Source organism: Silene latifolia, chromosome 3 (genome assembly GCF_048544455.1).
Source record: "Silene latifolia isolate original U9 population chromosome 3, ASM4854445v1, whole genome shotgun sequence".
NCBI classification, from domain to species: Eukaryota; Viridiplantae; Streptophyta; class Magnoliopsida; order Caryophyllales; family Caryophyllaceae; genus Silene; species Silene latifolia.
In genome coordinates this window covers 27,162,242-27,234,330 of record NC_133528.1, presented here as the reverse complement: position 1 = coordinate 27,234,330, position 72,089 = coordinate 27,162,242, and the positions used below count along the sequence as shown (strand labels likewise).

At 38.6% G+C, this 72,089-nt stretch overlaps 1 protein-coding gene across 1 annotated transcript; it reads left to right on the top strand.

The window, feature by feature from the left end:
- Positions 1 to 37,959: 37,959 nt before the first annotated feature.
- Positions 37,960 to 59,284, top strand: LOC141648874 (uncharacterized). The gene is made up of 6 exons (XM_074457583.1): positions 37,960 to 37,993; positions 38,463 to 40,468; positions 40,760 to 41,040; positions 41,296 to 41,666; positions 42,198 to 42,739; positions 59,279 to 59,284. Exons 1-6 carry the CDS (start codon positions 37,960 to 37,962, stop codon positions 59,282 to 59,284), a joined length of 3,240 nt encoding a protein of 1,079 aa, XP_074313684.1.
- Positions 59,285 to 72,089: the final 12,805 nt, after the last annotated feature.

Here is a 72,089-nt window from a genome sequence, read left to right as displayed (position 1 = left end):
GTCACTGGGCCCGACAAAGTGTTCCTAACAGTCTGTCTATGTGATCGACTAGTCATCTCATATGACTCTATGACACTTGAACTTGCCATCAATCACATCACACTCTAGTCACTTCGAGACGTCACCTCATACAAGTGACTATGGGCAAATACCATGTTAATCCGAGTTCACTTTAACGGGGTTCAATATTGTCTCTACAACCCGTTTGGATGTAACAAAGTATAAAAGGAATTTTTAGATTTAAAAACTCGAACGACAAATGTGATTATCTCATATGAATAGTCAATACCTGATTACTACTTCATATTTTTATAATCAATTTTTCATCTTATATGTAGTTGTTCATCTCAATGCAATTGAAATGACATATGACATGACTCATCATGTTAAGCCTATGAGAAGGCTTTGGTTAATAGGTTTTATCAACTTCTTGTACCTTACTCAACCTTACTACATACTCGTTTTCCTTTGTAATGTATACATTTGCATTACAAAACTTTCTGAGTACGTGTCTAGATCCAATCTAGACATAAGCTCTCTAGCCTTAGAATAGCTCCCACTGTTTTCACAGTGTGCGGGATCCATCCTCTTGCACATCTCATGATTGCAAGTGTACTCAATTTTCGTTGTAAGTATCTCTCATTGTTATTTATTGCCTAGAACAATTCTAGAAAATCCACTTCTTAAATAACATAGCCACAATGGTTCATTAACCATCTTTAGGTGTTTCGAATACGATTTTTGTCCGAAACCTTATACAATCTCAACAGTCATTAGTGTAAGCCCTTACACAAATTTGTGAATTGCAAAAACACTTAACTTTGCATCTTTAATGCTTCTTCAAGCACTTAAGAATAATCAATATGGCTATTTGATAACTATTACTTAAATTCGATTTGAAACAATTCATCATACTCAAAGTATATGAAGTGTTATACATCATTACTTATTTAATTGATCCGGCAGCGGAAGCAAATGGAATCAATCAAATATGTTCAAGTCGATTGAATTAGTCATGAATCTTATCAACATAAGACTTCTTATTTGACGCTAATATCACGTGGATTTATCTCCATAAAACCGGATATTAAAGATGTATTATATTACTCCAAAAGTCTTAAATCATTCTCAATGATCAATATGTCATCCACATATAAGACTAATTAAAATTTCCGTAACTCCCACTAAACTCCATGTATAAACACAACTTCTCGACTTATCGAGAAAAGTTTTATAACATGATAAAAACATTGATTCCAACTCATTGATGTCCTACTTAAGACCCTCTCTTAAGTTTCACATTATCTTAGGATTGCAAGAATCTACAAAACTCAAGATATGTATTGAATACATTCCTTCTAATTGAAGAAGTGGGTTTTAGATTCACTCGCTATATATCTCATAATGAAACACAATCCCTAAGAAGATCCAAATAGACTTAAGCATTTCAACTTGTGCAAAACCCTTTGCTAACAATCAAGCTTTGATATCTAACAATTCACTTGGAATTTATTTCGAATTTTCATGGCTCTAAGCCTTGTATTGAGTTGTGACTTAAACACTCTTATGTAAGTCATATGTTCATTACTTTCCAGAAGTAATTAACTTGAATCAAACAATTTCTTTGTAAGTTGCAAGCTCTTTACTTTCTTAAAAGTAACATGAATTCATTATCTTCAACAAGTGATGAATTTAACCTCCTAGGTTTCGAAGAAACAACGTTTTACACAGAACGTCTCATGTAGCCAAGAAAGACCAGTTTCTTGTGACATACAATTTTTGACACAATTCTTTTGTGGCTCTTGAATATTTTCTCCCACTCTGTCTTCTAGAAATAAACTTGTATTCTAGAAAGACAGCTTCACGAGCCACAAACCCGTTGTACTCGTGATTATAGTAAGAAAAATGAGCATTTGTTTCTTGTGAAAACTTACAAGCATGGTACCCTACCATTTCATATCTCATATGAATCATTTTAGATTTAGTGGAAAAATTATTTAGACAATATGATAAAATCCCCAAAAGGATCAAGTAACTCAAAGTAACTTGATTAAAGTCCAAACCATATCGAATAGCGTTTGATTTCTGTATCCAACCACACATTATCCCATGATGCGTGCTAAGTGAGATTAATTTGCGATACTATATCACATTTCCTTTGGCTTATATCAAAGTCTTCACTTTGATAATCCCATCACGACTAAATCGTGATTCTTTGAACTCTTTGAACTTCTTCAAAGATTTCTCTATTCGCTTTGAAAATGATCAACCTATTTTGGATCAATGATTTACAACCTCGATCTCCTTTTCAACCAAAAGGCACGAGACATCTTGCTTTGAATACAAGATACGCATATACCATAAGATTAACAATCTAATGGTTTCAAGAGTACTCGATAACTCTTTGCGTTCATCATTCCAGAATTTAAGGTTTAATCTTGGGTTACCAATTTGAGTCTTGCATCATCTACATGATGTATCATTCTAGTTTGGTTTAGAATATATTCACCTTGATAATGGGCTAGCCATACATCAAATTGTGGTGTATAGGGTCACAAAAGTGAAACCTCTATTGTATCTTAACAAGTTTATATTCTTATTTAGAGTTTATTCACTTAATAGTCATAATTAAGGTATAAATATAAACCCAAAACTAGATTGAGTACACAATGACTCTATCTCTCGACATCGTTGTTGCTAGTCGTCATATTCTAATCGTCCTATGTATCAAATACAATGATGAAAACCACCACCGGTTTCTAATATTGACGAAGTAGTACTAGCAAAATTTATGTCAATCAAATAAACATTTAAAGAAGAAGGTCCCATTAGATGTCCCATAACTAACTTGCTGATTCTTCAATAATTTGGGGTAGTTTCCTTTCTAGCGTCCAACAATTAAGACAATGGAAACTTTATTGGTCGTGATTGATAGGTTTAGTATCGTTATTTTCAATAACTTTACTTTTAACATTACCTTGTATCAATTCCATTCTAATTTTACTTCTTTGAACCTCGTCCTTTTCTTAACGGTTAAGAGAATGCTCCCACTCATTTCAACGAGTCTTTGCTTAGAAAAGCAAAATTGAATTTTATGAAGACTACTCTTCAATTCATTCGTTTAGTCTTAAAACTTTCATTGAAGTGGTTGCGGTATTTTGGTCAATTTTGATTTCCTACAAATCTAGTTACCAAAATGATGTAACGTTTCAAAGTACTTAACTCAATTAAGCATATGAGAAACAATTCATTGTAAGTAGATATGTTAGTCAAGAATCAAAAACCCTTTTGATCACGAATAACTTTTATCTATACTCTTCACAAGAGATCCTTACAATGGATAATACGAGGTTTTTAGAAGAAAATTCAAATTTTGTCTTTAGTTACGATGTTTTAATGGAGATTTGAACTAAAATCGAAATGATATCGTATATAATTTGAGGTAAAGAATTAGAAAAATATGATTAACGGAATAATGAAAACAAAACATTTATCATTATAATAATACTTGTAAATAATTTAACAAGTAAAGCATTTACATAGTGACCTCTACCCAACTATGATAAATGATTCCAAGATCCAAATTCATATTAACTTGGGCACGGTGTAGCCGATTCATCCCTTATCAATATAACTCGGTGGATTAACTCTTTAATCGATTCTACTTTTAGAACTCTTGGTCGATAAAATTACATTAATATTTATCTTTAGCCCAAAACACATCCGGCTATGGTCGAGAATACTTTTGTTGAGTTCAACCCAAATTTCGAATAAATGTGTCCATGATCCAAATTCACATAACTTGGGCACGGTGTAGCCGATTCATCCCTTATCAACATGAATTCGGTGGATAGACATTTATCACCCACTTCCCCTACGTAACAAGGTTTGTACCCCGGTGTGGCCGAGCGCACTCCCCTCACGAAATAGGTTTTCATGGTTTCTACTTTTTGGTAAGGCTAAGTCTCAATTGTTTATTTTAGCGAGAGGTCGTGTCAATTTATTATCTATCACGTTTTAAGTGAACTAAAGCGGTGAACTACGATAATTGTAATTGACACGGTCGATAAAATCGATTAAATAGAATGCATGTTTAGTTATGGCGATTTAGCGATGCATGCAATATATAAATAAAATGCAAAGCATAAAAATAAAATCCTAGTATGGCCTTCCTAAAATAGTAAATCTAATAAACTATTACAAATTCGGAAACCAACTCCTTTGGTCCCTTGAACTTCGGTCTTGGCACGCACTTCAAGGTAACACTTTCTTTGATGGACCGGCTTCTCGAATGGCACCGTATAGAAGGAACTCCGGAATAATTAAATTACAAAATGAATTACATAATTTCCTATTATACATTTGTAATTAAAAATTTAAATCTATTAAATTACAAAACGGTGATACGAGATCACAATAATTACAACCGAATCGATATTCCCATAGATTTTGGGTATTAACAATTAAAACAAAGGCCATACTAAGTAAAATTACATAATTCAAAAATTACATAAAAATAAAATACGACAATCATAAATAAAATGTAGCATTATAATATGTATGAACATGCTCAATTTTATGCTAAATCGCCTTTTAAGAGCCAATATCGTATATTTTATCGGTTTTTATGGATTTACGTGATTATAAACTTGTTAAAATCACAACAAGTTACATAAATTCATATTTATGTTCAAGTTAATTACCCTAACCATCTTAGGACTCAAAACTTAGTCTTCACTAACATTTTGATAATAATTCAACTTGATTTCTTAATATTGTTCATTATGGACCAAAAATACAAAATTATGCTACAAACTTCAAATTAAATTATAAAAATTTCAAATAGTTTCAAAATTTGAAATTTAAACTCATGAACATTCTGGAAAAAAATACCATGACACTCATAATGTTCAAAACTTAGGTTAAAAATTTCGAAAAGTTATTGAGAAAAACAATGTTGCGGTTTATCGATTTTAACAAATATGACCATTAAAATATGAGAAAAATTATTTTCATCAACTTTTCACTTTAAGATCTGAAATATATGATAAAATAAAACATGTGACATTTTTCCTTTAGTCATGAAGTATGTTTTAGCATTATAACTAATTATAGTCACTATTTATGTGATTTTTCATCAAAAATTCATAAATCATGCAAAGGGACTTCACTATAGCCATAAATTTTACACAAATTTTGTAAAATTGCATTTGACAACATACTAAATTTTCATGACCAGATTCGAAATATAACTCATATTAACCTATTTACCCATTTAAATACGATTTTAACTTATAAAATTCATATTTCGAGCAAAACAACTTATTTTAACATGAAAATTTACAGGCCATCAGTATGTATTACATGTGAAAACATATCCAAAAACCATTGGAAAATTCGAAGTTTAGCTATTTTTCGTCCAAAAATGACATTTTTCTCATAAAAATCATATTTTAATGCCAATAATATATAAAATGAACAATAAAAATCCATAAATCGTCCCATATGACCTAAAATCCATTTAGGACCAGAAACTTTTAACATGCAAAATTATTTCGTGATTTATCTTCATAAATCCTAAAATTCAAGTTTTATTCATTAATCGTATTATCTCGCAAAAACGATCCCGATCTTGCATGCAACAACCATAATGCTCTGATACCACTTGTTGGAAATCATATTTTAAATATCACATATTTTAGTTTAAAGTTTTAGTCATAAAAACTTAAGGATCTTATGCATGCAAAACATATAAATAAGTGTAGAGGAAAATCGGTTCCTTACATTGAATATTTCGGTTTGTGGGCACAAGTAAGGTCTCCTACCTTCACTTGTTCTTGAGCTATGATGAGTAATAGGATGATCCTCCAAAGACTTCAAGTATAGAAGCCACTCCTCTTGATTGCATCCAAGATTATCCCTTATCCCCACTAAATAATACTTCCTCCATTCAACTCCACTCTACCTATTTCACTTTTGTACACTATTCACAATTGTGTATTCAATTTCGATTTTCTCTCGATACGTAAGTGGAAATATATTCATGTGGGATCTTGTTTAATTCGTCTTTACGAGTAAATTAAAAATATCTAACTTTTATAATTTTTGCAAATACGTAGCTAATGATATTTAGCGTGTAAAACACGCGTTGACAAACGTGAAAAAAGAAAGTGGTAGAGTGGAGTTGAATGGAGGAAGTATGTGCTAGATATTTGTTTAGTAGTTTACCTTAAAATTGATTACTAATACTCATATATTACACTAATAATATTAGTAATCTTTTATGAACAATTTGAATCAAAAATCTCATGTTTTGATGAAGAAGAAATGAATTATGTAAGAGAGAATGCATGTGCAAAATATCGCATGTGAATAGAAAAATGAATGATACAAAGAAAGAGGAAAATCCTCCTCTTTTCTATATGAAAACCGGTGGTAGGGGAGGGAATATGCCAAGGGATGGCATATTTTCTTATTACTTTTTGTCTTCACAAGACAAATGTGTAAGAGTAGGTGTAAGGCTAGTTGTAGGTAGGCCTCATCATGCCACTTTATTAATTAAAATAAAACAACCAAAACACACTAATACTCCCTCCTTTTTCGGTCCATTCTCCATAAAATGGACTACCATTTTATTTTGTCAATTTTGTCAATTGTCACACAATATGTCACATGTAGTATGTTACATGTTATTAATTAATTTAATGCATATTTATCACATAAATATCATTTTATAAATTAATTAAATTACATACAAAAATTGACTGTGATACTTGATCACATAAATAAAATGGTTCATATAATTATAATTCACAACATCTTGTAATTTTAATTAACCATTCATTCTTATCTCTATTGTTTCTCAAACAATAAACAATTTTAGTAATAAAGTATTTCAATTACAAAAATAAATCTTATTTAATCCCATTACAATAAGATATCAATATTCTCTCTCACAAATTGAATTGTTCAATTTTAAGGAATTGATTAACTTGCATCGTCATACAATTAATCAACTTTACAGATTAGGGCATCATCCTTTAGGTGTGACCTTAAGGGATCAACTGACCACCACCGTCCCACGACAAGATGGCGTCAAACTCTAGCAAGCCAATCGTTACTGATTAATGTTGATCAGTTGACTATAAAATGAATCATCCCTTACGTATTCTTAAAAATGAGATTTAAACATGTGATCATTATGATCGACAGTTGTGATCGCATTATTGTCGGAGGACACTTATTCCAACACATCTTGCCAAGCGTCCGTTGAGAACGGGTTTTTCGAAAAGGTATTTGACATGATCCATTTTGGAGTACACTTTGACGGAGTAGCTAAGCATGTAATGGCGTAGCTTCTTTGTTGCCCACACAAGAGCGAGGCATGTCTTTTCGAGTGGTGTGTACTTATATTCATACTCCAAGAACTTCTTACTAAGGTAGTAGATAGCTCTTTCTTCTTTTCCGACGGTTTGTGCTAGCATAGCCCCCATGACTATTTTGGTCACTGTAAGAAATAAACCAAGAGGTTGATTGTAATACCCGCCCTTTTAGGGACCCTTTGACCATCTTTGACCAACCTTGGGAGCGGAAGTAGTCTTAGGGAAGTAGGCCAAAACCTGTTTGAGTTGCGTGTTAAGAGTGGTACTCGATAGAGTAGAGGCTACTCGATCGAGTAGCTAGGGTACTCGATCGAGTAGGGGGCCACTCGATCGAGTAGGTTGGGTACTCGATCGAGTACCGGGTTTTCAGCGAGGGTTTTATATCGCGTTTTGTTAAATCCGCAAATCACTTCCGCCACTTTCCTCCTATCCTTCAGTCGCCCCTTTCCCTTCCCTTCACCTCAAAACCTCCATGGAAGCCTTTTTGAAGATCTTTGAACCTTGGGAGGGCGTCACTGGTGTCGGGTAGCGATCTCTTGCTGAGTTTTCCCCTAATAGGTATGTCACAATCATCATCCGTGTCTTTGTCTCTTTAGTTAGGGTTTGCTTGTTAGTAATAGATATTCGTATGGTGGTTATAGGCTTTGCTTGGTCGCTGGATGTGTTATCTGTCGGCATGGATTGGTTGCGGTTGCTTAAAGGTAGGTTCGCCTACTCAGTTTCTGTAGATAGTCTAGTGTGTCGGTCGTTATGGTAGTATTGTGGTTGTTTGATATAGTAATTGATTGTCTTTGTGGTTGTGGTTGTGATTGCCGATGATGGTTCTCGAGATGCGTTCTCGGCTGAGTGGGGTCACTTGCGGGAGTGGCTTCACGCCCTAGTTTCGCCCTTCGTGGAACCCGCCACGGAAGGGGATGTGCACATTAATGGACAGGGTTATCGCTCGGTATGATGAGCGGGGCTTAGGTGGGAACAGGCTGCGGTCCCCATCGCGGATCGGTCCAAAGTGGACGATCGAGGACAATTTGGTTGGATTGTTGTGATTGCGGTTGGGACTGATATCATTGTTTATATTGTTGTTTGTAGTTGCCATTGTCTTATCTTGTCTCAGTACTGACCTTGTGTGGTTGTTTGTTTGTTATGTGTCTGCCGTGATCCCTTATGGTGAGCAAAATCGGTCTTAGCAGGTGTTGATGTTGTTGATAGCTGAGGTCCGGGCAGGGATGAGTCTTCACGAGATATGTTGGTCATAGCGAGTAGTCTTTGAGTTGTACCTTTGTATTGTATTTTGGTTTGAATCACTTGTAATATAACTTAATAGTTCTTTTATTGACATTTGATAACTACTATCCTCGGGCAACCGAGATGGTAACGCCCTTATATGCTAAGGAAGGCCTAGTTAAGGCTCCTCTGGATATGGGGGTGTTACAAAGTGGTATCAGAGCGACGATTTTGGAACCTGTAACAAATGAACGTAATGAACGTAGGGAGTCTAATAAAATGAACCTGGTGTATGTGTAATGGGAGCCCAGCTGATGCAAGGTTTTGGGTGATTAGGCGCCCTCATTTCAAAATCTTGGCCCCATGACGCTTAAGCCAATCACATGGGATGGGAATGTGGAGTCCGTGTGTCTATGTGTGCTATGTATGTTAATTGTGCCGGAGCTACCTCCGGTTAAGTTTTTGTTAGAATTAATAGAGGTGTGATAGTAATGTTTGGGCCGAGTATGGTAATTATTGATGAGATTATTAAAGCTCGTTGGATGATTAGTGAGCTTATATGATAGCTAGGAGTTATGTGACGAGATTATACGTCATGGAGATGCGGGAAAGTGTGAAATCGAATGTGTAACATGAATAGTGAACACGTAGGTGTTTGCCATAAAATTAATGATGACGGAAGTTGTACGTGAGATTATAGATCCTACCGCGAGGACTATAATGATAATTATAGTATAGATGAGTAATAATCCGAATCACGGTATGTGGTAATGTGTTTATGCTTTGCTATTTAGCTGAAATTTTTCCGCTGCGTAGTATTTGATTTATGCAAGATAGATTGCTTGGGATGGAATGTAAGACATAATTGAATAAGTGGGTTACAAGGTGTATAATTAGGTGATAAGTGAAAGGAGGAATTAATGTAAATTATACGTTTCAATTTGAAGTAAACACGAGTTTAGTAATAGCACGTAAAGTAAGTTTAAGTGTAATAAAATGACACGACTAGGTTCATAAATAACTCGGTGACAGGTAGACCGAGTTGGGTAATTTGTATAACGTAACGTGATATGTCTCTTAGTTGTTGAAGGGTTGTATTTTGTGTGACAATGGTTATAAAACGTGATTGAATGTGATAATTAGTGTCGGATCCCGAACTTAGTTTGGAATCGACACGCGGCGTTGTTTTGCAGGTATCTTCGAGTTACTTAGTGTTCAGACCGAGTACTTAACTATACTTGACCGAGTGCGAGTGCTTACTTGACCGAGTAGACCTCACTCGATCTAATTAGGAAGCTATGATGTCGGGATGTGGGAAAATTCCTGCAGTTACTCGATGATTTAGCTCCTACTCGATCGAGTAGGGTGGTACTCGATCGAGTACCCCAGGCACTCGATCGAGTAGGTTACTGTGCAGTAATTCCTACGGGTTTTCTTAAAACCCTTCATCTTTCTATTTCTTCTTCTTATTCCTCTATATTTCGACACACCTCCACCTAATCTACTCTCAAATTCCTTATTTCCTCTCAAATCCTCTCTTTCTCTTGGGTTAGTAGTGATTTTTGGGGTTGATTTCTTAGTTTAATTTCGTTTCTCTACTTTGTTCATCAATCAAGGTATGATATTCTTCCTAATATACATGGTTTATTGCTTTGAATGTGCTAGGAAAGTAAAACAATCTGAAATTTTCGAGTATAATGACCAATTTGATGCTTTTAATTGCTGAAACATGATTCACATGCCTTCTTTCCATGTTTGTTGGTGGTTAATTGCTGTAAATTAGATTAGAAATTGCAAGGATGAACTCGAAATTTCTAGGGTTTCCAAAATTGAAATCAATTTTTGATTGTTTTACAATGGTTAGATGGTAGAATTGAGCCTTAAGTATTGTTTATATCATGTGGGAGGATAGATTTTTGGTGATTTTACCTTAGAAAGTTGCCTTAAAACTCCGTCTTAAAAGTGCCTTAAATGGAAATTCGGGATTTATAATTGAAAAAAAATTGATGTTGTAATTGACAGTATAAGCATGAGTTGAACTTCATTATGCTAATAGAAGCGATGAGTGATGAATATATGCCGAAGTTTTCACAGCTGTAAAGACCGTCTGAAAATTTTAGTTGAGTTGTTGAACATAATATGAAAGTGATGATGATATGCCATAAATTATTCTTTCCCTTAAATTAGTAACATGTAATAGCAATGTAAATGGAACGACCTTTAGAAGCATGCTAGGATATTCGAATTGCTGAGAATATGTGTTCACATGCCAAATTTTCATAATTGCGGTTTATAAGTGGCTACAAACTGAGACTATATGCTAAAATTGAGGAAACTATTGATGAAATATGTGTACCTAGCTGAGCATCTAAGTTTAATTGCATGATTTATGTGCTTCAATATTGAACTGGTTGATGAGTTAGTGAACTTGCTAAGTGTACAGAACTCAAATTGTATGAAGTATATGCCTACATGTTTTATACAAATTGTTTGACCTTATACCTAAAGCAGATGCCGAGACTGAACCTTGGGACCCGCCAAAGCAAACGGGGGAGGGGTAACCCACCTGAGTTAGGGGAAGGAAGTGGGCCTGTGGTACCCACAGTCCCCGAATACCCTACAGTTGTTTTTGTTGACTTCAAGCAAAGGGAGCGTTTTGTAGCCTTACAAAAACGCAAATTGAGACCTACAAAGTGTATAGACACCAGTGTATTAGAGGAGTTGGGGATAGAGACGGATGTCCGTCACATATTCGAGACCTTGGGTTTTACGGGTTTGTATAGGCTGAGGAAGCATACTTACCCTTTTCTTACCTTGGAGTTCATGAGCTCTTTTAACTATGACCCAAATGGGTCGATTGTCGAGTTTAGATTGATGAATACCAGTTTTTACGTGACTATGGACCTGTTTGCCTCTCACCTTGGGTTGGCCAAGCCTCCCAAGGACTCCTTTACCGACATTCCACTGAGTGCGGCGTCGCGCCTAATGCCTTGCTTGACTGGGAAGCAAGCTCCCACCTCGAGCAACATGCTGATTAATGATGTTCAACATATTACCTTGAGGGTCTTTCTCCGTTCTCTTTCGAACCTCCTCTATGACCGAAAGGATATCGGAAATTGAATAACCATGAGGTTTTACTTCGATGTCGTACCTCAACCCGGAGCGGGCCAGGAAAGTGGTCTTTAATGCTCCTTCTATAGTTTGTCTTTGCTCTTGCCTTGATGGCTTCTTCCCCTTCCCGGTAACTGAGTTGTGGTGCTATTGCCACTCGGTTAGCTGAAAAGCTAACCTCCTTTGAGGCTTCTTCGGCGTACGTGCCTCTAGCTACCCCAAAGTGCCTACCATGGACCGTGAATACTATCTCGACCGAAATGGTTGAGGACCTTGGTGACGGCAGCCTAGCATGGAGGGTGCATGGGATGAGTTGGATGAAGATTCCAGCTCCTGAGCACCTCCCACCCACGGAGCCCTTGGAGCCGACGGTAGTGACGGTGGACTCGGATGACGAGGAGGAGGAGGATGATGACGGACCCCGCCAGCTACAGACCTATCTCATCGACGGTACCATCCTTGAGGAGATGCCGGAGCCGACGAAGGGCGAGAATGCGGGAGTTCAGGCGGTAGAGAGACCTAGAGTGGTGAGGGGACCCCGTCGAGTGAGGGAGAGGGCCCCGGAGGCTAGACCACAGCCAGTGGCACCGCAGCAGCAGCAGACTTTTCCATGCTACCCTTACCTCGACACCCCGGAGACGCGATCCAGCTACTTAGCGGAGAGAGTGTCATCTACTCTGACACTCAGGAACATGCACGAGATGGCGTACACTCAGGGGATAGGGACCGAGGGACCCCACCCGGTTTGGTGGAGTGGAGTCGGGGACTACACAGGAGTTTTCCATTCCTACGGGGTGGATCAGTCGACGTGGGGGGCACCTCAGTCCTTCCCTTACGGTGGCTTGACTCCATGGTACGTGGGCCCGGGAGCAGGAGCAGGAGGTGATGCGGGAGTGGGTTCATCAGGTGCGGGCATGGTCGGAGGTGGTGGTGGTAATGATGAGGTGATGTTCGAGCAGCAGCAGCAGCAGGAGGAGTGATACTCCTCGTTCTTATCTTTGTTGATAGTAGTTGATGTTAGATGGTGATATTGTTGTTAGACTTTGGTAGTTGTTTCCTTTTATTATTGAGACTTAGTTGGATTTGTATGATTGGCCATAAGGCCGGATTTGATATTCTAACTGGTTGCAGGATACTAGAAGTCGGGAGTCGTCCCGACTCGGTTTTATATGACAAATATGCGCATGGGTGTTAACTCGTGACAGGTTTTATGAGGAATTGGCCCGTAGGTACTCGACAGAGTACCCCGTACTCTATCGAGTAGCTACGGGATGAAATGAGAAAAGTTTCGACCGTAGGCCACTCGATCGAGTAGCCAAGACACTCGATCGAGTAGCATGGCACTCGATCGAGTACCGCTACCTACTCGATCGAGTAGCACTGTTACAGGAGGTTTTTGGAAATTAAAAATGTTCAATTGTTTTATATTTGCGAGTTTAATGTTTAAAGTAGTTGTGAGTACGTAGTAACACCTTTGAACCGTTAATTTCATATGTTACAAGTCATGATTGAAGTTTTATAAGCATATTTGTTACGATTAGTGAAGCGGTAATAATTTCTTGTTAATATTGCATACGCCTCATTACGATCTATTTATTGGAATGGTAACTTCGCCTATATTTGTGCATATCATTTTAACGTGTGTTGTCAACGGTAACTAGTTGTTCCGGTGACTTGCGTATGATTTCTAACTTAACGAGCGTATAATTAGCAAGTAACGTCCACAACAAATAATATGGTTTCCTTTAATGTTAAGATACAAATAATAAGTAATACGCGTTGATAGTTGGGTGGTGAACTTCGGGGACGAAGTTCCTTTTTAGAGGGGAAGAGTAATGTCGCGAAATAAAAAGGTTGTTTTGAATAATGTTTTGCTCGTTTATAATGTTATTGGTAATTGTTTATAATGTGGTTGGTATCATGTAAAAAAAAAAAAAAAAATTTCTGAAGTATAACGACTTACTTTCTTTAATTCTTTAAGATGAGTGTGGTCGTATTTGAATCGCGTTGCCAAGTAACATGGTGGCATTAGTTGTACCACCTGAAAGTTGATATGAGACATGTGCTAGATTGATGGTTGGATAGTAATTATTGTATGTTGGGAGATCGTGCGTGGCGATTCGCATTGCGAGATGGATGCTTTATATATGTATATAAAGTAACGGTTAACGGTAATAGTGCTTGCATGATAGTAGTAAAAGTCATTAGATATATGTATAGACGGTGATGATGATGACATGGGGGGGGGGGGGGGGGGAATGGTATTTCCAGGGAGTAATGGGTTGAGCGGGAAGATGAGTAAGGACGTGTTGTTCTCGTGTCTCGAGCGGGAGATGGGTGAGGTGAACTTCGGGGACGAAGTTCTTTTTAAGGGGGGAAGACTGTAATACCCGCCCTTTTAGGGACCCTTTGACCATCTTTGACCAACCTTGGGAGCGGAAGTAGTCTTAGGGAAGTAGGCCAAAACCTGTTTGAGTTGCGTGTTAAGAGTGGTACTCGATAGAGTAGAGGCTACTCGATCGAGTAGCTAGGGTACTCGATCGAGTAGGGGGCCACTCGATCGAGTAGGTTGGGTACTCGATCGAGTACCGGGTTTTCAGCGAGGGTTTTATATCGCGTTTTGTTAAATCCGCAAATCACTTCCGCCACTTTCCTCCTATCCTTCAGTCGCCCCTTTCCCTTCCCTTCACCTCAAAACCTCCATGGAAGCCTTTTTGAAGATCTTTGAACCTTGGGAGGGCGTCACTGGTGTCGGGTAGCGATCTCTTGCTGAGTTTTCCCCTAATAGGTATGTCACAATCATCATCCGTGTCTTTGTCTCTTTAGTTAGGGTTTGCTTGTTAGTAATAGATATTCGTATGGTGGTTATAGGCTTTGCTTGGTCGCTGGATGTGTTATCTGTCGGCATGGATTGGTTGCGGTTGCTTAAAGGTAGGTTCGCCTACTCAGTTTCTGTAGATAGTCTAGTGTGTCGGTCGTTATGGTAGTATTGTGGTTGTTTGATATAGTAATTGATTGTACTGTGGTTGTGGTTGTGATTGCTGATGATGGTTCTCGAGATGCGTTCTCGGCTGAGTGGGGTCACTTGCGGGAGTGGCTTCACGCCCTAGTTTCGCCCTTCGTGGAACCCGCCACGGAAGGGGATGTGCACATTAATGGACAGGGTTATCGCTCGGTATGATGAGCGGGGCTTAGGTGGGAACGGCTGCGGTCCCCCAGCTGCGGGATCGGTCCAAAGGTGGACGATCGGGGGCAGTTTGGTTGGATTGTTGTGATTGCGGTTGGGGTGATATCATTGTTTATATTGTTGTTTGTAGTTGCCATTGTCTTATCTTGTCTCGATCGACCTTGTGTGGTTGTTTGTTTGTTATGTGTCTGCCGTGATCCCTTATGGTGAGCAGTCGGTCTTAGCAGGTGTTGATGTTGTTGATAGCTGAGGTCCGGGCAGGGATGAGTCTTCACGAGATATGTTGGTCATAGCGAGTAGTCTTTGAGTTGTACCTTTGTATTGTATTTTGGTTTGAATCACTTGTAATATAACTTAATAGTTCTTTTATTGACATTTGATAACTACTGTCCTCGGGCAACCGAGATGGTAACGCCCTTATATGCTAAGGAAGGCCTAGTTAAGGCTCCTCTGGATATGGGGGTGTTACATTGATCTCGTTGATGAGGCATGAGCACTGGTGGTTTGGCTTGTATCTCCTTGATTTTGTCAAACGCCTTTTAACAGTCGTTGTCCCATATGGTATGATCTGTTTTCTTTAGCTTTTTGAAAATGGGTTCGCAGATCATAATAAGTTTCGATATGAATCGACTTATGTATTGCACCTTGCCTAAAAATCCCCTAACCTCCTTATCTGTCTGAGGTTGTGGCATTTGGATTAGAGCTTTGATTTTGGAAGAGTCGATTTCTATTCCCCGTTAAATGACGACATATCCCAGAAACTTGCCTGACGTTACCCCGAACGCGCATTTCTGAGCTTTGAGCCTCATGTTGTACTTTCGTAGTCTTAGGAAGAACTTGCGAAGGTTATCAATGTGCCCCTTTCTATCCTTGGACTTGACAATCATATCATCCACGTACATCTCTACCTCTTTATGCATCATGTCATGTAGGAATGTGGTCGCAGTGCGTTGATACGTACCTCGGAGCTCCATCAGACATTGGGCGCAACAAAATTGTCGCTTTTGTATATCTTTTGGATAGGGTGACACACAAACTAACCTCCTAAATTACCCTTAATCTTTCCCAGACAGCTAAATTAGTATTGATAAATGCAGTGCTCATTGCTTCCCTTAATCATCTGATCTCAGTATACAAGCTGCCCAGGAAAAAAGAACTATTCACTGGCTCTCGAATAATATCTTGCATCAGCCAAGAGAGTATGGCAGCTTATAATTAAGCAGTATACAAGTGATGAATCAAGCCTTACTAGCCAAGAATTACCATAGGGTAATGAATAACCCACAATTACTTCTCTCTAAGGTGCTAAAACGAAGTACTCCAAGGATTTTGGTGTCGTACCACCTCTAAAAAGCAGTCATTGCAGACCTTCATGGGCCTGGAAAAATATATTGAAAGAAGCAAACAAATTTTAAGAAGGATTTGCTTAGAAGCTTGGGAATGGCTCAAAAATCAACATATTATCTAATCCTTGGATTAATGGTGTTAAGCCAATACTGCAGAATCAAGTTTCTCCTGACTTCCAATACATGCGATTGCTAAGGAGGATGATAATTGGAATATTGAAACACTCAGCAAATATTTTCATGTTGCTTCACTCCGGTGTATCTTCAGCATGGAGCCACCAAAGGTGAATGCAGATGACTTTATTTATTGGAAGAATACAAGTGACGGACTGTACACGGTTAGCTCAGCTTACAAGACTCTTATCGTTGAAAATGCTAAAATTGGCGCAAAATGTGTCGACTAGATTTTGGCGCCTATTATGGAAGCTAAAGCTACACCCATACTGCAAGCTTTTTGCATGGAAACTAATGCATAATACTCTACCAACAAATGAACTATTGTTGTGAAAAGGTTTACAATTACCACTTCATTGCATCTTATGTAAACAACATCCAGAAATAGCGATTATTTGTTTAGGCATTGTGAAGTGGCTCAAGTCATATGGAAAAGCGAGGATTTAGGACTACACGCATCTATGAATCCACATATACCACTACAATAATGGATTTCTCATTTTATCTCTTTGGTGAAGAGCGATTGTCATCACTACAGATATAGTACTACTATATTTTGCTCTACTTTATGGGCTATTTGGTTTGCTAGAAATGATACTGAATTTCGGAAGATGAATGTTACTCCACACCAAATACTAAGTCGAAGTAAAGATCTCACACATCAACAACTCCTCTTATTTAGTAATAAATGGATTCCACAACCGCTAACAAATAGTCCAACTACATATATTGAAGACCATCAAATACAAGTGGCTGCAATCCGTGGTAAAGAATATGGAATTTATGGAATTAGTTTGTTTTTTGTGGATACTAAAGAGCTCCATGGAAGAACAATTCGGTCGTCTTCACCCATTCATGCGCTATCAACAACATTACTCCTAGCTATGCAATGGGCGTTGGAACACAACTATGCGGAAGCTCATTTCTTCTCAACAACTTGTCGAAGCTATTAGCCTTAACAACAAAGCTCTGGTACATATTTGCAATACCATAGATAATATTAAAGAATATAGCTATAAATTTAGCAAGTGTCGTTTTCGATTTTGTAACAGTTGAGAAGTTAAGATTGCTCTCGATGTTTCTACTGGCTACGCAAAATGTAATTCTTATAGCATGATACTCTTGTAATTTTTCTTATATATATATAAATCGTTTTATTGTTTAAAAAAAAAAAAGAAAAAAAAAAACTGTTGTGCTTTTCTGTATACATTCTCATATAAACAAGTGCTATCTACTCGATAATCCTACTAAACTTAAAACAGAAAATGCAAACCGAGCAAGTCTTATTAAACAAAGTTGCGACAAAGGGAGCTTATATTAAACAAAGTTTGGACAAAGGGAGCATTTATGAGTAACAGAGCGCGCAAAGTGATCACTCATCAGTTTAATTTCTCTCTCTATCTCTCTTTTTCAGTTGATTTCTTTTAACTCTCATCTCCATTCTTCGTTCTGCTCAATTCGCTTCGTCATTCTCAGTTCTCTAATTCTCCTCCTTCCTTCCTGCAAATCCTCAAGCGTGAATTGCTCATCTAGCTTATTTTATTTCGATTCTAGTTGTCAATTGCTTAGTACTTGTATATCATTTTCTTTAATTATTTTAACTTCTGGATTCTTCTGTCATTACAGACTTTACAGTAATCGAGGACAAAAAAGCAGCAGCTGCGGTTTCGAGCTCGGAAACTAAGGTACATTAACACATTAGCGTTTTTATTGAGCGCAATTCTTCAAATATGAATTTTTTTTCGCGTATTCTTGTCTTTCACTTCCGTACTGAATTACTTCCGTACTTCAATCAATTACTTCCTGTACTTCAATTTCTTCTATTTTTAATGTATTAGGATTTAGTAATGGTTCTTAGCTCTGTAAGGACCTACTGTATAGTGTCGTTACTCCATCTGTTAATAATTCTCCGTATTATTAACTCACAATCGATGTTAGATTATATTAATTGTGTCAAATTTCAAGTTAGGTTAACTAGTAGATTTGTTAGGCTTTTTTATTTTACTTTTAATAATTTTATTTTGACAATCTTACTTTTTTTTTTTTTGCTCTGTATGATTTAATAATGTGTGTTTCAATAATTTAGTAAAGCCACGGGTCGAACAAGTGACCCTAAATTTATGTTCGAGTCATCTCAGGTCACAAAACTAAATCTATAAAATATAATTAAAAGGCTACCCTAAATTGACTAATAAACGCCACGCAGACAAAGCCACGTAGGTTCCAAAAATGCCACGTAAATGCCACGTAAATGCCACATAAATGTGAGCATCAAAACTCATTGCCACGTAATTATCTTATTTTATAGATTTAATTCATTTTTCTATAAATTAATTTAATTTATGTAACCCTTACAAATTTACATCAAAATTTCATAATTTATAATCAATATTGACATTTTAATTGAACTTTTGTAATTAAAACATGTTAATAAATGTCATAATTTATAGTTAAAATTGACATTTTAATTGAGATTTTGGTAATAAAATATGTTAATAAATTAAAACTTTTCATATTACTTAACATGCAACCACCATTTTTACTAACACTTTTTCCTGTTTAATTAATTTTTTTAATTAAATATTATAATAAATTGATTAAAACTCTTCATAATTCTTAACACCCACCAAATTAAATAAAATTTCTTCCTATCTAATTAATTTTTGTAATATAATATGTTAATAAATTGATTAGATTTCTTTATACTACTTAATACCCATAATTTTCATTAACATTTTTCCCTATTTAATTCACCTCTTGAATTGCTCAGCAATCAATATCTAATTTAATAATACCGCAAAATAAATTAAAAATAAAATTAAAATATGGGAGTCTATGGTTGTGTGATGGCTATAAAACCTATAATACCTATGATAGTTTCTATTCACAATATTTATTTAAAATCTATTGCTCATTTGCCCATGAGTTTCTAAGTTGTAGATTATATTTTATGGTTTAATTTATTTATTTGATTATAGAGAGTATATTGAGTATTATTATTGAGTATTGTTGTTATTATGTCTAATAAAGTATATTTTAATTTGTTATGTTATTGGTTTTATAAATCCTTTGATTTATATTTAAATTCATGTTTTCCATTTGGTTTAATTTCAATGATTTACATGTGACAATGTTGATTCGTTTGTGAAGTTTTTACCATGTTGATGTTTTACCTTTTGGTCAATATATTTTTTATATGAATTTTAAAGCATCGTGAAATGTATGTGAATGCAGATAAGACAAAGCATCACGTGGGTAATCTGAAGAGGGAAGAAATACAAAAGGCACGAAAGTGAGGTAAAATCTATCTATACAATATAATTAAAAGACTACTTAAAATATTTAATTTTAATTCACATGGCATTTTTATAGAGGTTAATACTAATTCATCTATATTAATTACTTAATTGTTTATTTTTATACAATATTATAAAGGATTAATTGATGTAAATAATCCATACTATAGGGGGTCTTCTTATATTAATCCAAACTATGGATTAACCCACTTTAATCCTAACTATCCTACTTTTTTCCCATATTGCTCCTAAGTGACCTGCTACCTCAAGAACTGGTCTTTCCTTCTTCTACATAACCCACCTTCGTTCCTTTTTCCTTTTCCTTCTTCTACATAATCCAAATTAATGGCATAGGAATTTTCACCGATTTCTTCTACTCTATGATCTCTTTCCTCACATAAATTGATCCGTACATTTTTAAAATACCTGAAACAAACCAAAATGACGTGCCTCAACGAATTAAAACGCCATTGCACTTAAATGAAATAAGGGATAAGACCGTCTTTTTCATCCTCATTACTCCCTCCGGCCTCTTCAAAAATCACAAAATTTCAGAACTTGGTTGGATCGATCAAACGACAACAACGCAACTAGAAGCGGAGGCGGTCTCGGTGGCTGGAGATGTGCGTCGTACGGACAGCAGGGGGAGTGAGGTGGTGCGAATTGGGAGCTCCTGCTGGTTCGTTCAGGACATCAGGTTGTTGTTGTTGTGGTGGTGATACATGGCTGGTGGTTGTAATTGATGCTCGCTGTAGTCGAATAAGACGAACTTGTGCTTGGCTTTCGATTCCGAGTTCGAGCTCGGAACCGTGGTGTTTAACCATGATGCTGAAGGAGGTAGAGCAAAAGGAATGTGGTGGCAACTTGGGCTAGGTGATGTACGACGGAGACGAGTTCGTCTTGGTGGTTATATAGCTGGACACGGTTGTTGGTTGAGGTGTTGATGGCGAGAGCGGTGTGCGTGGCAGAGGATGGAGGCCGAGTATGGTGTTGGTCGATGGGTGATGGAGGAATTGAACATGATGGTTGAGACTTGAGAATAAAGGGATGAGACCAATACTACTAGTTGGGGGGGAGAATCAGAAGATGATTATTTGGGAAAGAAAATTAAGAAGGGGAAGAACCAGTAGGAGAGTGAACAAAGAACAGGAAGAAAGGGAGAGGAAGAAGATTGTTGAAGGAGGCTGACTTTTTAAACAAAAAAAATACAAATTACCGAAATTAGCAGGTAACAAAATGGACAAGTGCAATAAGTGAAGAAAGTAGAATAGTTAGGATTAAAGTGGGTTAATGCATAGTTTGGATTAATATAAGAAGACCTCACATAGTATGGATTATTCTCATTAATTAATCCTATTATAAAAAGGCAAAACTATGTATTAAAAAGTTAATTATCTCCAAAATTGTCATGTGCTTATAAGTACCAAAAAATTTAAAAAAACAGTAGTTGCAATCACTAAAAACCTAATATAAACTCTTTATTTTCCTCTCATAAATTTGGTTATTAATCTACCTATTTATTTAACTTTAATTCCATAAGATAATTAAAAAGCAAGCGATACTATCTACCATTATTATTCTGCATGTCATATTTTAATTTCGGAAGAGAATTTCTAAACCATTATCATGCAAAGTAGATTGTGTAAAATAATAATAATAATAATAATAATAACAATAATAATAATAAAGCAAACCTTTCACATTCCATTTCTCCTTACACCATATTTATGTCTATATTAGACTTCATAATACTGAGAAAAATCTATAACTCTATAATCTAAATAAAAAAATCTATAATTTATAAATCTAATTAAAAGGCAAGCCAAATTATCTACCATAATCTATATGTCATATTTAATTACATACGATAATATCTTAAACCACTCTTGTATAAAGTAGATTTTGTAAAAACAAAAATAAAAATTATAATTATTGGTAATCAAGCAAACCTTATACATTCCATTTCTCCTTACTCCTTATTTATGTTTACATTAAATTTCATAATAATGAAAAAAATGATGCTCAAAACTCAAAAGTCATGAACCTTGTTTCATATTTATATTTATATTAAATTTAATAATAATGAAAAAATGATGCTCAAAAGTCATAAACACATCCTTAATTGTTTATATATTTTTGTTGGAAGGCAAAATTTATAAACCAAAATTCTTCCCATCCCTATTGTTAGTAGAACTAAATGTGTCACTAATCTTCCTATGATTCTATTCCAATTAAGGTAAATGTATTAAGGTTTTAGATTATTAACTAATTTATTTCTTTTTTAGTGCAAGTTCCATTGGTATGAAGTTTTGATCACATTTTTCAATTTCATCGTATGTATTTGTTTTGTTCTCATTTAGGGTCTACCAAAATTTGTGGTGTTGACCTATTCAAAGGTTAACATACTTACATCTCTAAGACTTCATTCCTATTCCCTCTTTCTTTCTCTATTTAAGAGAAGTTTAAGTTAATAACGATAATATTGTATAAAAAAAAATTCCACTGTTTTGTTGGTTAATTCTCACTAATTACTGAGTTACTTTTTTATAAGGACGATTCATTGGAAAAAGAAGATTATATGGAGAAATAAAATATTAGGATTGCTTAAAGAACTATATATTAAAAACTAAGTGTAAGATTGACGACATCAACGTGAATGAGTAATAGTTTTTTAGTTTTTTTTCAACTGTATTTTTTATTTTGGTATTTGTTGATTTTTTTTCATCATTTTACCTTTGAAAAAATAGCACTCTTTAATTTATCGACTTTGATATTTATGTTAACATGTCAATGTCCGTATTTTTAGTACACGATCTATCATGAATTATTCATGAGGTAATCTTAGGAGTCGTTTGGTTCATGAAGGCATTAGATTTTCCTAGGAAATGCTAATTCATAGGAATTAAGTTCCTACATTGAATTCATGTGATTTGAGAAAACTTGTTTGGTTATCAATGTAGGAATCTAATTCCACCGGAACTTTCAATTACCTAGGGGGGGTTAGGTAAGCCAATTCCCCCATTATGTAGGCATTGGAAGTTCCTAGGAAGTTAGAATTCCTCCATTTTACAAAAAATATGTCAACCAAACAAGTCTTGATTTTTCAATTCATGGGATTTCCCAATGCCTACGTTTTATCGAGGCAACCAAACGACTCCTTACTATGTGATTTGATATTTTATAAAGTCTCAATTACTAGAAACACTAAAAACATCACACTAAAAACAAAATATCCCGTGAAATTCACGGGCCACAAAACTAGTTCACATTTAAATCCTTATGTAATTTCCGACCAATAACTCACAGGAATTTTATTAAATTCTATCGTGGGATCATGAAATCGTAGAATCAAATCGGTAACAATGGATGGCGTGAAGGTCAATGTGAATGTATGGATATGTACTTGTGTTTCATCTTATGCCATATGTTCCGTGTGTAATTCCGGAGCAGGATTTGTTACCACGTAAGCTTGTAGAATGATGACTTTGCTTGACTCTTCCTTTCGGCCTCTCCTGAAACAATGAAAAAACTGAGGGCTCGGCTTGGTACCGAGCGTACTCACTCCGACGCTCAAGTTAGTAAACTTAAAAGGGGATTAAGTTGTGTGTTACTTGGCAAAGTATATTGTAGAGAGATAAGGGAGTTTATACCAGATTTAGTGTATTGTGAGATGAATTGTGGATTATTTTCGGATCCTTTTCTCAATAAGAGAAGTGGAGTATTTATAGACTTTCACCTTTTGTCACGTAGTGGCCAAGTGGCCAAGTGGCAGAGCAGGTGGAAAGACTGTTCTACCCTCGGCCGAGGGACTCATGGCAGGCCGGCTGGCCGAGTTGACTCCATGCCGAGGGGTCATGGCAGGCCGGCTGGCCGAGCAGGTGGAAAGACTGTTCTACCCTCTGGTTGCCTAGCCGAGAGACAAGTGACAGGCCGACAGGCTGCGTCGGTTAGGCTGTCTAATACGTTGACTTGTTGTGGATGTCTTTGACCTTGCTCAATATGTTGACTCAGTCAGCGGGTGCAGAATATGCCCCATCAATTTGCCCCCAGCGTAGTCTATGCCGTGGTATGGACCTTCGATGAGTGTTGAGCGTATTCTGCACAAGTTGAATTTCTTCCCCGGCTTCTTCTCCCTCGGCTTGGTACTGCTCAGGCCGTACCGTATCCCCCCTCCACATGGATGTGTAATGGACATCAAATGTGGAAAAGAAAATGGCGCTGGCTGAGACCGAGGTTGTGAGTGCCGTGTGCTTTTGATTGCCCCCGGCCGGTGCTGCGAAGCTCGGTTGAACAACGGGCTGTTTGGCAAGTAGATACCAAGGATCGTGTTGAAGAAGATACATCGATTGGCATTCTGTCAAGGAGCGTGTTGAAGAAGTTTTGTAACTGTTTGTCGATTGACATTCCATGGCTGCATGCTTGACACGTGGCTCGGTGTTGATTGGTTGACGCTTCATGGGCTTTGCCCTGATTGGTCCGTTTCATGGGCTTTGCTCTATAAATAGAGCAGTTAGCCCCTGATTTTGGCCACCAAAAATTCATTTTCTCAAAAAAATTTCTTCCCTCTAGCTTTCTTCGAAGAAACTTCTCTCTAGTCTTCAAAGCGTTACTCGGCGTAACACTTTTTCCAAGGTAAACAAACAAATTTTTCAACTTTTATTTGTTAAGTATTTGTTGTCATGTCTTCTGCTGATGCTGGACCCAGTACTTCTGCGCCGGGGGGCGAGCCGTCGCATCCTGATGAGCAGGAGCCACTTGTCGTCACCCCGATAAGGTTCGGGGGTCCCAGGTCTCCTTCTCCTGAAATCGATGAGAGATATATGGAGGGTATTGATGATGATGAGGATGATGATGATGATGATGATGAGGCGACCCCTTCTGTCGTAAGGAGGCCGCCTATTTCGGGGCACGGTGATGCCTGCTCGATTAGTCCTGACCGTGCCTGGACGAACAAGTTCGCCAGTTGTTTCGGTTCTGAACTTTTTGAGCACCATTACTCCTTCGGTAGGGAGTATAGAATTGTTATCCCTAAGGAGGGTCAGGCCGTCTGTTGCCCTCCCACGGGCTGTATCGGCGTATACATTAGACACCTGGAGTATGGGCTCCGGTTTCCTCTGAATGAATACGTTGCTGCTATTATTAAAGCGATGAATGTCGCCGTGGCCCAACTGCATCCGTTGGCCATCAGGACGATTGTCGGTTTTGTATGGTTGTGTCTTTTCAAAGGGGAGGCCCCAACGGTGAACCTCTTCCGCCGGCTCCACCACCTTAAACAAACCACCCTAGGCGGCCAGGGGTGGTACAACATACAAACCGAGCCGGGCTTCGTCACCGTTTCCAAGCTGACGTCTTGCAAGGACTGGAGGGGGCGGTGGGTATACGTTGAGGTTCCGGAGGACTACCCGCTGCCCCGGTCCTTCCAGCACCGCGTCAATTTGCGGTGCGAGAGTAAAGGGGAGCATGATAGATACGTCTCCCGGAATAAGCTTAAGATGGACGCCAACAGGGTCCCTCTTAATGAGGACGAAAAACGGGCAATGAGGCTGTTTGAGGCCGAGAAGGATGGGACACCGAAGGGATGGATGCCCCCGACGCAGATCGTTCTTCAGGATGAGCTGCTCTGCCACGTCGGCCTCATCATACCCTCGAACGGGGTGAGTGGGGTCGGTGTGAGGCCCATCTTTGCTTTTTATGTTTCTGTTTTTGAACTTGTTTTATTTCTTTTGCTTAACTTCTGCTTCGTTTCTTTTGCAGACCGATTTGGCCCGGAACTGTCTGCCTCCGTCCTCGAGAGGTTGGGACTTGACGAGAACGGGAGAGTTGTTGAGTTGCATCCTAAGGCCCAGACTCGTGATCGCCGACCGGCTCCTAACGAACTCATGGACCAGCAGTTGAAGGCACTGGATGTGACGGCGGCTCAGGCGAAGGTTGCCGATGCGTGCTTGCGCCGCAAACCAAAGGCAACGTCCATGGCGGCGACGGCGTCAACTCCGGCTCAGTCTTCAATCCCTGTGGTCCAAAAGCAGCCGGTGGTCATCGATGTTGAGGAGGAGGTCACTGTTGCGGAGGCTCCTCCTTCTTTAAATAAGAGAAAAGAGACCGAGTCTGCTGCTGCCGCTGTTACCGAGGCTGGCAAAGAAAAGGGGCCTCCAACCAAGAAGGCCAAGGCTGGTACGGATCTAACCTGTGGCTCAGATTTAGCTGGTTCATTAGGCATTCCTGATGACAGACTTTCTGACATGTCAATGAATGTTGACATGGATGCTCTGTCTGAATTTTTTGTAGATCAACCGACGCCGGCTGCCGGTCCCACTGAACGGCAATTGGGGAAGCGGCATATGCAGACGGGCAATCAAAATGTCACCGTCGACTCCTCATTCCTGAAGCCTTCCGCCGCTCTGCTTGTGGCGGAAGGCACAAGGTTGTGCAAGAAGCTGGCGAAGTGGAACGAACTAGCCGGCGTTCATATTATGGAGCAAGAAACGGTCATGTCTCGAGCTGCCCCTGCGGTTGAACGGCTTAGGCTCGAGCTTGATGCCTCTAAGCAAGAGGCCGAGAAGGCGAAAAAGGACCTCCAGGCCGCCGAAAACGATTTCATCGCTGAGCGAAAGCTCAGGGAGGATGCTGAGAAGGATGTCCTAGCCGAGAGGGCCAAGGCTGAGGCTGCATTGGCTGAAGCCGCTAAGCTGCGGGAGGAGCGGGACAAGCTTGATGGCGGCTATAAGGCCATGGTGGAGTAGAAGGTGAGATGGAAGTCCCTGCTTTCGGCCGAGGAGAAGGAGCACAAGAATACAAGGGCCGTCCTTGCTCAGAGGGAGAAGGACATTGAGACGCTCCAAACTGCCATTATCCCTGAGATGTGTGCCCGGTACCGGGACCAAGCTGAAAAGGCTACCAGGGAGGCAATCAAAGAGCTCATTCCTGAAGGCTCCTTCCCGTGGCAAGAATTTGACCGGCTTCTGGATGAGAAGGCCGATGCTGCGGAAAAGGCGGTTGCGGAGAAGGCGGAGGCGACGAAGGCTGCTGAAGAAGCTGAGGCCAAGGCGGCCCATGCTGCAAAGGTGAAGGAGGCCAGAGAGGAGGCTGAAAGGGCAAGGGCACGTGAAGCTGCCAAGCCTTCTTCTGGGCCGGCCACCAAAGATGATGCTGCTGCTGCTGGTGGCGAGCAGCAACAAGCATAGGGAGACGGGCGGTCGTCACCAGACTCACCCTGCCCTTCGGACAGTTTCAGCTGTTCGGGGGCCAACTATTGAGCCTTTCCTCCCTGCCATCTTTTTGGCGCTTTCAATTCTCATGTCTATAACCTTTTGCTGTACCTTTCCTTTTTTTGTTGAACTTTGGTAGGTAGTGTTTAGGCTATCCTTATGGGGACGGCCGTCGACTTCTTTCTTGTATTACCTGTGAACATTTTTAATAAGAGTTTGTTTATTTTGCCTCGGCTTGGCCGGGGCTTTGATCACAATCCTTCATTCAGTTGTCTTCTTTCGTTATTAGTTGAGCGCTTTTTTTTTTCTTTTCGTTTCTACCTTCGGCTTGGCCGAGGCAGTTAGAATGCGTATCTCAACTGTACTTAACGTTTTTAAACATGTTGGCATGTCGGTCGCTTCCTCCTTCACTCTCGGTCTGGCCGAGGCGTCAGATTTGCGCTTCCCAACTGCCGTTGTGAACATGTTAGCGTATCAGTCGTTGTGTCCCCGTCACTCTCGGTCTGGCCGAGGCAATCGGGGTTACGGCTCGACAGCGTTCGTATCTGTAGATGTGTTGATCGCTTCCTCTTTCACTCTCGGTCTGGCCGAGGCGTCCGATTTGCTTTTCTCAACCGTACTTATACGTTCCTAAGCATGTTGGTCGTTGTGGCGAGTATCAACTGCTGTTGGCAAGTCGCGTTTCCCTCGTCACTCCCGGCTTTGGCCGAGGCAACTGAGTTTACATTTTGACGCTTTCGTATCTATAGACATATTGATCGCTTCCTCTGCCACTCCCAGTTGGCCGGGGCGATCAGTTGCGTCTCAACAAAGTGCTTATACGCTTTTGTACTTCGGTAGTGACTGCCCGGCTTTGGCCGCGGCGTCTATTCTGGCATGACTATGGAGGGGACAAGTATTTTGATGGAAAACTTGGATCACTTTTATAAGGTATAAACACACGTTGGGGTACCACAACGGTCTTGGACACCTCCGCCGCTATATGAAATATTTCCTTAGGTTGTCTGTGTTCCAGTGGCTCATTAGAGGCACTCCCTCCATGTCTGTCAGCCGGTATGTCCCCGGCCTCATTTCTTCAACCACTTTGTAGGGTCCTTCCCAGTTGGCCGTCATTTTACCATGGATGTTTCCTTTGTTGGTCGCGGCTGACTTTCTTTGGACTAGATCTCCTACTCTTAAGTCTCTTTTGTGGACCCTACGGTTGTATGCTCTTCTCATTCGGTTTTGATACACTGCCAGGTTAAGCCGTGCCGTGTCTCAGCTTTCTTCGACCAGGTCTAGGGAGGCTTTCAGGCCTTCCTCATTTTCGACTGGGTTAAAAGTTTGCGTTCTGAATGTCGGCACCGCTGCTTCAATTGGTAGGACGGCTTCAGACCCATAGACTAGGTGGAATGGACTGTACCCCGTTGCTTCTTTCTCCGTGGTTCTAAGGGAGCATAGGACGCCGGGTAGTTCATCAGCCCACCTTCCCTTTAGATCTTCAACCTTCTTTTTCAGCCCGTTTAGGATTGTTTTATTAGCTGCCTCCGCCTGCCCGTTGCTCTGAGGGTGGCAGACAGAGGAGTATGCAAACTTGATTCTGAGCTCTTCTAGCCAGTTCATCACCATGTCACTCCAAAACTCTCGGCCGTGGTCAAATACCATGACTTGGGGCAACCCAAATCGAGTTATGACGTTCTCCCAAATCACCTTTCTTACGGCCGCCGTGGTCTTGGCAGGTACCGCGACAGCTTCGACCCATTTGGTGAAGTAGTCAACGGCGACGATCAGGTACGTCCTTCCTCCGGAGGCCGTCGGAAATGGCCCTAATAAATCCATCCCCCACTGTGCAAATGGTAGGGGGCTAAATCGGTTGCGGGTCTCGGGAAGGTGCGTGTATCACCGGAGCATGCATCTGACAATTCTTGCACTTCTTGGTCTTAGCTCTGGAATCCTCAAGCATGGTGGGCCAGAAGTAGCCGGCTCGGAGAGCTTTGTGGGCTAGCGTTCTTGCCCCCATGTGATGTCCAAAGATGCCTTCGTGAATCTCTGTCGAGATGAGCTCAAGCGTCGGGCCGGGCCGACACATTTCAAAAGTGGTCTTATCACGGACCTTCTGTATAGTTCTCCTTCGAACACCAAGTACATTGCGGCGATCCTTCTTATCTTCTGGGAGAGACTGCGGTCCTCCGGTAACTCTTTTGTTAGCTTGTATTTCATTATCGGAGTCATCCACGTTGTCTCGGCTTCTATGTCGCCCACCATGTCGACGGTCTCATTGATGCTTTTAGCATTCCTGATATCCACCAAAGACGGTTGGTGACATTCTTGATGCTTGAACTGGCAAGTTTTGAGAGAGCATCGGCTCGGTTGTTCTCAGACCTGGGGATGCATTGGATTTGGAAAGATTTCAATTTTGCAGTGTCAGCTTTTACCCTTTCCAGGTATCTTACCATCCCATCGTCTCGAGCCTCATACTCTCCTCTGATTTGGTTAGTCACCAATAGTGAGTCTGTCTTCAACACAATGTGTTCCGCTCCGGCAGCTCTAGCTAGCTCGACTCCAGTTATCACCGCCTCGTATTCGAATTCGTTGTTCGAGGCCGAGAAGGTAAACTTTAAGGCATACACAAACTCGTCCCCGTTTAGGCTGATGATAAGGATGCCGGCTCCTGAGCTGTTCGTCGTGGAGGACCCGTCGGTGTATACTTCCCATACTCCGGGATTTGGTTCTTCTTGATTGTGCACTCGGCCAGGAAGTCTGCAAGTGCCTGCCCCTTTATCGAGGGCCTCAGCTTGTATTGAATGCCGAGGCCGGATAACTCTACTGCCCATTTGATGAGCCTGCCGGATTTTTCGAATTTTTCCAATGCTTTCTCCAATGGCTGGTCGGTTAAGACCGTCACGGGATGTGCGTCGAAGTAAGGTTTCAGTTTCCTTGCGGCAACGACGACAAAGAAAGGCGCTTTTTCGATCGATGGGTAATTTCTTTCGGCGACCAGCGGTGTATGGGCGATAAAGTAGATTGGGTGTTCTTTGCTTGTCTTCTTCTCTCGACGATTACGACCGACCGTGGCCGAGGTAACGGCTATGTATAGATATAGCGTCTCCCCAAAGATCGGCCTTGACGGGTCGGGAGAGTTAGAAGATGAGCTTTCGATTGCACGAAAGCCGTGCTCTGTTCCTCCCCCCAGCTGAAGTCTTTATTCCCCTTCAACACTTTGAAGAATGGGGTGCTCTTGTCGGCTGACCGAGAGATGAAACGGGCGAGAGCCGCCATCCTCCCGGTCAAATCATAACCTCTTTTCGATTCCTCGGCTCCGGTAGGTCCAGTATTACTTGGACTTTCTGCGGATTGGCATCAATTCCCCAGCGCGACAAGCACGCCGAGGAACTTACCTGGCCGGACACCGAAGTTGCATTTCATTGGGTTAAGTTTCATCTTGTATTTCCTTAGTGAACAAAATGTTTCGCTCAAGTCGGCCAAGTGCTCGCTGTCAGACTTGCTTTTTACAATAGCATCGTCGACGTAAGCCTCGATGTTTCGCCCTTTTTTATCTTGAAACACTTTGTCCACCAGCCTAGTGTAAGTTGCGCCAGCTTTTTTCAAACCGAACGGCATCATTTTATACATGTATGTGCCGTGTATGGTGATGAATGCGCACTTAGGCATGTCTTCTTCGGCCATGAATACCTGATGGTACCCTGAGAAGGCGTCTAGCAGGCTTAGCATAGTGTAGCCTGCCGTTGCGTCAATTAAGCTATCTATTCGAGGCAAGGGATAACAATCTTTAGGGCATGCTTTATTAAGATTTGTAAAATCAACACACATCCTCCACCCCCCTGATGACTTCTTCACCATTACAACATTTGCTAGCCACTCAGGGTAAGTACAAGGCATGATAAAGCCCGCCTCTAATAGTTTATCTACCTCGGCCTTGATGGCGTCATCCTTTTCGGCCGAGGAGTTCCTCATCTTCGCTGACAGGCGGCGGTGGAGAGCACGTTTAGCTTGTGAACGATCACCTCTCGGCTCACGCCCGGCATCTCGGCGGTGAGTGCGCGAAGACGTCTTTGTTCTTCCTCGGCGAGTCCGGAGATCGACTCGAATTTTGACTCCAGGCCGACACCGGCAAGCGATTCACGGTGCATCCTGGGTCAATTTCCACTTGCTCGGTCTCGGCTCCCTCGACCATGCTGACGTTGTTGGTGTTCATCGGATCACCCTCCTGTTGTAAGGATGGGCTCTTCCCCTTCTCTGATTTCTTCGCCACTTTGAGGGATTGCATGTTACACCCTCTGGCAGATATTTGGACATTGACAATTTCGTCTCTCTCGTCCTTTGAGACGAGCTTTTGTGCCCCCCCCGGTCCGAGACATATATCAATGTCAGGGCCCGGATGGACATTATAGCATCGGCCTCGCTCAAAGTAACCCGACCTATCAGAACATTGTAGGCGGACGAACCATCAATGACCACGAACTCAGATAAAACATTCTTGGCCGCATCCGTCTGGCCGAACATCACCGCAACCTGATTGACCCCGGGGTACCAGGCCGGCCCCAGAAGTCATAGTGGGTTGGTGCGGGGGCTCGGGTCCTCAATCTTGACCGAGATTGAGGAAGCATTCCCGAACATGATGTTCGTGTAGGCGCTGTATCAATTAGGCACCTCTTAACCAAGTGGTTGGATATGTCCAGGTGGACTACCGGTGGAGTCATTCGTCGCGGGGCTACGACTCCTTCGTAGTCTTTCTTTCCGATGGTTATATCGGGGACGGTGGAAGCGGGGATCGCTGTGGTGGGCACAAAGTTGATGGCTTGGTAAAGCTCATTTAGGTGTCGTTTGTACCCATTAGCTGACCCTCTGTTCTCGTTTCCTCCGATAACCACCTGGATCACTCCCATCCTCTGGAATACTGATTTCCTATTCGCCCCGTCGGAGCTCGTTTCCGGGGCCCCAGCTACGTACTTGCTGAGGGCCCCCTTTCGGATCAGCTCTCCTCGATGGCATTCTTCGGATGCCGACGTTTTGGTCTTATGGCCGGGCTGGCCGTGGTAATCGCAAAATTGGCTTGCGTCGCCTTTCGCCCTTGTCTTAGGGGGTCTTGCCCACTTCTGCCCTTCATTCTTGCTCAGGGCGAAGACCTCGGCCGGAGATTTGACCAGGGGAGTGAGACCGCTGTACCGCCTCTGGGTGTATGGTTCCGAACTCCCCCCGGAGCCCGCCGAGTTCTGCTTCCTGTTAAATCTCTCAGGCCGTGACCGATTCGTGTCACGGCGACCTTCATCAGCATTCTCCCGGCGGCTCTTCCTTTCTGGGTGCCCATCTTCACTGTGGCCTACCCAGGTCTTGTGGTAATCCTCCACCTTTACGGCTCGGTCAGCCATCTTTCTGGCGGAGTCCAGATTGAGGACCTCGCACTTGATCAGCTCATTTTTTAGCTCGCCTTTCGGGAGGCCTTTCATCAGTGCGAAGGCCGCCAGTTCGGTGTTCAACTCACGGATCTGCTGAGCTTTGGCGTCGAACCTCTTCATATAGCTTCGTAGAGACTCGTCATCCCCCTGTCGAATGGTGAGGAGATCCGATGTCTCCACGGCCATCCTCTTGTTGCAGGCGTACTGGGCTATGAAGTTATCCCTTAGGTCGGCGTAGCAGTATACCGAACCATTAGGCAGCCCCTTGTACCAACTCTGGGCCATCCCATACAGGGTTGTTGGGAAGAATCGGCACCACACCTCATCAGGCTGCTCCCATATCGACATGTAAGACTCGAAAGCCTCGGCGTGGTCGGTTGGGTCACTGTCCCCTTTGTATGACAGGGACGGCAGCCTCAGTTTGGTCGGCACGGAGACATCGAGGACATAGGCACTGAGGGGCTGTCTGACCACGTGTCTAATGACACACGGCGATCGACTCCTCGCAGCCCTAGTCCGGCTTCTCTCCCCGTGGCGGGAAGGGCTTCTTGTTGTCCGACTTTGGAGAGTCGGACTTCTTTCTTCATTTCTTCGGGGGTGGCCTCGTTGCTGCCGCGACGACTCTGTCCTCCCGCGAGTGGGGGAAGGACTTTGGTCTGCCACTGGCAGCACGGGCTCCGCCGGTGTCCTAGTATGTATGGCTCCTTGTATCGCCCCGGACAAGTTGTTCGGGGTCACTTTATGGGCCCTGGTCACCCTGCGGGTGTGCTGCCGTCACCGTCGTTGCGGTGGGGGTGATCGGCGTATTACCCATCAGGTCCAGGAATAGTTTCAGTTTGGCTGCATCGACCACATGTCCCATGATAGTGACATGGCCGGTAGGCAGCGGTGTTTCTGGTAGTATCGGCATCCCGTACGCCGGTTAAATTACTCGGCCGGTGGGGGACTGCCCGATCTCAGAATTTGGGACTGTGTCATCCTGGTAGAATGAAGTTTCGTCATTCACAATTACTTCTTGTTGTTTCGACATCTTCTTAGCTTGCTGGGTGGGTTTTGTTTTGTGTTTTTTTTGTAAGGGATTTGACTAGCTTTTTGTATCCTTCCCCACAGACGGCGCCAATTGTTCTCTGTGTAATTCCGGAGCAGGATTTGTTACCACGTAAGCTTGTAGAATGATGACTTTGCTTGACTCTTCCTTTCGGCCTCTCCTGAAACAATGAACAAACTGAGGGCTCGGCTTGGTACCGAGCGTACTCACTCCGACGCTCAAGTCAGTAAACTTAAAAGGGGATTAAGTTGTGTGTTACTTGGCAAAGTATATTCTAGAGAGATAAGGGAGTTTATACCAGATTTAGTGTATTATGAGATGAATTGTGGATTATTTTCGGATCCTTTTCTCAATGAGAGAAGTGGAGTATTTATAGACTTTCACCTTTTGTCACGTAGTGGCCAAGTGGCAGAGCAGGTGGAAAGACTGTTCTACCCTCGGCCGAGGGACTCATGGCAGGTCGGCTGGCCGAGTTGACTCCATGCCGAGGGGTCATGGCAGGCCGGCTGGCCGAGCAGGTGGAAAGACTGTTCTACCCTCTGGTTGCCTAGCCGAGAGACAAGTGACATGCCGACAGGCTGCGTCGGTTAGGCTGTCTAATACGTTGACTTGCTGTGGATGTCTTTGACCTTGCTCAATATGTTGACTCGGTCAGCGGATGCAGAATATGCCCCATCACCATATATCAGGCATAACAAAATAAATTGGCAAACTCTTAAAGTGCTCAAAATAAGAAAAATAACGATGGTAATACATTCCCCTCATATAGCAAACCTGCAATTATTCTTATAGTCTAGGATAACTAACCTGCACATATTCCATTGAGAATGATGATAGAATTTGGACAAGACTACTGACGAGAATGAAGCAGCGTTGGAAGAGTTCAAATACACAGAATCCTCATCTTAATGACAACACTTTCTCAGTTGACATCGAGGAAAGAGGTGGTTTTCAATTGCCGAAGGTATTTTACATTTGTTTTTTTACAGTGGAGGGAAGAATTGCATAATTATTATTAGCTACAAAGTAAGAGGAACATAAATCTAAAATCTACCCTAGTCCCTAGCAACTAATATACGTAAATCATGGGGAGTATTATAACTAAAATATATTATACAAAAGATAGTTTCTATAACTGAACTATTACACACTTGCAATAGTTTAGGGAATATAAGATAATGAAAGATAATATGTTTCTTTTTGCAGTGGATTTGCAATGGCAAAATTGAGGTGGTTACCACCAAACCTATTACACAAGATGTGGACTTTCTTATTCACAGTGATGCGAGTATGGAATTCATAGATGGGGTAGGTTGGAGCGCCTCTCTAGGACTTGTAGCGAGAGATACTAGAACCAGAGAGACCCTCTGGTTCGCTGCAGAAACTTGTCCTTATGTGTCCGAAGATTCAAATGAAGGTGAGCTGCTAAGCATACTATTTGGGGCCGTTTTGGCCAATTGCGTGGGCATTAGGAAGATGAACATAAGAAATGATGCAAAAACTGCTTTTGAGATCCTACATCGTCCCCTATCTGATGTACCGAAAGCTATGGTATCGATTTTTCTTGCTTTTCAAAGACTTAACCTTGATGAAAATGGAGAAACATCAATTCAAGTCACTTGGGTTGAAGGATGGGAAGAAGGCTGTGTCGCCCACGAGCTTTCTCTGGCAGCGAGGAACGGAGGGAGAGACTGGGACAACTGTGTAATGAAGTTTTGGGGACACATGAAGCTTGACAGAATGCTGACAGGTACGTGTATTCACTCGCGGTAGATATCATAGTATAGAAAATTGGATAGTTGTAGTTTTGTATATATTTACCAAAAGGATTACTTTATTCTTGACATTCCAAAACCTACAAAACCGTAGGTTAAGCCTGGTGATACTACTCTACACAGTTGTAACAACAGTTTTTTTTCCAGGTCCTCCTAGTCCTGGAATCACAACAGAGAGTCTCACATTTGCAGGAAATCCCAGCAATCCCAAGAGAGAGAAAAAGAAAAACAAGAAATTAGCCAAGAAGTCTACAGGAGCGATGTAAAGGCTCACACAAGAAGCATTGTCTTTTCATTGTTTCTTAATACTACTCCCATATGGTACAATATATCCCACCTACTTTCTTTTTCCTACACATCCAAGGTTTTCTGAAACAAAAGAGCATTATTATATAATCAATCGTGAATCCTGTAGCGGTTGTATGAATAATCTGCCACATCTCCGTTGTTCCCATGATCCCGTCTGCTATATAGGCATTTAAAGATTTATCTTGTAGCCTTTTCTTTTATTTTGAAGATATTTTTAATTCCAGAGGCCGGGGTCATTCAGAAAGTCGTTGATCTTGTATACGCATGTACTCAGCATGTCCCTTCTATGCGACCTCGTATGTCTCATGTAGTCCATCAGCTTCAGCAATTGGCTCCATCCACGTCTACCACTGTCATAGAGTAACTTGTTTCGTGTATCATGTTTAGCTACTAGACCAAGATAATATGTTTACTGAATTAAGTAGCTGAAGTTCTAGTGTAGGATAAAACTTAGGGAGGAGATTTAGTTTTGGAGGGTTCTCTTCGTTCTGGCACCGCATTCCTCCGCCCCTCTAATTTGGAAGTGAATTCTCCCCCCTTTTGTGTAACATGTAATATGTACGAACATATAGATAGCAATATTGATCCCAAGGTAATGGGTTGGATGCTGGCCAGTTTCGTCGTTTGTATGAGAAATATTGTCGAATGACCCGTAAACTCGTACAGAATTAGAAAGAAATGGCAGCAACACCAAGGCGTATAACCTTTATCCTCTACATAGAAATTTCTCTTCTCTAAGCAATTTCTATAGTAATCAAAAACAAGGAACCATACCTGAAGAGTAACTAACTTGAAAATTTATACTCCCTCCTATTCTCAATAACTCTTGCTATTTCCTTTTCCATCTATTCAAAATACCTTCCCTATATCTATTTTTGAAAAGTGTGGTTAGCGTAGTGCTCATTCATGAACGGGTTTTACTATTTCATGGATTCAACTTACTCCGTCCATCCCTAATTCCCTAACCACCCCCTTCCTCCCACAGGCCCACAACCCAGCCACCACCCCTACCCCAAAAATGGTAAGCAAATCCAAGAAACTGCACAATAAATTCAAAACTAATCACCGACAAAGTTCTACGCAAAATACTACTACCATGAAACTAAATTTATCACAATTGAAAAAAAATTGTAAACAAAATGGAAGAAATTGCACGAAATCAAATCAAAACTAATGACGACAAAGTTCTAATGGCAAAATACTACTGCCGCGAAACTAAAATTATTTAAACTAGTGTAACACCCGTGAAAATTCACGGGGTTATTTACAAATATTTAAATAAAATCTCTAATAAACTTGTAAAATAAATGTTGGACGATAATTTACGGGAGACATTGAAGCACCGAGATAATGTTGTTGTCGAATGTCAAACTATAAACATCTATTTGTTTTATTAAGAAAATTAACCAAAATAACCCAAATTTCATTCATGCTTCCCATAAATCACATGATTAAAAAATTCCGGCGAAATAAATTTTAAATAACTTAGATTAATACAAAAATCTAATTTTGAACAATTGTGAACCATTAATGTAATTTAAAGAGCTCTATTAGTAAATGCTTCTACATTGTTGCACAGTTCGCCTTGTTTTCAAGGTAAGCTTGCTTTTCGGTATTTATTTGTATAAAAAAACACTTATGCTATAAACATATAAATAAAGTATAATATTCTACCATTTTAGTGTGTAACAAAACTCTTATTTATTTTCAAAAGTTAGTCTTGAGAAACGATTTTATACTAATATAGTTCTAAACACAACTCTATTAGTGGGTAAAACTAAAAGCTCTTGTGTAAAACGATTTTATACGATTTTAAGAATCAAAGAATGATAAAAAGTGGCTTGTGTAAAATTAAAAGCTCTTGTGCATATAATGAACATACAAAAAATGAAACATTAATCCAGATGTAAGTTGCATTGTATGCCTTGCTTCTGCATTTCATTTGCCATCATAAAAAATGATGAACCATAACATTAAATTTTTTGAACGCACCCTTAGGCTTAGTAAGATCCTTGCGAATAAGCTTGTGACCATCCATAGATTTAAGTATAAATGCTTCAAAAGCTCCTGTTAAACATCTTACTATCCTGTCCCGTTGCTTTGTAGGTGCCGTGTTGGAATTCTAGCTTTCTTTTCATCTACAGACGACAAATAGTTGACAAACTCTGATCCATATTGCCGCCATGTCAGAACAGAAAACTGAAGCAGAATAATTCAACTACATTCAATAATAAGGGTACCAGAAGAGTGTGAAAAATGCATCTAAATGCTTAACAACATTTATGGACAGAACTGGGTGATTACATCAGAGGCAGATTTTGCCAATCTGTTCAATGTGTAACGGCAAACAACACCATCAGGCATTAGATCATTATTCCACTCCAGTCTCCTTCCGGAACCTTGAACCATCCGCATTTATCCTGTAAGAAGGTTTTCTGATACAAGTACAGTGGATGAAGTAATCCTTAACTCGGTGCAGGGAGATGGGTCGAACCCGAGACCTATTGATATGGTTGCAATCATTGGGGCTGGGTTACATTCGGGTTCTGGTGGAGTGTGTTTGTTGATGAATGGAGGCCCAATGACGGATTAAGAAAAGTGGACTCAATTAGGAAAGATTATTTTAGTTAGAGCTTGGTGATTAAGTTAGCAGTATATTTATTTATTTAACTTGGAGAATAAGTTAGAAATATTAATTATAGTCTAGCTAATATATAAGGAACATTTGTGTTAGGTTTTTATTCATTCAACGTTTAATAAAATTCAGAAAATCCGATCAAAGTTTTTGATCACAAACCCGATTTGAGATTGTAATTCAAATCTTCGTCCGACAAACAAACAAGGTAGTTTGTTCGTAGGTCACCATTAGTTTGTTATTCAAGATTGAATCACAAACTAAATATCCGTTATACGTTTGTTAAAATTCTGTTCGTTCGTCACGCTTACTACGTGACGAGTCTAAGTTCGTTAAAAGTTTGTTAAAGCTTTCGCTTTTGTATCATCTGATATCAGAGCTTCGGCTCTTGATCCTAGACAGTGTTATGGATTTTGAGGATCCTAAATTTTTGAATAGCCTCTGTGAGGCTTTGCGGAATCTCCATGAGAGGGACGCGCGGTGGCAGCCAAGGCGAGGAGAGCCGCAACTTCCGGTGGATGAGTTTAAAGTCACCGAACTCCCTGAGTTCGAAGGCAGTACCGACTCTGAAGATTATCTCGAATGGGAGCGCAAGATGGATCGTATGTTCGAGTTCAAGATGTCCCTGACGACAAACGATGTAAGTATTGCAATTCTAAAATTAATTAAAACTGCTTCCTTTTGGTTTGAGAATTTGAAAGATAGGCGGCAGAGGGAGGGTAAACAAAAATTAAAATCTTGGGAGGACCTTAAGAAAAAGATGCGTAAGAAATATGTGCCTGTTACATATAAGATCGATTTGTATAAAAGGATTGCGGAATTAGCCCAGGATAGTTTGTCTATCAAAAGTTATATCGCGGAGTTCGAAAAACTCACGATGATGGGTGAGATAGAGGAAATCGAAGAGCAGCGGATGGCTCGTTTTTTTAGGGGATTAAATCACAATATTGCTCATGTTGTGGAATTACAGTCGTATTCAAACTTCGATACCTTGTGTAATTTGTGTTTGAGGGTAGAGGCTTGGCAAAAGAATTCACGGCCTGGCGCTAGTACTTCATCCAGAGCTTCGGCATGGGGTAAGTTCGACGCTCAAAAACAAATTGCAACGAACCCAAGTGTAAACGTGGGCGCCAAAACAGCAACTCCTATGAATTCTCGTGAACAATCAGAGGCGAAAGGTAAGGATAGGGACTTCTCGAAACTTCATTGCTTCAAATGTCAGGGTTTTAGACACTTTCAGAGCGACTGTCCGAATAAACGTATCATAACTTTGCGAGAGGCAGTGAGTGTTTGGGATGAGTTGTATGATAAGATGATCGAAGAAGAGGGTCTGTTTATCGTGAATGACGAGGAGGAGGATACTGAGGAGTCTTTGATTTTTGATGCTCCTATTTACGATACCAATTTGGTATTACGTCGAATGTTGCATTCTGAAGTTGAGACGAAAGATGAAGCACAACGGGACCAGATTTATCATACTAAATGCCAGTTCAAGGATAGATGGTGCACTGTAATAGTGGATAGTGGAAGTTGTACAAACGTAGCTTCGACGATGTTAGTTGATAAATTAGCCTTGTCTACCTTACTGCACCCCATACCGTATACCCTACATTGGCTGGACGACGGTAATAAGGTAAAAGTCACGAAGCAGGTAAGGGTTAATTTTGTAATAGGTCCCTACCGAGATGAGATTTTGTGTGATGTAATTCCGATGGATGCGTGCCATCTGCTTTTAGGACGCTCATGGCAATTTGATAGAAGTGTGGTCCATGACGGAAGAAGCAATGAACTTACACTAGTCTTGGAAGGAAAGAAAGCCACGTTGAGACCAATGGCACCAGCAGCTATGCGTCCTGTGCATTCGGGAACGAATAAAAAGATGGGTCTGTCTTTATTTGCCAGTGAGAGGGAAGTGGAGCAGGCTATCCATAATGGGGATCGGGTATTGGCCCTATTAGCCAGGGAAAATTTGAGAGCCTTACAAGGAACCGTTCCTAGTAAAGGTCTGGAACAATTGCTGGACGAGTTCAGTGATGTATTCCCTGAAGATTTGCCAACAGGATTACCACCGATACGAGGTATCGAACATCAGATTGACCTCATACCTGGAGCCCCATTACCGAATAAAGCAGCGCACCGTAGTAATCCAGAAGAAACCAGAGACTTACAACGACAAATAGAGGAGCTGCTGGAACGAGGCTATGTTCGAGAGAGTCTCAGCCCTTGTGCGGTGCCAGTTTTGTTGGTTCCAAAAAAAGATGGGTCTTGGCACATGTGTATCGACAGTAGGGCGGTAAATAATATTACAATTAAATACCGTTTTCCAATACCAAGGTTGGACGACATGTTAGACGAGTTACATGGCTCCAAGATATTTTCAAAGGTAGATTTGCGAAGCGGTTATCATCAGATAAGAATGCGGGAAGGGGATGAATGGAAGACGGCTTTTAAGACTAAACACGGGCTATACAAGTGATTAGTCATGCCTTTCGGACTCACTAATGTACTTAGCACCTTCATGTGACTAATGAACGAGGTATTAAAATCTTTTATTGGTAAATTCGTTGTCGTTTATTTGGATGATATTTTGATTTACAGTAAAAGTTTGGAGGAACATTTGAATCGTCTGCGTAGTGTGTTTGAAGTTTTACGAGCTTAAAAGTTATTTGGAAAGGCTGAGAAATGTTCTTTCTTAGTCGAAGAGGTGATATTTCTGGGTTATGTTGTGTCGAAAGACGGAGTGTCCGTGGATAAAAATAAAGTCGAAGCAATTCGTACATGGCCGGTTCCTTCTACTGTGACGGAGAAAGGAGCCTTTAAATGGGATGGTGCTGCTCAAAAGGCGTTTGAATTAATCAAGAAGAAACTTTGTGAAGCTCCATTCCTAGCATTGCCTGATTTCTCTCAACCATTCGAGGTCAAATGGGATGATAGCGGGGTCGGAATTGGTGCAGTGTTGGTACAGGGCAAACGACCCATAGCATATTTCTCGGAAAAATTAAGCGGAGCACGTTGCAATTATTCTACATACGACAAAGAATTTTATGCAATTCTGAGAGCCCTCGACCATTGGAGTCACTATTTAAGGCCCAACCATTTCATTCTACATTAGGATCATGAATCACTGAAGTATATTAATGGGCGGCAAAAATTAAATTCGAGACATGCTAAGTGGGTAGAATTTCTACAGTGATTCCAATTTTCATCAAGGTATAAGGAGGGCAGGAACAACGTCGTGGCAGACTCACTGTCAAGGAGGTATGCCTTATTGTCGACTCTTGAGGTGCGACTTTTGGGGTTTGAAATACTCAAGGAATATTATCCAGGAGATGGTGATTTCAGGGAGATCTTCAAAGAACGTGGTACTAGTACTGGCACGACTAGAGAGTACACGAGGCAGGACGGGTTTTTGTTTCGGGGCAATCGACATTGTATACCGAAGCATTCTATTAGGGAGTTGTTGGTAAGGGAAGCTCACGGTGGCGGTATCGCTGGGCATTTTGGTTCACAGAAGACATTAGAAGTCCTGAAGGAGCATTTTTATTGGCCGAAGATGCTTGGCGATATTCAGGATCTGCTCCGTAAGTGCGATACATGTCATCTTGCCAAAAGCCGGTTTAAACCAAGCGAGTATAGACCCTTACCAGTTCTAGACCGACCTTGGGAGGACGTGTCAATGGACTTTATAATTGCATTACCTCGAACATAACGAGGAATAGATGCGATAATGGTAGTAATGGACATGTTCTCAAAGATGGCGCATTTTATTGCGTGTCATAAGACAGATGACGCTACAAACGTGGCTGATATTTACTTTCAAGAAATAGTCCGTCTGCATGGTGTACCAAGGACCATTGTGTCCGATCGAGATGTTAAATTCCTTAGCTATTTTTGGAATACCTTATGGAGGAAGCTGGGCACAAAATTATTGTTTAGCACCTCACATCACCCGGAAACTGACGGGCAAACAGAGGTTACTAACCGGACTTTAGGCACTTTACTCCATGGGTTGGTAAATAAAACGCAGCGGGATTAGGACTTGAAACTATCTCATGCGGAGTTTGCCTATAATCGTTCTCCTACATATGCCACAAAACATTCGCCCTTTGAAGTCGTATATGGAATTAACCGTTATTTGCCATTGGATTTGTTGCCATTGTCGAGGGAGGAGTTAATTCGCAGGGATGCCGAGTCTAAATTAAAGGCCATACTGAAGTTGCACGAGCAGGTTAAGAAACAAATTGAGAAGGTTAATGCAGCCTATAAGGAGCGGTCTAATAAGTATCGAAAACCGCGCATTTTCAGTCCCGGAGATTTGGCGTGGCTTCATCTTCGTAAGGAACGGTTCCCCGGAAAGCGTAAAAACAAACTTATGCCTCATGCTGAGGGTCCATATAAAATCATCGAGAAGATTAATGATAATGCGTACAAGCTTGAGCTGCCTGGAGACTACAGTGTTCACGCTACCTTTAATGGGGGTGACCTGTCACCTTACTTTGATGATGATGGGTTGGCGGAATTAAGGGCAATTCCTTCTCAAGAAGGAGGGGATGATACAAGTACAGTGGATGAAGTAATCCTTAACTCGGTGCAGGGAGAGGGGTCGAACCCGAGACCTGTTGATATGGTTGCTGTTGGACCATATAGCTTATATGTTTATGTTTTGATGATGTCAAGGTGTTTTACATTCTATATACTTGTTGCGTGTAATCGTTTGTTGAGTATCTTAGAGCTAACCTATTACGAGCAACAAAGAGGATTGTGACAATTGCATGAGAAGTTCAAGCCTTCGGTCAAGATCAAGCAATAGAAGATTCATTCAAGTATTATGTGAAGACGAAGTTCGTCTAAAGATTAATCAAGCTTGGATGATGACGTAGCCTATACTCGAAGATCTCCTTGAAGATTAGAATAGTATAGGTGATTATCTCATAACGGTAATCAAGAATGAGTTTCTTGATTAGTAAAGTTATAGCTTTGCAGCTATAACATTACTAATAAAAGAGCTCAATGTTATAGCTCTTCTACTATAACATTGAAATGCTGAGTTTCTACACGACTTATAAATGTTTCGAAAATTGTTTTATAATTGTTTAAAGTTTGTTTTAAATGTTTTAATGAAAGTATTTATATAAATAAAGCCCGGTTCAATAAGGAGTCCGGTTTTATAGTAAACGTTAATTGGTAGTTTTGATGGATCAACTTATGAGTTGGACTTTACTACTAATTAGGGTTTCTATATAGCCTCTCTTTGAGACCTAAATTCTAATCATATGCTAAGATTAGGGTTTGCACGATTCACGAGCTTATTATGGGCCGTGATATCTCGTGTTGCCTAGGAGATATTAGGTAAAGATTTTATTCTATAATAAAATCTTTACATATCTTATATATCTTGCTTAATATATTTGTTTATGGTAAAAGATATTCTTGATTTAGGAAATCTTATCATAATCTTAGAATTTATGGTAAAGATAATATTTGGAAAGATTATATTCTATCTTTTAGAATATTCTTTATTATCTTTTAAGGCTTTTAGGAAAGAGATAATAAGAAGATATAATTTGTAATTATATCTTATTATTTCGGCTATTAGGGTTTGTGCAAAAACCGTGTAGCCTACTCCTTCCTTCCCAATAAATACTTTGCTATTTACAACATCTAAAATAGAGACCTTAAGCATAAAAATTGTTTTCATCTTTAAAAAGCAAACCGTGTGTTTTAAACGAAAACCGATTTGCAATTTTGAAAGGTCGTGTGTCATAAAACTCGCATACTCGTTCTTCATTTATCGTTATAAGATAATAGTGCATAATTGATTTCTTACTTGTTCATTAACGTGAACCTTTGTTAGAATCATTAGTGCTTTCTTATTAGCGTAAGTTAGTCACTCGAGTATTTAACGGTACTCATTGAGTTACAGCTAGAGTTAGTTGTACGAGTTGGGTTAGTAAATTTGTAATCCGTAGAAAGGTACTAAATTTATTAATCGAGAATAGTGGACGTAGGTTTCGACTTGTGAAACTGAACCACTTCAAAAATCCGTGTGTCTCTTCTTCCTTCGTTTGTTTCATTCTTTACGTTCATCTTCATTAGTTGATTAGTTAAAGTTTAATCAATAAACTTTAAATAATCAATTACATTAGCATAATCGAAAAAGCTTTCAAAAAGTTTTAAATCCTCAATTCACCCCCCCCCCCCCTCTTGAGTATTTTGGATCAATAGACTCTTCAATTGGTATCAGAGCCTCGTGCTCTTGATTGCCTAACCGCAAAGAGGCTGATCTATCTTGTTTTTCATTTATATTATTGTTTTATATTCCGCTGCCTATCACGTGATAAATGGATTCCAAATATCTCAAGTGTCCCGTCTTTGATGGGAAGAATTACGGATTGTGGAAAAACATGATGACTCACTATGTGAAAGGACACGATTGGGAGTGCTGGAGGATTATTCAAAACGGACAACACAAAATTCTTGTGGCATCCGAGGAAGGCACTACCTATGAAAAGAAAGAAGAGGACTATGTCGAGGCCGACTACAAGAAGGCCGAAAAGAACTCCAAAGCAATAAGTCTTCTGCAAAACGGAATGACTTCTACTGAGTTTGATCGGTTCTCTTCATGCTCCACGGCTAAGGAGATATGGGATGGGCTCGAATTAGCTTACGAAGGTACTTCCATTGTTAGGAAGCACCGAATTGATTTGCTTATGCACAAATATGAGCTATTCATCATGGAGCCTAATGAGTCTCTAGATAGTATGTCCGCAAGGTTTTCAAGCATCATAAATGAACTGAAAAACCTAGGTAGAAAATTCTGTACTGAGGACATTGCTAGAAAGGTTCTTAGGAGCCTGACTAAGAAGTGGCGTGCTAAGGTCACTGCAATGGAGGAATCACGAGATCTTGAAACCCTATCCTATCAAGAACTCATTGGTGCTCTCATGGCCCATGAAATTACTCTTAACAAAGATGACGCTGAACCAAGTCGCAATAAGAGTATGGCCTTAAAGAGCGAAGAAGTGGACTCTGACCTAGAGGATGAAACTGTCTTGTTTGCACGACGTTTTAAAAATAAGATCTTTCGAAATAAACAAACAAAATCATCCTATAAAAACAATAACAACAAGTCATTCAACAAAAAGGTTAATGACTCAAAATCGTCTTTCGCAAATAGAGGTTGCTTCAAGTGTGGAGAATCTGGTCATATGATCAAGGATTGTCCAACATGGGAAAAGATAAAGGACAAGACGAAACGTGAGAAGACAAAGAGAGAATTCAAGCAAGTTATGATGGCTTTGTGTTGGGGAGACCTTGACTCAGAAGATGACGAGGAATCTGAAGACGACGAAGTAGCAAACCTTTGTCTCAGCAGTGTTAGTCTTGACCTAATTTCCGATAGTGACGATGAAAGCACAAATTCTCATTCAAACTATTGCCTTCTTGGAGAATCATACGAAGACGACGATGAAGAGGTAAGTTACCTTGAGCTTAAAAAACGTGTTAGGAAATTGTCTAAAAGTGCTTTAATTGAATTCTTTGAACAATCTCTTGATAAGTGTCACGAACAAGATTTGGAATTGAAAGATCTAAAGGAACAGATTCTCGAAATCGCGGAAGAGAATCATACTCTCAAGACTAAAGCTAAGAAATTGAAATCTAAAGTTACAACTGAGAAAGCTACAACATTAGATTCTACTATGGCTGAAAAGAAGGAATTAGAGTCCAAAGTTATAGCTAATGAAGCTATAACTTCCGACCTAAAACTTAACATCAAGCACCTTCAAGCCAAAGTTATAGCTAATGAAACTATAACTCTAGAACTTAGAAAAGTCAAAGAACTTTTGGAAACTAAGGTCACATCTAATGAAGAAGTGATCTTAGATCAAAAGAAATAGATAGATTCTCTTTCAAAGCAATTGAAAGAATCTAAGACCGATATGATTAATGTTAAGAAACACCACACCGATGTTGTGTTCATTCTTAATAAACGATTCCAAGACTTTCGTGATAACTTTAAAAAGGACAATGATGTAGATCACACGAAATGTCAAGAGGAAATTAAAACCCTAAAAGACCTTCTTCTACACGCTAGAAAGGTCCATGACAAGTGGGAAGGTAGCACAAAAGTCCTAAACTTCCTAACCGAACAATCTGACAATAATATGAAGATGGGGTTAGGACATGAGTGCTACAGCCGTAGAGATCACTCCAAATGCAAATCAACACCTTCGGATTTTGATTTTAGAAAAAAGAAGTATGCTGATCTTCCTGAATACTTGATTTGCAATTACTGTGGTCATACGGGTCATATCCAAATCAATTGTGTCAAAAAGGCTCATGATTTACAAAAAAATGCCGAACATGCCAAAACTGTTGACACAGCTGTCGAGGATAAGGAAATCCCCACTAACGAACCTAACGAAGAAAGGAACAATAAATTTCGTTGGTTCTATGACATGGCCTTTGACTACTCTAAGAAACCTAGCACTTCACAAAGCCCTTGTAGATCTCAACCCAGTAAACCTATTCACAAGGCAAATAGTCAAGAGAGACCTAGAGAAATTCCTAAACCTAGGGAATACCCTAACCCTAGAACTCCTCCCAAGTCAAATAAACCAAGGGTTAGAAAAACGATCATTAGACAAGTGTGGATTCGAAAAGATCTAGTTTATAGAGTAACTAATCATAAGGGACCCAACTTAGCTTGGGTACCTAAAAACTGTATCTAATCTTTTTGCAGGAAGAAGTGAAAGAAAACAATCAATGGTATCTTGATAGTGGATGCTCAAGACACATGACCGGAGATAAGAATCTGTTTCTTTCACTTAAGCCCTTCAATGGAGGAAAAGTAACGTTCGGGGACAATAAAAAGGGTAAAGTAATTGGTGTTGGCAAAATTGGAATTTCTAAGTCTCACGCAATCAGTGATGTTTATCTCGTGGATGGTTTAAAACACAACTTGCTAAGCATATCTCAACTATGCGACAAAGGTAACAAAGTAGTTTTTCATACTAATAGTTGTCGCATCATTATTGAGAGTACTAGCAATGTTATTCTTGAAGGCCACAGAAAAAGGAACGTTTATATGGTAGATCTAAATGCTGTGCCTACTAACTCTTTTTCGTGCATGAAAGTTACTCTTGATGATCCTTGTTTATGGCATAAACGGTTTGGTCACATTAGCTCACTAACCTTGAACAAACTCAAGAAGTGGGACTTGGTGGAAGGGTTACCTAAGATCAAGTTCGACCAAGAAAAGATGTGTGACACGTGTGCAAGGTGCAAACAAGTAAGATCATCGTTCAAACCTAAAAGAGTAGTAAGCACAAATCAAGCCTTGGAACTAGTACACATGGATTTATGTGGACCTATGAAGGTAAGGAGTAGAGGAGGATCCAGGTACGTCTTTGTTCTTGTAGATGACTACTCAAGGTATGTATGGCCTATCTTTGTTCATTCAAAAGACGAAACTTTTGATGAATTTGATTGTCTTATGAAACGTGTTCAAAACAAATATAAGACTAATCTTGTATCTATTCGTAGGGATCATGGCACCGAATTTGACAACCAAACTTTTATAGAATATTGTAGAGTTAATGGTGTAGGACATAACTTTTCTGCACCAAGAACTCCTCAACAAAACGGTGTTGTTGAACGTATGAATAGAACTTTAGAAGATATGGCACGTACAATGCTTTTGTGTAGTGGTTTACCTCGTAACTTTTGGGCTGAAGCCATTAGTACTTCTTGCTACATCCATAATCGTGCTATGATCTGACCTATCCTTAAGAAAACCCCCTACGAACTCCTTAGAGGTCGAAAACCTAATATCTCCCATCTTCGCTGTTTTGGGAGTAATGTTTTGTACATAATAATGGTAAGAACCGTTTAAGTAAATTCGACCCTAGGAGTGATGAGGCAATTTTTATAGGATATTCAGATCATAGCAAGGCTTACAAAGTCTTCAATAAGAGAACTCTTTGTATTGAAGAAAGTGTCCACGTTATCTTTGATGAAGATAACGTGTTCGATAAGCCTTTACAGGATGAGGAAGAAGACTTGGATGAACCCGACTTTCGTCTTTCAAGAGACGATCCCCCGGATTTGGAATTAGAGGATAATGAGATTGAGGGAATAAACGATGAACTTGATCGTTCCTCAAAAGATAAAAAGGAGAAAGGCAAAGTTATAGTTGATGATACTATAACATTGACTCAAGACAAGAACTCCCAAACCAATGTTATAGATGATGTTACTGTAACATTGAATCCAAATCAAGGTGTAGAGTCCGAGGTTATAATCGGCTCAAATACAACATCCGAATTGGATTCAAGGGGAACTCTCTCTAATTCCGAACCAAATGAAGTTGGGTCAAGCTCTAATAACGAGGAAGAACCAAGCACTTCGACGAAGTGGAAATACAAGAGCTCACACCCCATGGACAATATTCTTGGAAATATTAAAAAGGGTGTTCAAACAAGACGTTCCTTAAACAACTTCTGCTCTTTCTACTCTTTCCTATCCATGATCGAACCAAAGAACATCAATGAAGCTCTTGCTGAATCAGATTGGATTATAGCTATGCAAGAAGAGCTACAACAGTTCGAAAGAAACAAGGTTTGGCATTTAGTTCCTAGACCAAAATATCGTACAGTCATTGGAACTCGGTGGGTCTTCAGGAACAAATTAGATGATGCCGGAGTCATTGTCAGAAACAAAGCAAGATTGGTGGTCCAAGGGTATAATCAACAAGAAGGAATAGATTATGACGAGACTTTCGCACCTGTTGCTCGTCTTGAAGCTATTAGATTCTGATAGCATTCGCCGCACACAAGGGAATGAATCTCTTCCAGATGGACGTCAAGACGGCATTCTTGAATGGTTATTTACAAGAGGAAGTCTTCGTTGAACAACCCCCTGGTTTTAAGAATATCAAATTTGAGGATCACGTCTTCAAATTGGATAAAGCCCTATATGGATTAAAGCAAGCACCTAGGGCTTGGTACGATCGATTATCTAAGTTTCTACTTGACAGTGGATTTAGTAGAGGATCCGTCGACAAAACCCTATTTCTAAAAACTGAGGATTCTGACCTTTTAGTTGTTCAAATATACGTCGATGATATCATCTTTGGATCAACCAACCGAAGCCTATGCAAATATTTTTCTGAGTTGATGACTTCCGAATTCGAAATGAGTATGATGGGAGAATTGAAATTCTTCCTAGGTCTGCAAATACAACAAACCGATGAAGGCATTAAAATCCATCAACAGAAATATATCAAGGAGTTGATTCGGAAATTTGGGATGGAAAATTCACATGCTATGCCTACTCCAATGGTCGAGAACAAGAAATTGACATTGGATGAAAACGGTAAATCAGTTGATGAAACTACTTACCGTGGGATGATTGGGTCACTGTTATATTTGACCGCAAGTAGACCCGATATTATGTTTAGCGTATGCGTTTGTGCGAGATATCAATCGTCTCCCAAAGAATCGCATATGACGGCCGTAAACGAATTTTACGTTACTTAATTGGAACGGCCAACTTATACCTTTTGTATCCAATGGAGTGCAATTTTGATCTAGTCGGTTATTCTGATGCCGACTACGCAGGATGTTCTCTAGACAAAAAAAGCACGTCGGGTGTGGCCACGTTTATCGGACCGTGTATCATCACGTGGGGTTCGAAGAAACAAAATTTGGTTGCTCTCTCAACTGCTGAAGCCGAATATATTGCTGCAGGACTGGTATGTACTCAACTTTTATGGCTTAAGCAACAATTACGTGATTATGGTATTGATGTAGGATGTATTCCTATTTTATGTAATAATACTAGTGCGATAATAATTTCTAAAAATCACGCACAACATTCACGTACCAAACATATTGAAATAAGACACCATTTTTTACGAGACCATGTTGAGAAGGGGAATATAAAACTTGAATTTTGTAGTACTGAAAAACAATGGGCAGACATTTTGACAAAATCATTAGCTAGAGAACGATTTGAGACTTTACGGTTGGAAATTGGTTTAATCAGTGGTACCTAAGCTTCTATATTTGTTCAATCTTTTTATGACTGACTAGTTAAGTTAAGATTGTATGACCGTGTCCGTATATTGCGTTGCATGAATAATTTCATTGTAGGAATATTTTTATCATAAGATTCTATTTGTTATTTAGAATTTAATTGTTATACAAACTATTTCCTTATCACAATAAATAAAACACACCAATTCTTTTATCTTTCCATATTTGCAAAAATCTTCCAAGTAAGCTCTCACATACACGGCTCATGCTTCCTATATAGCTTTAATTTCCTAATTCTTGTCTTATCACCATAAATTCCTATACTTATCACAATACCTATTCCTAATTAAAGACACTTACCATAATTGATCTCCACTTGTTAACCCTAAGCCTACACCTATATCTACCCTTTGCGTGTTACCCGTCCACCCAAATCCCACTTGCATATCTTTCTTTCTCTCATATTTTTACCATCATCACAATTCATCTCCTTTATTCAAACCATCACCATCACCTCCTTTTTCCAACAATCACCATCATCATGAATCAATCTCATGCAAAAAATACCCGATCTTCAACCCGTCACCACCAAAACCGCCCCTTTCCTAACCAAACATCACCTTTACCACCACATGATCCTCATTCCATGAATTGTGCTTCACCACAACCAAACCCAAACTCGCCCCTGTTTCGTAGTCGGGACGAATCGGTGTCCGAAGGCAAAAGACGCCGTCTTTTCAAGGGTAAAAATAAAGTAGTTGTTGATGATAGTGAAGCTGTGGAGGAACCCGAGGTGATAGTTCGGAATGGTGTTGCTCGTACTTTGCTTAGGGATGCTTCGAAAGCCGCGACCAAGGAAGGGTTAAATCGTGTTCGGCTTACTCATGATGAAAGCATCTTAGTTAATCGAGTTTTGAGGTATTCCATTCATGGTGGTAGGTACTATCCGAAATCTTAGTTGGTTAGTGTTCCCGCTCTTGCTTTCTTTGTTAATTTTCTTGATTTTCAAGGGTGGAGTCACATTAGTCAGTTTTCGGGTCCTATTTACCCAGTTGAGGTGGTACAATTCTTTGTTAGTGTCTCAATCAAGAAAGGTGTCTTGCATGCGGTTGTTAATGGAGTTGATGTTACCGTCTCTGTTTCGGATTTTTGCTCTGATTTTTCGGTTCCCGATGAAGGAATCGAATTAAATCCGAGTCTTGAATGGTCTAATGTTGTGAGTGAAAAGGAGTTGTTAGTAAAGAAGTATTTTGAGGAGATGACGGAGGGAGTTAATATCGTGGTTCGTCCTCTCTCGGCAAAAATCAAGTTCCTCTTGAACTTTTTATGGAACACAGTGGTGCCGAGGAGAGGAGGTCGTGATAAGGTGTCGAGTTATGAAGCTATAATGGTTTATTCTTGGTTGGAAGGTCAGAAGGTGAATTTGGGTAGTGTTGTCTTGCACCGTATAATTCAGACGAGTCTTACGGTAACTAAGGAGAAGTTGAGCACCACAATCGATTTACCATATGGTATGTGGATATCTCGTTTGTTGGAAATAAAGCGAGTTGTAGGGCCTGACAGTTACGGTGTTAGTGCTCGGGATTGTATGTGTGACAAGTTGATCAAGCTAGCGGGTCTTGTTGTTGATGGACCCGAGTTGCTTCTTGCAAAAGATGTTGAGAAAGCCCCGGTGGATTCGGGTTTGGGAGCTGTCGAGTCAAAGTTGGAGGGGTTTATGAGTGGTTTAATGGAGAAATTTGAGGAGCATTCGACTAATTTGGCTACGGTGTTGTCACGGGTTGGACCATCTCGGTCTTTAGACTCGGGCTTGGATGCTACTCGGGTGTACTCTTGGATGGAGGAAGTGGACAAGAGGTTAGCGGGTTTTGAGAGGGAGTTGAAGGCAATTCGTGGGGAAGTGTTCCCACACGGTGATCGTCTCACTTTCCTTACGAGTCAGGGTGGAGCTTTGGTGATGCACGGGAAAGCAATGGCGGGTGATCAAGCTCTCACGTTGGAAGCCACAAAAGCTCTTTCCTTGAAAGTGGTTAACTTTGAGAGGAGCATTGGTACACTTTCTCAGCTGGTTCGAAGCTCGTTTGACCGTCTTGATGCCTTATAGCATCGTACTAGGCCCGACTACGTCAACCCATATAAGACCCGTAACATTTGATCTCCCTGCTTTACCATCCTTAGCCCTTACCTTAATTAGCTTTCTTTTTATTTCTTTTAATGGTGTGTTAAACAAACTTCTTATTCGGCCCATTTTGGCAATGCACTTTTGGTTATGGTCCAAGTGTTCTATTAGACATGTGTTAATTCGGCCCACTTTGGCTTTAACATGTTTAATTACTAGTTTGTATGATAATTATCTTTTGGATGCTTATAGTTTTGCGTGTTACTTTTATTTCTTATGACGTTTTTATCTCTTGTCTCGTCTTATATTGTTCTAGTCATTTTTGATTTGTTCTTAACTTTTCGATGATGTCAAGAGGGGGAAAGAACGTCTATAGTAAGCATCTACCTAAGCTTGCTCCTTGTCAAGACCAATTGTCTCTTAAAGTCCTTAAGTTTCGATTTCTGAAAAATTGTCTTGTTCTTGCGTTAATCTTTATTATCAAGATAACGGTATTATATTGAGGGGGAACCTTTTAATTAGTCACAATTTTAGGAGACTTGCCATCATCAAAAAGGGGGAATTTGTTGGACCATATAGCTTATATGTTTATGTTTTGATGATGTCAAGGTGTTTTACACTCTATATACTTGTTGCGTGTAATCGTTTGTTGAGTATCTTAGAGCTAACCTATTACGAGCAACAAAGAGGATTGTGACAATTGCATGAGAAGTTCAGGCCTTCGGTCAAGATCAAGCAATTCAAGATTCATTCAAGTATTATGTGAAGACGGAGTTCGTCTAAAGATTAATCAAGCTTGGATGATGACGTAGCCTATACTCGAAGATCTCCTTGAAGATTAGAATAGTATAGGTGATTATCTCATAACGGTAATCAAGAATGAGTTTCTTGATTAGTAAAGTTATAGCTTTGCAGCTATAACATTACTAATAAAAGAGCTCAATGTTATAGCTCTTCTACTATAACATTGAAATGCTGAGTTTCTACACGACTTATAAATGTTTCGAAAATTGTTTTATAATTGTTTAAAGTTTGTTTTAAATGCTTTCATGAAAGTATTTATATAAATAAAGCCCGGTTCAATAAGGAGTCCGGTTTTATAGTAAACGTTAATTGGTAGTTGTTATGGATCAACTTATGAGTTGGACTTTACTACTAATTAGGGTTTCTATATAGCTTCTCTTTGAGACCTAAATTCTAATCATATGCTAAGATTAGGGTTTGCACGATTCACGAGCTTATGGGCCGTGATATCTCGTGTTGCCTAGGAGATATTAGGTAAAGATTTTATTCTATAATAAAATCTTTACATATCTTATATATCTTGCTTAATATATTTGTTTATGGTAAAAGATATTCTTGATTTAGGAAATCTTATCATAATCTTAGAATTTATGGTAAAGATAATATTTGGAAAGATTATATTCTATCTTTTAGAATATTCTTTAGGGTAAATTGATAACTTATACCAAGTATAACCTCACTTTTCAAAACTTATACCTAACATAATTTTTTTTCAAAACTTATACCTAAAATCCTGTTTTCTTCCAAATTTAATACCAAAGTCTTAAAAACAGACATAAATTGACGTTTATACCCTTACAAGTCAAAGGTCATCACCCATACCACTCCATTAACCCCTCACTCCCTTCTCCCCCAAAAATAACCCCAGATCCACATTAAACCACCTCTTCCCCCACCGGTACTTTGGCCTCCATCACCACCAAATTGTCGCCTTTAACCTCTCACCTCGCCACAAGACTTCTCTCACAACATTCGTAGCAGAACCTACCACCATCCACGTCATTGACACTAAAACTCCACAATCAACAATGCCACCTCGCAAAGGAAGGGGATTGAATTCATGACAAACAAAATTTACCCCGTATTTAGGAATGTCCATCTCGAATCGTACACAGTATCATTACTAAAATATTTAAAATTCAAGGGGCGGTGTATGTGTGTCCCTGTCCACCGCTTTGAAGGTTTCCATTGGTAATAATTAACCAAATTTGCTTGGCAAAACCTGATTGCCTGCAAGTTCTTACAATGGAGCCGAAGCTACCAATCTCCACGTCATCGACACTTAAACTCCACAGTCAACAATGCCGAACACTCCAATTCTTAATACACCTCCACCACAATCACATCTCCTTAATTTCATCGAAGACGATCTCGCTTCTTTCTCTCCCTTCCGAACAACTCAAATTCTACACCAATCCCTAATTCACCTCAACCACAATCAATAATCGTTCGAAGACGATTACGTATCCGATAAGAGCGATTGTAGAGGTTTATTCGTTTTATATAAAACTGGTATTTCTAAATTTGGTAACCATTGCAAGTTTAATAAATAACTCCTCATTCTAAATTTTTTTCAGGTTTAATTTTTTTTGTTTCGTTTTAATAAGGTGTGGTGTGGGTGAGGCGGTTGATGGTACTTGTGGTTGATGGAGGTGATGATTGTGAATGGTGGTATTATAGTAATGGAAGAGGCATTGGTTTTAGGGGTGGTTGAGTTATGATAAGATCATAAGAGGGACGATAATATTGGAGTTTGATGTTAATGGTGATGGAGGGTGAGAGGGTGGTAGCGATATGGTGATGTCTGCAGTGGACGAGTTCGTTAATGGTGAATCTGGGGCTATTCTGGTAGGAAGAGGACCAATAATGTGCGTTTTTACACAGGACCAATAATGAGGGTGGGAATGGTAGGGATAAGTTAATTGCAAGGGTAAAATGGTCAATTCTAGATATTTGGTATTAATTTTGAAAGAAATAGACATTTTTGGTATAAGTTTTTTAAAAAAATTATCTTAGGTATAAAGTTTGAAAATTGAAGTTATAGTAGGTATAAGTTATCAATTTACCCTATTCTTTATTATCTTTTAAGGCTTTTAGGAAAGAGATAATAAGAAGATATAATTTGTAATTATATCTTATTATTTCGGCTATTAGGGTTTGTGCAAAAACCGTGTAGCCTACTCCTTCCTTCCCTATAAATACTTTGCTATTTACAGCATCTAAAATAGAGACCTTAAGCATAAAAATTGTTTTCATCTTTAAAAAGCAAACCGTGTGTTTTAAACAAAAACCGATTTGCAATTTTGAAAGGTCGTATGTCATAAAACTCGCATACTCGTTCTTCATTTATCGTTATAAGATAATAGTGCATAATTGATTTCTTACTTGTTCATTAACGTGAACCTTTGTTAGAATCATTAGTGCTTTCTTATTAGCGTAAGTTAGTCACTCGAGTATTTAACGGTACTCATTGAGTTACAGCTAGAGTTAGTTGTACGAGTTGGGTTAGTAAATTTGTAATCCGTAGAAAGGTACTAAATTTATTAATCGAGAATAGTGGACGTAGGTTTCGACTTGTGAAACTGAACCACTTCAAAAATCCGTGTGTCTCTTCTTCCTTCGTTTGTTTCGTTCTTTACGTTCATCTTCATTAGTTGATTAGTTAAAGTTTAATCAATAAACTTTAAATAATCAATTACATTAGCATAATCGAAAAAGCTTTCAAAAAGTTTTAAATCCTCAATTCACCCCCCCCCTCTTGAGTATTTTGGATCAATAGACTCTTCAGTTGCAATCATTAGGGCTGAGTTATATTCGGGTTCTTGTGGAGTGTGTTTGTTGTTGAATGGAGGCCCAGTGACGGATTAAGAGAAGCGGACTCAATTAGGAAAGATTATTTTAGTCAGAATAAAATATCCTAAGATTAGCTTGGTAATTAAGTTAGGAGTATATTTATTTATTTAGCTTAGAGAATAAGTTAGAAATATTAATTATAGTCTAGCTAATATATAAGGAACATTTGTGTTAGTTTTTATTCATTCAACGTTTAATGAAATTCAGAAAATCCGATCAAAGTTTTTGATCACAAACCCGATTTGAGATTGTAATTCAAATCTTCGCCCGACAAACAAATAAGGTAGTTTGTTCGTAGGTCACCATTAGTTTGTTATTCAAGGTTGAATCACAAACTAAATATCCGTTACAAGTTTGTTAAAATTCTGTTCGTTCGTCGCGCTTATTACGTGACGAGTCTAAGTTCGTTAAAAGTTTGTTAAAGCTTCCGCTTTTGTATCATTTTCCATCTACATTATGTAGAGCATCAGCTGCTTTGCTCCATGAGCTAAAAATTGTGCACCGATTTCCTCTTGTGGAACCCCGGATTCCTGGCTGCTGCCAGGAGCTTCAACCTCACGGACTTCCATAAATGGCTGAAAAGGAGGGAGAGTCATGATTTCCTCTCAATACTGTTCGATGGATTACTGATTAACAACTATACTATTATAAAGATTTGCGCTCTTGACTTGGGTTTTGAAATACTCTCTCTTTCTCAATCATTTTACTTGTGCTTAAAATACTCCTCGTAAAGAATATAAAAGGTAAACAAATGGCCGAAACAAAGGAAGTAATCAATAATCCGTCGAATCAAGGATAGCAAAACCTTTTCATACGTACTTCTTTTATGGTAGTATTTCTTTTATTTCATTTAGTACTCCCTCCGTCCCGGTCATTTGTTTACATATATATATATATATATATATATATATATATATATATATATATATATATTGTTCAAAAAGTATCTAACATTTAGGTCACTTTGCGCGCAGGTACCTAACATTATTTTTTTTGCTCAAAGGTATCTAAAGTTTATATATCCTTTGTTAACAAGTACCAACCAACGTTTTTCTTTTAAAAAAAAGTCAAAATTCGTCTTGACTTAACAAAAACCATGTTTTTTCATTCAAATCGTATAATTGCACTTCATTTAAGGTGAGGAAGGAGATAAAGTGGTCGAAATAGGAGATGAAGCGGAGAGAAAAGGTGGTGAGGTGGGGGAGTAAATATATTACACATGATTAGAGATGAGATAAATAGGTTAAATTATAAAGAAAATTGTTGATTACAGCCTTTTATAAACCACTTTTTAAAAATTACAGCCTTATATAATTTTTTTTTTTGCAAATTACATCCAAAAGTTTAGTTTTGATGGTAAATTACAGCCAAAACTTTAACTCCGATGGATAATTGAGTCCAATTTGATTTTTTATCACTTAAGTTAATCTTTTATGACCAAAATACCCTTACCCCCTCCTTTATAATCCCTGGTTATCTCCTTCTTCTATTTTACTCCTATTTTCACTCATTCTTCATCTCTCCAATTTTTCAATTGAAATTTCTTCATCAATATTACCAAATCATCTTATATCTTTTATATATATATATATATATATATATATATATATATATATATATATATATATATATATATATATATATATATATATATATAAATGGGTTGAAGCGTTGTGGATTCGCCACGTGTAAACCCAGCCATAAATACAAGTATTAATTACAGCTTAACATGAAATATAAACATAATAAATGCTGTATAAATCTCAGCAAAGTATTAATTATAATTTAATAAATTTTATTATACAATTACATTAAATAATTACGGTGATTTAAAACTAATTTAATTAAAAAATTATTTTGATAAAAATTCTAAAATGTAAATAATTACGTTCATTGCGAAAATGCTTCAAATTGATTATAATTTTCATTATATTTATTGAAATATTTTTATTTGTAGAGATGATTATAGTAAGTGTCTCATAATGTTTTATGTTTACGTAAAAAGACATTTTGAGAAAGTTATAAAACTTAAACCGTTAAATCATAAGAAAAATATATTTGGAAGAGTAATTGTATTTCTTAAAAATATAACTTAAAGAAAACTATTAAAAGATAAGTTATATATTTGGAAGAGTCATCATATTTCTTAAAAATATAACTTAAAGAAAACAACTAAAAGATAAGTTTTTATGTGGGAATGAAAAAAAATATTGCGAAAAATTAAATACATGCGAAATTTTCATAGGTTTAAATAGTATAATAACGAGTATGTACCTACACAGTGATCGAGTGATCGAGAGTGTATTTGAAAAATCAAAACAAAAGTAATGATTATTAAATAATATACTATTATAAACGACATGAAAAATTAGAAAAAAGGTTACCTTTTTCTTTAACATCTTCAATTAAAATATGTATATGTCAAGCATAAATATTGATTATGACTAGCTAAATATGACTTTTAGTTAAATATTTGATATGTTATCTTTTAAATACTTTGAAGTTAAACCTCAAAATATATTATTTAAGAAAGTAAACATCATTTATATATAATTGTTTAAAAATACAAAAGGTGCAATTCTGATAGATATATTTGACACATAACACAATTAAAACATTTGAATAAGTTGAGTTTGAACTCTATATGTTTGATACATAAATATCACACGTTATACATAAAATATTAAAAATTACATAAAATTATATTCACATCATTTTGAACAAATATCAATTGGCTTGGAACATAGCGTATAGTGAAATGATATAATTTGAGAACTTAATGTTGATTGTTGCATTATTCGAATAAATTTTATTTTAATTAATATGATATTTGATTAGTCACAAAATAATTTTAAACGTTGATCATGCATAAGTAATTATCACTTATTAGTTTTAATTAAAATGGTATGTATTTTATTTTAACACATTGAATTTAAATCTAAAAAATTAAATTTGAGAAAAAAATTATATTTAAAAATATTAAAGATCATATATAAATTATGTTATTTTTTCTTCAATTATAGTAATAAAATTTTAAAACAGGCCGCGCGAAGCGCAGGATACTACTTAGTATATATATAAAACTGGGCTGAATCGCTGTGGATGCGCCACGTGTCAACCCAGTCATAAATATAAGCATTAATTACAGTTGAACATTAAATATAAACATAATAAATGCTGCATAAATCTTAGTAAAATATTAATTAGAGTTTAATAAATATATTATAAAATTACATATAACAATTACGGTGATTTGATTCTAAATTTATTAAAGAAATATTTTGATAATTCTAAAATATAAATAATTACATTCATTACGAAAAATGCTTTCAATTGAGTATAATTTTCATTATATTTATTGAAATATTTTGATATGTAGATATGATCAAAGTGAGTGTCTCACAATATTTTACATTTATGTAAAAAAAAGATTTTGAAAAAGTTATACAACTTAGACCACTAAATCATTAAAAAAAAAATATATTTTGAAGAGTCATTGTATGTATTAAAAACATGAGATAAGTTTTTATAACGTAAGAATGAAAAAAAATTATATTGCGAGAAATTGAATACATATGAGATTTTGATAGGTTTAAATAGTGTGACAATGAGTATGTGTACAAGTATGTATGTACACAGTGATTGCGAGTGGATTTGAATAATCAAAACTAAAAGTATTGATTATTAAGTACTATAGTATTATAAACGATATGAAAAAGTAGAAAACATATTACAGTTTCTTTAATATCATCAATTAAATATGTATACTTCAAGGATAAAATATTGATTATGACTAACTAAACACTCCCTCCTATTCTAAATAACTCCCCTCCTTTTCTTATTCTTCTATTCACAATACTCTCTCCCTTTCCTTTTTTATTAAAGTTATATACTCATTTTACTCACCTCACCCCATAACAATACTCCACAATATCATACTTTATCTTATTTTAATCAATCACTCCACAACAATACTTATTTTAAGAGTAAATTATCAATTACACCCATGCTTAATCCACTTTTTTACATTTACTCTCACGTCAATTTTTTTTTTTAAATTACACCCAAATTAATAGCTCGGGTTATATTTTGCACCCAACATCATTTTCAGGCGAAAAAAATTATAAAATGACGATTTTGCCCCTGCTTCTATTTCATCCCTTCAACTTAATTTTTCCCAAATATTTTCCTCAAACATTTACCCCTAAAAATTCCACCAAATCTCCGTCATAATCGTATCTTGAATTATTGAGCTCCTATATTTTAAAGATTGTTCATCCATCCCCAAATTTATGTAGTTCTCCTTCTTACTCTTTTTTCGTATTTGTTTGTAGCTTATATTCAAAAGATAAAAATAAAAAAAATAACCTAATTAGCAAGAACCTTAACAAAATTAAACAAAAACCTTAAATTGAACACGGTCGAGTATCTTTCTTCCTCTCATTAAAGAGAAGGATACTCCCCTTTTTAAGAATCTAAAATCTTCTTTAGTCTTGGCTTTCCTTCTCGAGTTGAAAGCTTGGATTTTGTAAAGGAGCTGCCCAAACTCATCCTATATTTGAAAGATATGAATGCTAACTTCCTAACTTCAATAAAGAATAACAGAGGAGAGGATTCAAAAGTGGGCATAGAACGAGGATGAGGAAGACAATGAATGAAATTAAATTGGGGAAGATGAGAGTGAAGAATAAAGAAGAGAATGAATGAGGAGGAAGAACAAATAGGAGGAAGGGCAAAATCGTCATAATATTAGTGTTTTAACCCAAAAAATTTGAATTTTGACGGAAATATGGCCTGAAACCGATTTTGGGTGCAAAATATAACCTGAGCTATTAATTTGGTGTAATTTAAAAAAACATTAACGTGGGAGTAAATGTAAAAAAGTGGATTAAGCGCGGGTGTAATTGATAATTTACTCTTATTTTAATCACCTCACCCCACAATACCTTCCCTCTCTCCAATTACCTCACCTTACTACAATATTTCAGCTTATTTAATTCAAACACCCTTAATTCCCGTGTCACACTCCAATGGGGAGAGTTATTCGAAATAGGAGGTAATATTAGTTTTAGTTAAATATTTTATAAAACGAAACCTAAAAAAATTAAATTTGAGAAAAATTAATATATTTGTATTTATAATTAAAAATATTAAAGGTCATATATAAATTATATTATTTATCTTCAATTATAATAAAAAAATTTTAAAACAGGCCGCGCGAAGCGCGAGATACTACCTAGTTTCAATTTAATCCTAACCTATTTCAATTTTTTCTATTTTATTCTACCTTATTTCAATCAAGGTTCAGTAATCCCTAAACTGCCCCTTCTTCCTGAAGCTGGTTATGATCAGGAACGAAAAAGTCATCTAAAAATATCTGTGAATCAAACCCATTTTCCAATCCGTAAGAGCTGGATGTCAGAGAATCATGAGAACCTTCAGAAGATGTGGTGTTTGCCGTCCCATTAATCTCCTGTCTGAGATTGCCCTGATCATGGTTAGGAAATTTAGTAAAAATTGCAGCCATGTCAATATCAGGCCCTTGCAGAAGAACCTTGGTTTGGGACAAGCTGTAATTGTTGTAGTAACAGAACTTGGTGTTTGAGGAAGCGCATCGTGGACAGTTTGCGGCCGGGCTGACATTAGCCCTCCATCTCCAGTCCATAAATGTCGACTGCAAAGGTGGACCAATACCGTATTGGTCTTGCCTAAGCTTCCTGGGGAAAGTTGATAAATGTCGATTTAATCAATTGAAATACAACAATTTGGGGAAAAACACAAATTTGCAGCAACAATATCAACAACAACAAATTGAAGATAAATTTAAGACAAAAAAATGGGTGTTTGAATACTTAATTTTTGAAGTTGTACCGTCTGACGGTGGCATCACCTCCCCACTCATGATCTGCTGCCTTTATTTGACAATGGAGGATCAATCCTAATAGAGGAATGAATGATAGTACAAATTAGGGGATAATTTGGGGGATAATGTGGAGAAGATTAAAGGGTTTAGGTTAAATGAGAGTAAAAAGGGAAAGACATGAGAAGTAAAAAGAAATAATCTGGGTAAAATAGAGAATTAATTAGGCAGGGGTAGTTTGGTCACTTTTTAACAAATTTGACCAGAAAGAGCATTGTGGTGCAATTTTGGAAGAAAAGTAAACTTTTGGATGTAATTTGCAAAAAAAATTATATAAGGCTGTAATTTTCAAAAAGAGGTTTATAAAAGGCTGTAATCAACAATTTTCTCTAAATTATATGATTATTAATAGTTTTTAAGAAAGGGATTAAGGAGAGAAACAAACAAATTAAGGTTTTCCGTCTAGTCAAGCCTTAGAGTTGAGTTTTTTGAACAAAAATTGTCTATTGGTACTTCTTAGCAAGTGAATTATAAACTTAAGGTATCTTTGGGCAAAAAAAATAATGTTAAGTACTTCCATGCAAAGTGGCCTAAATATTAGGTACTTTCTGACAAAAAATCCGATAATTTAACATAGATTCAAAGAGACATCAAAGTCCAGGTTCAGAACATCATCAAAATGTTTATTTTGTTTATCTGAAGTCAAAAGGTAGAATAGTTTTAAGCATAGCATTAAACATGGTTTGAGATCTTCATCACAAAATTAACACCTCCTCCTTTAACTCGGTTATTACACTATAAATGCTGCCATGCTTATACTTTCTTAGAATACGGTAGTGTTATGTAAGTTGATACCGTAAAACCCATGAAATCAGAAAATGTTGTTCCTTATATGTTCAAAGTTACATGATTAACTAAAAAACCGAATAGAAGGAAGGATAAAATTAGCAGAAAATATTAATGTAGATTTATATAACATCTCAACTTATAAAAGGAAAATAAAATCAAGCCGCATTCTAAGGTCGTCAAAAATTTTGTACTCAAGAATCTGCCGCCCGAATCAATAACATACACATACAGAATCGATAAGAATCAAAATTAAAGAGCAGTAACAAAAGTCACCCAAAAAAAAAGCAGTAGCAGTGATAAGAAAAGATGTAGTAAAAGAAGTTAGATCGTCTTACCACGATTGATAAAAAGAATTGAGAATAATACTACAATATCAACATTGTAATCGCAAACCACCCTAGAGTATACGAAACGCACAACCAACCCAATGGAGAGGTGGAGGTAGGATGAAGTTCAGGGAAAGATGGAGAGATTTAGGCAGGATGAGGAAACAAAACGATACACAATGGCGAACATGTTTAAAATGACAGGTTTAAACAATTATTTGTAAGTTGATCTAAAATTACTATGAGATCAAGGCTCTCTTGCTACTATAAGTTCTCCAAATGTTGGCCTACACATCAACATATCCAAGTTCGTTTAACCTGCTTACGAATCGGAAGCAAATTGTAAACACGGAGAAATTGCCAAGAATTAAATGATCCAAATTCTCACTTCAACCCACATACATTTAATTGAGTCAATAGAAATAACATTCATGTAATTTGTCCAACAAATTCGAATATTGACTTATTTGATGAGTGGATTAAGATTCTTCATTGGTGAATATGGATCAATTTGATTATGGAAAAATTGACGGGAATAATCTCACCTTTAAGTCATCTTCCAAGAATAGTCTCACCTTTCAATAATCCGAAAATAGTCTCATCTTTCTACCCCATCTTCTTTAAACACTCCCTCCATAAAAACAACTTGCTATGGTAGGTAATCACTAGTAATGTGACTATCTTCAATTTGCTATGGTAGGTAATCACTAGTAAAACAAGCATTTAGTTAAATTTTTACATCTCCATAATGGAGCCAAAAAAATTACATAATTCGTCCAACTAATCTACATATTGATGGATGACGAAGCTTAACTCGATTCCGGACCTTGACTATCATTAATTTAGCAAGTATTGACCATCATAGGCCCTCGTGATGAACCTAAATCCTGAAATAAAGAAACAATCCCGAAATTATAAATTAGCCGTCTTCCATTTATCGCAAAACATATAAATTGAAGTATTAAAAAGTGAATTTGACATCTTACATTAATAAGTGTGGCACGATCATCGCTACAAGAAAGACAAGAAAGCAAGATCAATATTTTTCGAGAACTTCCTTCACATCCATTTATGAACAATCAGTTACCAAAAAAAGTACAATTAACTGAGATACATCACAAATTACACTAATTTTGAGTAAATATCTACTAATTACGGGTATTATCTTCTTTTATCTGAAACTATAATCTACAAAATGAAATTATAGGGTTTGATGAATTTACCTGTTGAATCGTTTTTAATTGAAAGAGGTGACGGCTAGACGAAGTAGTGTCTTCAATGGTAATGATCAATTATTTGATGTGGGTAGTGCGTGATTCTTGACAAGAATAAATCAAATCTTTTTGATTATTTGATTTCTCTGGATTTTTGTTTGAGATATGGTGTTTGTCAATTTGTTTTACGAATGAAGGAGGTGAGAGATGAAGAGACTAGAAAAATATGATGACCGTTTAGTCAGGTAACAAGTAAAAAAGATTATTTAAAGAAGATGAGGTTAAAAGGTGAGATTATTTTCGGATTATCAAAAGGTGAGACTATTTTCGGAAGATGTCTGAAAGGTGGCACTACTACAGATACAGGCTATAACAACGGTCAAAAACCGTTGTTATATAAAAAAGCGGACGTTGTTAAAGCGTCCGTTGTAAAAGGTTTTAACAACGGTTGGTTTTCTTAAGGAAACCGTTGTTAAAAATATTAACAACGGTTTTAAGTATAAAAACCCGTTGTGGAAAGTGTGACTCAATTTTGGAGGGAAAGTTATAACAACGGTTGTAATATACAAAACCGTTGTTATAACTAAAGACAACGGTTTTTTAATAAATAACCGTTGTTGTTTGATCTTAAAAAATAAAAAAAAAAATTAAATTAAATATTACTAGATGCATGCATAATTACGGCCCGTTATAATTCCGATGCATGCAGAATATCCCTTAAATTAATTACCAACGGTTTTGAAAAAACTTATAAATGTGACTATAAATATTAAAGCATCCTTTACTAACATTCATTAATTGAAACAACGTGGCAATGAACCCTAATTTTATCAACAACGAAGAATGGCTTACACAAACGATTGAAGATGATGGGAAGGTTCTCGCCAAGGCTTCCGCCGATCAACACCCATTAATCAAAGCATCCCTTGAACATCAACGGAATTATTGGATTAAGAGGCGTGAAGCAATCCGGCTTGTCAACAAAGCCTCATCATCATCATCATCTTCATACCCTCGTCGGCTTTGTTACTCGCAACTTGGTCATGCAGCCGAGAGATATGTTGAGTTGTACTCTTCCAACCTTATCTCCACATGCAAGTCGTGTCCTTGCATATATTCAATCTGTTATTGCAAAATATGAAGCCAATGACCCGGAAGTTAGCGGTATACCGAGTGGCGTGATTGGTGACAGTTGAAAAGCGCTTTTTACGCTTAACCGGGGTTGTTCGCTTATTATACATCTTTTGATTTCGATAATTGCTTTGTAATGTATTTGGTTTAAAATTAAATGAAATGATCATTTTGAAAGTGTTGAGTTATGCTTGTTTGATTTGCTTCCATTTTTTGAACTCCATAGATCGGTCATCATCAAGATCCAGTTATTACCGCCATCACTTTGTGCATATGAACGGACAATATGGAATGAGAAGGGTTAGTAATAAGATTTGAAGCAGCATTGAGAGATATGATGATGATTATGGCACAACTTCCTAACATATATATTAATTAAAAAACAACTCAACCCACACATTGCTTAGTATAAATACATTGCATTATCTCAACTAACATGCATTTCCATTATCTCAATATATTCTCCAAACCCTAACTGCTAAAACAAACTCCAAATAAATTAACCCTCTCCTTAATCTTTCAAAACAAACTCCAAACTCCAACAAAATGAATGATATCATCCTTAAGACTCTTACTATGCTCGATCCGTACTCAAGGACGCCAAAGAAGATGGCTTGACGGAGCAAAGAAGAATGCAGTCGCGGCTATATGACGATATAGCAGATCTTTGAACGGAACCTAATGGTCGATAAAAACACATACATGGAAATGAAATAATTAGAAAAATAAAATAATGACGATGAAAAACAAAGCGATAATTACGAACGTACGTAAAGAGACGATGAAATCAACAGTGACGGCGAGAAGATAAAGCGACGATGAGAAAGAGAGAAAGAGACGATGAGAAAGTGTGTGTTTTGTGTTTGTGTTTGGCTGCTGGGTTTGTGTTTGTGTATTAAGGTTTGTGTTTTGTGGCTGCAGCAGACTTGTGTTTGTGTGGTTTATAGTATGGAAGGTATTGACAACGGTTATTAAACAACAACCGTTGTCAAATAAGTTTTAACAACGGTTGTAAATTAAAAACCGTTGTCAAAGAAGTTTTAACAACGGGTTCCAAAAGCAACCGTTGTGATTACTTTTCACTAACTTTGCGTCAATTTTGCGCCACATTAGTAACAACGGTTGTGTATGTGTAACCCGTTGTTAAAACTAATAACAACGGTTTTTATAACCATACCCGTTGTAATTTATTTTAGTAAAATTCGCGCCATACATTCTACAACGTCTATTGTGATTTTCGTGAATACTCGTTGTTAATGGGGCGTTGTAGTTGCCTGGATTTGTAGTAGTGTGGGATTATTCCCGTCAATTCTTCCTTTGATTATTCAATATGAAAGGAGAAATGAAAAAAGAGAGAATTTTTAGTTCTCATTTTTTTATGGAAAGGGTAATGAATGGAAAAATATGGAAAAATGTCCATGATTTAAGTAAAACCCGTCCATGAAAGAGCAACTATGAATTTAATTGTATGGTAGGATAGTGTATTTGTGTGGTCCAAATTTAAGTATTTGATAAAGCTAGTGTGTTTCCTTATTCTTTGTGCCAAAATGAAATGGGAAGATTATTGAGAATAAGAGAGAGTATTTTTCTTTATATTAATGTAAAATTTCAAACGAACCTGCCTTGAATGGTACGTAAGCATGCGTTCAAAATGTACTTTTTTTTTTTTGTGACAATCGGGTTAAAAGAGTTCTACAATTTAGTAGCACGCTTAACTTATAAGACACAAAGGTTATTGAGAAAATGTTATTGTGATTGAATGACTGTGAGGGTTACAGTATTTATAGGAGAGCTATACAACCTAAATAAGGATATATAGGAGCCTATACAAAGATATTTAGATGATTTACAAAATATGTTAATACTATAATTACAATATATGACAGCTTTGATTGAGAGATTATGTAGGAGTGATTTGATCTTCTGAGTTGGAAATATTATTTGATAGGATATTGTTAATACGCCCCCTCAAGTTGGACGTCCATGTGGTAAGACCAAGCTGGTCTCGTAATTCATGATATTGCTGCTTGTGTAGGGGCTTCGTAAGAATATCTGCGATTTGGTCTTTGCTGGCGACATGAGATATACGAATTTGACCAAGTTGGAGCTGTTGCTTGACAAAATGAAAGGAGATGGCCATGTGTTTCATTCTGGAGTGGAAGACCGTATTCTTGGCATAGAGTGTCGCAGAGATGTTATCACAGAAGATGGCAGGCGGTTTAGAAACAGTGATGTGTAGTTCAGATAGTAGGTTGCGAAGCCATAGAGTTTCTGTAGTGACAGATGCAACAGCGCGAAATTCAGCTTCGGTGGTGGAAATGGCAATGCCTGTTTGTTTCTTAGAGGACCATGAGATCAGATTCCGGCCAAGGTAGACAATGTAGCCAGTTGTCGAGAAATAGTCATCTTTGTCACCCCTAAAGTCTGCGTCACAGAAGGCATGGAGACAAAGAGGGGTGGTTTTGTAAAGTTGGATGCCATGAGTTTTGGTGCCTTGAAGGTAACGAAGAAGGCGTTTTAATGCTGTCCGATGGGTAGCAGTAGGATGGTGAAGAAATTGAGCAAGACGGTTAGTTGGGAACTCAATGTCAGGGCGTGTGAGTGATAGATATTGTAAGCTCCCAACAATAGCGCGATAGGTGGAGTGATCTTGAATGGGTTTGTTATCTTCACGTAGAAGAGGAGGTGATGTGGCCATAGGAGTGGTATTTGGTTTGGCATCAGCCATATGATATTTTGTAAGAAGATCATGAATGTATTTAGATTGACTTAGGTGAAGACCTTGAGCATTGGGGGTGACTTCAATGCCAAGGAAATAGGATAATGGGCCAAGGTCTTTAAGCGAGAAACGGTGTGATAGGTTAGTAATTAAGTTTTGTAATTGAATTGAATTTGGTCGGGTAATTATTATGTCATCAACTTAGATAAGCATATAGAGAATGGTCGTTTTTGTTTGGAAAATAAATAAAGACGGGTCGGAAATAGATTGAGTAAAGCCAATGGTCATTAAATATGTTTTAAGCTCGGTGTACCAAGCTCGAGGAGCTTGTTTGAGTCCATAAATTGCTTAATTCAATTTGCAAACAAAATCTGGTTTGGTTTGATCAACAAATCTGGGTGGTTGTGTCATAAAAACATTGTCTGTTAGAGTACCTTGTAAAAAGGCATTGTTGACATCAAGTTGACGCAGAGGCCAATTCTTGGTCACGGCTAAAGAGAGAATTAAGTGAACGGTTGTTGTTTTTATAACTGGGCTGAAGGTTTCTGTATAGTCAATACCGGGTTGTTGGTGAAAGCCTTTTGCAACGAGGCGAGCTTTATGTTGTTTAAGTGTTCCATCAGGATTAAATTTATTTCGGTATACCCATTTGCAGCCAACAATATTGTGAGCGGAAGAGCGTGGAACTAATGTCCAAGTATGGTTGCGTGTAAGAGCATTGTATTCATCTTGCATTGCTTGACGCCAATGTGGAAGGACAAGAGCTTGTTTCACTGTATTGGGAAGACTCGTGACGGAGGCTGCGAGATGGGCGAGTTTTGCATACTTCGGGTTTGGTTTGCAAATGTTGTTATTAAGTCTTGTGGTGATGGTTTTGTTTGGGATAGTGTTGGTTTTGGGATGAGAAGAGGGTGGAGCAGTGGTAATGGCGGGTTGCGGTTGGGCAGTTGGGGAGGGTATTGTTGAATGATCGACAGGTGATGTGGCAGCGGAGGTGGAGTTAGTGATAGAGGCGGAAGAAGTGGATGTGTCGAGTGGGTCAGTTTGTGTAGGAGCTCGACGTGAGTAGACGAACTGAATGGGCGGTTTGGGACGAGACGACTGAGAAGTGGGGAGTGGTGAGGTTGGTGTCGTGGTGATAGGAGAGGGTGGTAGTATAGGAATAGATATATTGACCCATTTATCAATACATGGAGAGGGCAGTGGGTCAATTGTTGTTGTAGCAAAGGGATATATGTCGTCAAAGAACTTGACATGTCGGGAAGTGTATATACGATGAGTTTTTGGGTCGAGGCAGTGAAAGGCACTTTGTGTAGTTGAGTAACCAATAAAGACACATGGAATAGAACGGTTTTCTAACTTATGTTTGGTGTAAGGTCTTAGCCAAGGATAGAAAAGACAACCAAAATTATGTAGGTTGGTATAGGTGGGTAATTTATTATGAATGACAAAATATGGAGAATTGCCTTTGAGAGAGCGAGTTGGTAGTCGATTGATAAGATAAGTAGCGGTACTGAATGCAAACGGCCAGTATTTGGTGGGTAGGCGTGCATGATTAAGAAGGGCAAGACCCGTTTCAACTATGTGACGGTGTCGTCTCTCTGAATATCCATTATGCTCGGGAGTATGCGGAGGAGATGTAGAGTGAGAGATACCGTTATTGAGTAATGTGGTATTTAATTTAATGTATTCCCCGCCATTGTCGGAGAAGAAATGTTTAATTGGTTTGTTGAAATATTTTTCAACGAGCGCTTTGAATTGTAAAAATAATTGGGTGGTGTCGGATTTTCTTTGTAATGGATACATCCAAATATATTTACTAGAATGATCGACAAATACGATGTAATATTTGTAGTTGTCAAACGATGTTATTGGACTTGTCCAAAGGTCAGAAAACACAAGTTCGAGCGGTGCGGTCGAGTGAAACGTAGAATTAGAGAATGGTAGTTTTTTGCTTTTTGCAATTTGACATGATTTACAGTGAGCATAATCAAAGATAGAAAAGGGCAAATTTTTATTAATGATCTTGATTACATCATATGTTGAATGTCCTAACTTATGATGCCAAGACAATGAAGTAGGTCCTTTAGCGGAAGCATTGACGGTTGGTTGCGAAGGACACCACTCGTAAATTCCATCTTTAACTTGGCCCCGGAGAAGTGTGGTTCCCGTCGCTATCGCCTTAATAACAAAACATTCATGAGAGAAAATAACATAAGCTTGGTTGTCACGACATAATTGAGAAATGGAGATGATATTTTGCGATATTTGCGGTACATGAAGAACATTATTAAAATTAAGCGAGTGTAATTTAAATTTACCTATGTTGGCAATTGGGATCCCGGAACCGTCTCCGATGATGAGATCATCAAAGCCGTTGTAGGGAGAGTGAAAGGTGAGGGTATCCAAGTCATTAGTCACGTGATGACTTGCTCCACTATCAAGGAGGAAATTGTGGTTTGGATTGGCGGGTGAGGTGGTAATGGTGTGAGCCTGTGGGGCGTTTTGCTGCTGGCGGGTGGGAGCAGGGAAGACAATATTCGGAAATAATTTCCGAAACAGTGGGCAATTTGCTATAACGTGGCTTGTTTCGCGATACCATTGACAACGACCTTAGAAAGGTCGAGGATTGGCGTTGGAAGAAGGCTGGTGGGTGGCGCCATACTGCGGGTTCGAAGTAGGCTGATGTGGGTGGCGGTACTGGCCACGGTTGTGGTTATGGTTATGACCACGATAGGCCGGGTTTGCAGACGGGTTAAAGAGGTTAGAGGTGGGTTGATGCTTGATAAGCATCTCGTGGTGAAGGAGTTTTTCGTGTAGAGCCTCGAATGAAATTGGTGTATCGTGGGCTCGTACCGTATCAATAACATATTTATAAAGGTCGTAATCGAGGCCACTGAGAACCTTCGAAATTACATCTTCAGGGTCAATTATCTTGCCCATAAGAGCAAGTTGATCCACCCATGCTTTGATAGAGTGGACATAGTCAGTTATGGTTTGATCCGGGTTTTTAATTATCGAATCAAGTTTTGTTTTGAGTTGTAATATGTGGATACGCGAGGGGTTTGCGTAGGTGTGGGCGAGGATATCCCAAGCCTCTTTTGCGGTTTTTGCCCGTACGATTAGGGTTTGTAGGGCGGAGGTGATGGTATCCATAAGGGCACCGAGTATTAAGCCGTCTTGTTTGAGCCAAGACATGTGAGCGGGGTTGGGAACCTCTTGTTTTGTGTCATCGACAATGGTGACAGGAGGGGCGGGGTTGGATCCATCAAGGAATCCGAGAAGGCTAAGGCCAAAAAAGGATGTTTGTGAGTTGAAACCGCCATGAGATGTAGTTGAGCGGTGTTAATTTGACAACATGGTCAAGGTTTGGAGCCGTGAGGGGTTTGTCAGCGTTGTGTGGGTTAGGAATGATAGTGTCGTTTTGGGTGTTTGACATGGTGGCAGAGAGTTGCGAAAGGTGGTGTTGTTGGCGTTTGAATGAACGTCGTTTAGGTTTTAGGAGATTGGATCGATTGTGGCTCGTAGATACCATATAAGACACAAAGGTTATTGAGAAAATGTTATTGTGATTGAATGACTGTGAGGGTTACTGTATTTATAGGAGAGCTATACAACCTAAATAAGGATAGGAGCCTATACAAAGATATTTAGATGATTTACAAAATATGTTAATACTATAATTACAATATATGACAGCTTTGATTGAGAGATTATGTAGGAGTGATTTGATCTTCTGAGTTGGAAATATTATTTGATAGGATATTGTTAACATAGCTAACCTATGAGCGGCTTTATTACAAATTCTAGGAACATAAGCAAAAGAAATGCAGTGAAAATTTGCCGCTAATTCAATGATATCTTTAACAGTATTTTTATCGTCTCTGATGCTTATGACTCGTTTAGTCGTTTGGCTGATCTAGCTTGGACACAAGCTTTTTAGTATAGCTATTGCAGCCAGCCACAGAATCATTGCTTCATTTGTAGACTAGTAACTGTGGACAACATTATGAGAGAATGCATAATTCTGAGAAGTGCCGTCGGTGTAAGGGAAATGCAGAGTCTTGTAGGCATTTTTTCCTTGGATGCGC

Excerpts from the sequence above, each read along its gene's own strand:
- LOC141648874 (XM_074457583.1), top strand. The coding sequence starts at position 37,960 with ATGGTTGCAATCATTGGGGCTGGGTTACATTCGG. Across the intron at positions 41,041-41,295 it reads GGGGTCGGAATTGGTGCAGT|GTATAAGGAGGGCAGGAACA; the intron begins GTTGGTACAGGG and ends ATTTTCATCAAG. Across the intron at positions 41,667-42,197 it reads CGATATTCAGGATCTGCTCC|TCGTATATGGAATTAACCGT; the intron begins GTAAGTGCGATA and ends CGCCCTTTGAAG.